This window comes from Garra rufa, chromosome 12, assembly GCF_049309525.1.
Source record: "Garra rufa chromosome 12, GarRuf1.0, whole genome shotgun sequence".
NCBI classification, from domain to species: Eukaryota; Metazoa; Chordata; class Actinopteri; order Cypriniformes; family Cyprinidae; genus Garra; species Garra rufa.
The window spans coordinates 1,194,580-1,266,668 of NC_133372.1; the positions used below are offsets into that span (position 1 = coordinate 1,194,580).

Genomic DNA, 72,089 nt, shown 5'->3' on the forward strand with positions numbered 1-72,089 from the left:
TTAAAGATGACATCTATTTGACAATCTGATGTCTCTATAGTGATTAAACATGAGATATAATTCATTTTGGGTAAATCTAACGGGCAGTCTTTGGTCTTATAAATATATTATTTGTTTTAGAGCAAATCATTTTAATTTAATGCTGTGTATCAGAGCGCTGCTTTTGTACTTTTAACTGAATTGCCTAGCAACTTTTATGATGGCTGTTATTGTTTATTAAATTTAATTATTCAATAAATAATATTTTATATGACTAATTGTAGTATTTATTAATAGTATTTAGTACTGTGTGTGTTCATGATGGGGATTTTAGTTACATCTTTCCACCATTAGATTGTGACAAGAGCCTTTTATATTGAAAGAGACTGAAACAGGGTTGTAAACAAGGAAGGTATTTTTACTTTCAACAACACCCTGAAAGATGCAGCCAACAAAAGTACTGAGCAATGCTGTCAATGGAAATCACCCTTAACAGATGAAAGGATAGTATGACAAAGATATTTCCTCAGAGGATATTCAAACTAATGGTTTATTGTGAATATGAGACTGAGCTGAAGAATGAATGCTGTACCAGATGCAGGTAATCACATTCACTCAGACCATATCTCTCTCAAAATACTTAATACAGTGCTTTTAATACAGCAATACAATAAGCTTTCAATGAAGCAAATCAACATTCCTTCAGTACTACACTGTAAAAAATGCTTTTCTCACTTAGATGTTTTGTCTTGTTTCCAGTCAAAATATCTTAAAATTCTTAAATCAAAAAGGATTTTCTAGACAAGTATAAATTATTGTCTTGTTTTCAGAAAAAAACTAATCAAAACTAAGTAAGTTTTTGCTCAAAACAAGCAAAATTATCTCCCAGTGAGGTAAGAAAAATAATCTTGTTTTCTGTTTGAAATAAAAAATATTTTGCTTACCCCACTGGCTGATTACTTTGCTTGTTCTTTGCAAAAACTTACTTAATTTGTACTTGTTCTTTCTGAAAACAAGACAACAATTTTACTTGTCTAGAAAATACTTCTTAGTTTAAGAATTTTTAGATATTTTGGCTGGAAACAAGACAAAACATCTAAGAAAAACATTTTTTGCAGTGTAGTTCTAAAGTGACGTTTTCGGATTAGTAATAGAGGCTTGGGCTCAGCTGTTAAACTGTCAACTTGAGATTGGCGGAAGGAAGGAGTTCACACAAAAGAGGGCTTTTAAAGTTGTATAAATGCAATATCATACTTGTAGCTGTGCGATATGGTTGTGTATTGGCATTCTTACCTCATGCCTTCAGCCAAATCACAGCTGTGCTGATATACAGCCATATTGCACTGTTACTCGTGTGATATTGCTCATACACATTATATATTTACAGTTTGTGCAATTTGTTGATATTATGTGGATTAAGCCACTGGTAATTTTAGGTTTATGATTTGTGTTCTCAGTGTGTGTTTCTTGCTGGGCAGAGCAGCTGTTGCCCTCTTGCTGCTTATCTGTCTGTCTGTCTGACTGTACGACATTGAACCATCTCTCTTTGTGAGTGCCAGGCCCTACACACACACACACACACACACACACACACACACACACACACACACACAGGATTGTACAGGCAGCATATGGGAGACATGAATAATTGAGTTAGGTCAAAAGTCCGAGTCCAGCAAAACTTGAGGATGAATCAGAAATTTTGACTTTGTTAAATAATATTTGTCACAAATAGAATTTTGTATATGAACTTTGTTGAATATGGTATAAAATATGTTTTTTATTACATATTTTTTTCATATATATTTGTTATTTAATATTATATATAATAAACTATTATAATACATTTGTGACCCTGGACCACAAAACCAGTCTTAAGTCGCTGGGGTATATTTGTAGCAATAACCAAAACTACATTGCATGGGTCAAAATTTTTGATTTTTCTTTTATGCCAAAAATCATTAGGAAATTAAGTAAAGATCATGTTCCATGAAGATTTTTTGTAAAATTCCTACTGTAATATATCAAAATGTAATTTTTGATTAGTAATATGCATTGTTAAGAACCTAATTTGGACAACTTTAAAGGTGATTTTCTCAGTATTTAGATTTTTTTCCACCCTCAGATTCCTGATTTTCAAATAGATGTATCTCGGCCAAATATTGTCCTATCCTATCAAACCATACATCAATAGAAAGCTTATTTATTAAGCTTTTATATGATGTATAAATCTCAGTTTTGTAAAATGTAACCTTATGACTGGTTTTGTGGTCCAGGGTCACATTTGGAGTAATATTTAATAAATGTATATGTACAAATAAATAATATGCCCACATGTCTAAATAACAGAAAAGTTGTGAAAACAATGCGACATGCATGTACATGTATGTACAACGGTGTACGTATATGTTTATTTTATTTTGAGTTTAAATATATAGTATATGATTCATGTATATATTCAATATAAATTAACTTCTCTAAAATAGAGAAAAAACTCATGACCTAAAATGTTTCTTAATCAATTACTTGTGTAATTTAATATAGTTCCATTAATTTTAATAAGGTTTTAGTATATTGGCTTTTATGTGCATAGATTTGAAGAGTCTTTACAGCATTTTATAAATCAAGGTTAACAATGACTTTTACTAATACTCATACCAATTTACTTACATTGTACAAAATCTATTTTGAACAAATAATACGAATAGTATTGAAATTAATATTAATCTAGATGATTAAATGCTACAAAAAATGTGTTAGTTCATGATACCTAATGATTTTACTAATCCATTTTGTTAACAAATTTAACCTGATTGTAAAGCACTTCCATGTATGTAATATATTTGACAAATAATATACAGCATGAAAATAACATTTATTGTGAAACCTGATACAGAATATTTTTTATGCAATTATTATGATTTTATTATTTTTCAAAGAAAAGTTCATATTTTTAATTTCCATTTTTTTCTAAAGAAATCATTCATATTGTTTGACACTGATGAAATGACAATATGCTGTCTAAATGTGTTTACAGTAAGGCTGTGCTGTGCAGAACCGTGTGTTCAGTGTGTGTGTGTGCTGTTATATTATCTGTGAGAGTGACGTTTGTTTTTGCATTGGAAGATTTAAGCTGTGCAGGAGAAAGATGTTTGAGAGAACGACCGAGCCAAAAACAATATGAGCTCGAGAGAGACAGAGAGAGAGAGACAGACAGACAGACAGGAGAAACAGTGCTGTCTGCATCTCAGTGCTTCGTACAGTTGGTGAAAGAGCAGCAGTGAATCATCAGACAGCAGAAACTCCAAACATACCAACACACCCGCCAAACACACACACACACACACACACACACACACACACACACACACACACACACACACACACACACACTGTAAGAACAGCAGAGCAGCCGTGTGACTGTTCAGAGTCCTTTGAGTGATTCACAGAATTATTAAGGCCTCTCATTTGTAATATTTATTAACCTTGTTATGCATGAATGTCGTTTCACCTTCTCATCAGACATTTTAAACTCATGTTATCATTAATAAATAACACAATGCCATGTACAGTAATATATAATTATAAGTAAAGGTTGTCAGAGCCGACAGCCCTTTGAAAAGCACTGAGCTTGAATCTAAATAAAAACAAAAATGCCCCAAATTATTCTTAAAAAAAAAAAGGTGGGTGAGGGTCAAAGGTCATGGTAGGTTGGATGTAACTTCACAGCCTCAATGGTTAAAATGTCTTATTACCACTGCAGTAGACGTCATTGAGCAGAGGGTTACGTGTGTGTGTGTGTGTGTGTGTGTGTGTGTGTTCCTGTGGCTTCGTCATCATTCATTGTTATTCTAAAAGTCACTAAACATGAAAACTGAAAACAACAGAAACGCACATCCTTAAAAAAACGAGTCAACATTGCAAAGCTGTTCTACACAAATATAGAAAACGGCTGATATTACTGACTGCTGGAGTTGACTTTTTTAATTATAATGAACAAATGAAAATTATATTAGAAACACACTATGGCTGCCAAATATGTCACACTGAACTATAACCTGAGGCGCAAAACTCCTTTTTCATCCTAATTATGTATGTTAGTACGAATATACTGTATGGGGAAGACCAAGACTAGCTGTCAAAAGTGCTCACAACTTGAGCTTTGTTTTTTTATTTATATTCTTAGTTTGTTTGTTTTTTAGACACTAAAACTCCAATAACACATTTTTTCTTCTTTGAGCACATTGGCACATATGTTGTAATTTTACACTTTTAATTATTATTATTATAGTTGCAGATTCAATTCTGGAAATCAGTGGTATACATTTTGGAAAAATAAACCACCGTCAGAAATATTGACTGGACTAAAAACGGACTTTTCTCCTTTTTGTCATTTCAATCCATAAATATAAAAAGTAGTAAGTTGTATTATTATTATTAATAATAAACACAGGTTAAGTTTTGTTGTTCTATCAATATACAAAAGTTAAAAAACTGAACAGATGAAAGCCATTGTGATGTGGCATCTTTAGCAGACTTTTTATTCCTTTTTTATCATTTGCAAACTCAATTGATCAGGTGAGGTGAGGAGAGAGCGGCGGACGGCTGGGCGTCTTCAGTGTGTGTGTGTGTGTGTGAGAGAGCGTTTGATCTGTGCTTTCATATGCATATGCTGTAGAAACACTCAAGACACTTTAAGCTGTCTCTCTGTCTGTCTGTCTGTCCCCCTCTCGCTTTGTTCGACAGGTTCTCGGCTCTTTATTTGAAGAGTTCATTGAAAACCTGCTCGGCCTTCGTCGGCTGTGAAGTTGCAGGAATATCTAATGACGGAGCCTGAGAATCACCTTTGAAAGGTGAAATTCCTGCCGCTCTCATAGAGTCAAAGGCAGAAGCGAAGTGTCCTCTAAAACAAAAACACATGAATATATAGATGACGTATGATAATTCAGTGCGCACACACTCACATTCACACGCGTTCTTGAAAAGTTCTTTAATTTGGCTACTTTTATTTGAGCATGGTCATTTCCAAGAGAAATTACAAATTAAAAAGTCCATAATACTCTTACAAAGACATTTCAGGAAAGATCGGTGTGTTTTCAGTCGTGATATTATCATACATTGAATTTCAACTGTCCCTGTTCCACTTCAACAAAAGACATGAAAGTGGATCTCTTTTCTCTGTTTTTCAGTTGAAAATACAGTGTTCTCACAATATTGTATCAAAAGTTCCCAAATTTTGGAATTTCCAGTAACTGGAAAATAAAAAGAACAACAACAAAATAAAATGAACCGAAAATTTGCATTTCACAATTAATGTTTCAAAACACAATAAATGCTCTCATCAACTCCAGGTTCCATTTTACTAAAATAGATCTATTTATTGAAGAACTATAATACTGTACTGTACAGTATGAAATAAATAAAATCAGGAGATACAAAATGGGCCACATAAATAAGATGTCATTTAAACCTACAAATAAAAGGATGCAATGTGTCATTGCAAAACGGTTTGGTGTAATACTGAGAACAAAATTGCACAAACGTCGTTGTAAACTAAAGAGCTGCTGTGCTAACAGAGAGAACGTGCTGATCGGAGAGAGAGAGAGAGAGAGAGGGCCGTCTCGACGTCTCGGCTCTCCACTCTCGTACTGAACAGGGTTGGCACTTTAGAAACGCGCTGATTAACAGGTTTGCATATAAGGCAACAACCTTCCAAAGGCTTCGTCCTTCCGTCTGTCCCGCTCGAATGGTCGTTCTCTCTCCAAACAGTCTCTTTAAGACTCGAAATCGTCAAAACAAACGGAATACTGTTACGGTCCTTCACATGAATTCGGTGACGAGGCCTAAAAGAGTGTGTGGCGAGGGCAGAGACGCATTAAATACCGATCCCCTGCGGATGCTTTTTTAACACTGTATAAATATACATCGGCAAATAATTTCATTATTCTCGTAGTGATTATAGAAGCAGAGTGCAATTTTTGTACAAGTTACTAGTTTGTGCTATAAATACTATGGAACACATGATTTTAGGATGGTAGCACCACACATATTTTAGGCCTTAATACTGTACAATTTTTAAAACTTCATTTATTTAATATTCCTTTTTTTTTTCTTTTTCATTTTTGCATAATACGGCTTCGCCCCCCGAGCCGACGTCGGCTACACCGCGTCCTCCGCGCCGTCCTCGTGATCCGACTTGGACTCGGTTTTGCCGTCCACGGAGCTCTCGTCCATCGAGTGCTCGCCGTTTTCCTCCTCGTCCCTCATGGTGTCCCCGTCCGTGTCCATGCTTTTGTTTTCGCTCTCCTCTTCCTCCTCCTCGAACTCCTCGTCTCGCCGGCCCATCTTCACGAAGGCGCCCTCCACCTCCTTGAGTCGCTCCCGTATGCTCCCGTTCAGGCCGTCCCGCAGGATGGGCTCCCGCTCCTGGTGCTCGGTGTATCCGGGCGGAGCGATGCCCTGCAGGTACGCCCGGTTCAGCAGCAGCTCCGTGGGCTCCAGGTGACCCTTCTCTCGGGCTTCCCTCTCGGCCGCCTCGCGCTCCTCGGCCTCCCTCTTGCAGTACGAGTACCTGTGGTTCATGTGCTGCGAGTACGAGCCCGAATGCGAGAAGCGCTTGCCGCACTTGTCGCACTGGTACGGCTTCTCTCCGGAGTGCAGACGGCTGTGTTCGATCAGGTGGTGTTTGTGTTTGAACGCTTTCTTGCAGATCTGACACTGGTGCGGCCGTTTACCTGCGGAAACACACAAAGACAGAACGCACGCCGTGAGTGAGCGGCCGGCGCTCGCGGATACACACACGCACACAGACGGCGCATCTCTAACCAAAATAAACAAATAAAAGGGTTCAGATGAAAAACAAGCCAAAACAATCCAATACAGTCCAGTGTTATGAATGTTTGCCTTCTCTGGTTGCAGTTCTGCTTGACGCGCCGCCGTCTCGTTTGTGTATTTACTTTGTAACATTCCCTCACAGAAGTGAAGCGTGAAGCGGTGAGGCAGCGCAGGGCCGCACCGCTACAACGCTGCAACATAAATAAACCATCGCAAACCAAACAAACACACACAGAGCTGGAGCGCAGGAACAAACAAATAGACTGAAACTCGCTAGCAGTTTCCTGCCGCGTAACTCTTTTTTTCTGTCGTTCGGAGACGCCTGCGTTACGCGTGAGGTGACATGTTACGACCTGACGTCACAGAAAAGACCCGGAGCGACAAGAGCTGAAAGAGAGAGATGGCATGAATGAAAGAGCGAAAGAGCGAGGGGAGACACTGCGGTCAGAAATTAACAGGTGCTCGAGGCAAAAAATAAAAAGCCACTGAGAGTGACAGAAATGCCCCAGATATTTAATTGCTGGGGTTTATGTAACATTTGATATATTTCATCACACTCTCCTTCTAGGCCGATCGTGCATCTCTGCAGACGCTGTAGTGACCTGTAACTGTCAGATATCTGTATTCACGCTCTCAGAGGTGAGCGATGTTCAATATGCACATAATATGAAGTGATTTTTTTCTGATGGAAAACAGTTCAGAGCTGTAGAATTCATCAGGATGAGCGGACAGTTATGTATTCTAGCTTAATGTCTATGTGCTCTAATGTATTTAAAGTTTTGCTTGTAAAATTTACATCTCTATTTACTCAGTGTTTTTATAATTTATCAAATAGAGTAATAGTGTTTTTTTATTTATTAATTAATTTACAGTTGACATAAACTATGCATTGTTCATTTATTTTTGGCCCTGAAAATCAACTGTAGAAGGTAAATGTTGCCCTTAATAAAAACAATCATTTCTTAACATTACGTTAACATATGAACATTAATGTGCATGTTGTGAATGATTTTGAGGTAATATAAATTTAAGCAACATCTGTATGTTGTGTTTTTTTTTTTTTACTTATTATTTAACAAATAACATAACTTAAGTAGCACGGGTATATTTATAGTAATAACCAAAAATATACTGCATGGCTAAAAAATATGCATTTTTCTTTTATGCAAAAAATTAAAATAAAATAAATCATTAGGGTATTAAGTAAAGATCATGTTCCATGAAGATATTTAGTAAATGTCCTACCGTAAATATATCAAAATTAAATTTTGATTAGTAATATGCATTGCTAAGAACTTCATTTGGACAACTTTAAAGGTGATTTTCTTAATATTTAGATTTTTTTTGCACCCTCAGATTGCATATTTTTAAATAGTTATATCTTGACCATACATCAATGGAAAGCTTATTTATTCAGATTATGTATAAATCTCAATATAAATCAAAATTGACCCTTATGACAGGTTTTGTGGTTCTGGGTCATATATATGAGATATACATTATTCATATTTATATTTTCATCTTCATATTTGACAGTTAACTGTCTTTAAATATATAAAATATACATCATTTATTTGAATTGCTCTTAATTTAATTGAACTGATTAAAAAAAAAACTCCTTTAGCTTTGTTCACATATTAATTTATTACAACGGCATGATGTAAATGCTGTGTGGTATTACTGCAAATTGTTAAACTGGTATATATATAAATGAAAGTGAATAAATATGCTTCTTCTTTTTTTATGGTGAGGAAACATGCATTAACTATTTTAACTACATTTTTCAGAAATGTACTGCTTGCATTAAATATTTAAAATATACCCCAAGTTTAAATTAATGATTTCTCTGATTGAAAAACAAACACTTAAATATCAGAATGCATCCTAATTATCATCAAATGGTAGAAATATATTGAGATATAATTGTTTGTGTTGTATTGCCTAGTCTGAACTTATTTACACTGATATGCTATATCAGTCCAAGTCTGAACTTTACATCTACTGACACATGTAGCTGGCCAAGAGCTGACCGCAAACAGCACAGGAATGCACCGCCGTAATACACGATCACCCACTCGCAGAATGAGAGAGAGAGAGAGAGAGGGGGGGGGGGGTAAAATAATTGTATTCACATCAGTGGATTCATTCCCATGTCCTTCCAGACTGACTGTAAACGGTGATGCAATCAAGAGAAAGAGTGTGTGTGTGTGTGTGTGTGTGTGTGTGTGTGTGTGTGTGTGTGTGTGTGTGTGTGTGTGTGTGCGCGCAGTTACTCTCCTCCTTTAATTCACTTTTATTTCACTCTTTTATTCACACTGGCTGGTCTCTGGAATAGAATGTGACCTTAACTCCATGTCTACAGCGGGCATGAGTTGCACTTCACAGTGCATCAAAACTAAATCGCTCCCATTATAATCAATGAAGCTGTCTAGAGTTGCTTTCAGTTGACAAACACTCCGTTTCTATTTCTGAAGAGCTGTAGAGCTGCTCCAGCCACTTTATTTTCCCATCCATCTGAAAAACAATTATTGTATTTACAAACCCTTATATGTGTGGAACAAATTTTATTCTATGAATTTAATTCTTGTGCTTGTGCCTTTTTTTTTTTCCATTTCAATCATTTCGTGTGCAGTTTTTTTTATCATGTGCAGTGTTATATGTATATGCACAAATGTTCTGTATAATCATTTTGCTGTTTTAAGACAGCCCATGCTAAATCAATTTTTATACAAATGGATTTCTGTTGAAAATGATTAATTTCAGTGAAAGCATAGCCTTAAGCTTACGGATGATTGGTCAGTTTAAAAGAAAAAATCCAGTGTAGACACAGTGTTAGGCTATATTCACACCCAAGTGTCCAATCTGAATTTACTGCACTTCCCGAAGAAATTTAAATTAGAAATAAATTAGAAGAACTTAATTTGCTTTTCAATTCAATTTGTATTGTTACTGTTCAAAGCTGTGAGTGTGACAATTATAGATTGAATGTAAATCAAAATACAAAATATAAATATACATTTTTTTTTATTTAAAGTATGTTGTTGCATTTTTCTGTGTAATATTTACTAAAACAATATTACATTATTAAATTGAATTATTGCATTAATTTCAAGAGTACATAAAGCATGCAGTTATGACAACTGTTACATTAAAACAACTAAAAAGTAATTTAGCAAAAATGTTTCCAATTTATTTTCACACTTGAAATGGAATTTTTTCCTGTTTATACAGTCATCCAAAATCAAGTCTGTATCTATATAAAAAAATAAATAAACAGTGTGGTGTGACTGTAGCCTCTACTAAGAGTGTAAATGTCAAAGGTTCATGCTCCCGTTCACTCCCAGACATTCGACCAACTTCAATTCCAGAGATTATTCAGTCCAGCTTCTTGTTTGTTTGTTGTTTCTAACTGTTTAATTATTATCTTAATTTAGTGCAATGTCAGTGTCATGTTTTTGCCGCGTTAAATTACATTTACAAAATCCTCTCACTGACTGTCAACAGGAGAGAAACATGTTAGTTTTTTTTTACTAAAAAAGGAAAAAAGAAAACATGATTAAGGTAGTGGAAAAAGACAGAGCGAAAGAAAGAAAGCAAGAAGCAGCGTGAATATTCTGGAGTTAGACAGACAGTTATTAAATGATGGTGTCTAGAACAGTATATATACCTGTGTGTTCATATTTGTGTCTGAGGAGGGAACTGCTCTTCTGGAATGTTTTGTCGCAAAGGTCACACGCGTACATACCACTTTCTGTTTTCTTAATCTTCTTCCTGGACAGACAGGCCTCGGGGTCGGCCATATCATCTAGACTGCTCAGATAATCTGCCGGCCCGTCGAGAAGCTCGCTCTGGAAAGAGACAGCGATCGTTAGCTCCTTGAGTTTATATTATTTTTATTGTCATCACACAATGAACAATTCACTCTACGGTGCAATAATAATACAAACAACAAATTACAAATGAATAAGCGTTAGAATACAACAAACTAAAATATAATTATTTACAATTATGATCAATTCAGATTCAACATATAAAATAAACAGTATGATCTACTGATAAAATGTATCATTTATATATAATAAACTGTAATATTTTTTCTGAAATAAATTGTACCCAGATACAATAAACAACGCGGTGCAACAGAGAACTTGCTTGATCAATCTATTTATGTATTTCATGATTTTTTATATTTTTTTAACATGAAGAGATTATAATTTAACATGCACATATGAATAAGACATGCATTTCTCAGCTAAAACTGGAGCAGTAGTCCTAAGAATTAAACATTAAAATGTTTGCGACCTGAAAAAAAGCATGTAAAGGCAGGATATTGCAAATGAGGGCTTTCTCTCTTCTTAATCACACCTTATTCCATATATTTGCATTCAAATTTGGTTTAATTTCATACATGAAAGGGTGTTAGCGCAGTATTTATCTGAGCAGAGATTACCCCGATAGGCTTAAACTTAAATTAATGGGGAAAAAATATTATTACATTAGAAGCTAATAACAATAAGAAGAAAGTCATAGTAGGGAATATTGCCACAGTCCTCTAATTTCAAATGGTAATGATTAAATCAAGAGGGGCACAAAATGGCCAAAACTGCAGCGACGTTGCCCTCATTAAGGACAGCCGGCTCTGGACTGACAATACTTCTGTGCACTCTCTTTTAAAAAGCTCTGTGCTATCGTTCCGCAATCAATTTGAGCTAAATGCCCTTAGCTGTATTTTTAAAATCTAATTTAATAACTTAGAATAGGAAACATTATTAATACTTTTTTATCAGAATGGTTTCCCCGATGTTAAACAGCCCTCAGCGCTGAGCTGTAATGAACATGGGGAGTGTGCATTATTAATCTTTATGCTCAAGCTCATTTCAGCTTTTCTCACAGTAGAAATATAGGGAAAAAGGAGCCAAATGAAAAAAAGGGCAGAAATAAAGAGATACGTCTAAGGTTCACTGATTCTCTATGTCTGTGATTTCTCTCACACCTGAGACGTGAAAAAGAGCAGCAGTGCCACAGGCGCTTCTATGCTAGACCCGTCGAACACCTGCCACTTTGACGTTTCCTGCTCTCGGTATCTTGGACAAGCCACTCAAGGGCTGGCAACATAACCGTCGCCACTAAAAGAGCCGGCGTATGGCACTAGAGGCATCAACGTCTACCACAGGAACCGCGGTTCTCTTTCATTGCCTCATCTGCCGCTGGGCGTGAGGTGAGCTCCCCTCTCCCACTCTGAGTGGCTTTTAATTAGTGTCTGAATGAAGCCGAGCGCCACTCACCAGAGGGATAGAAAAAAGAAACACAAGGCCTGAGGGTTTATAAAAGAACGAGTCCGTTATTTACCTGGAACCCTGGCTTCCGCTGGTATTTTCTCCTCTGCTGCATCTCGGCGAAGCTGGCTGCCCCCGCCGCGTATGTGTAGGCCATGTGTGGCAAGAAGCTTATCTGGTCGAGGCTGGGGTAGGGTCTCAGCCCGGGGAGACTGGCTTGCACCGGGGGCATAAACGTGGGGGGCGGAAATGCGCTTTGGGGCGGCAGGGAGGTGTACAGGGGTTTGGCAGCGAAGGGGTTCAGACCAAACATGGGGCTCGAGCTCTTGTCCAGATTGTTGTTTGCATTGGGGCTGCCAAACTCCTTCTTGGACAGATAAGCCAAGTTGAGCGGCTCGTCTGCGTGCTCGCGGGGCGTCAAGACATGGTTGTGGTCAGTGGGGGTGCTGTTTAGCTTGGGTCGGCTTTTCACAGTCAAGATGTGCTTTGGCTCCTTCATGAGCTTTGGCAACGAGAGGTCAAGAGGTTCAGCCTGCAGGTCCTCGGAGGTGAAGCTGTTGGGCGTGTAAGAGCTAGTGTGCGAGTTTTTGGAGGAGGCGGACGATAAGTTAAGAGGAGATGGCGTGTTGCTTCTGGAGTGGTCCAGCTTATCCCCCAGCTGCTTGTGGTTGGAGAACTGAGCGGTTTTGGAGAGCCTGAGCGGGGTGTCGCAGTTGTTCATGTTGTTATGAAGCTCGGGGATGGAGGGGGATGTGATGCAGTCAGTACCTTTGACCAGGGACATCGGAGACCGCATGCCTAAAGAGTCTTTAGTGGGCGTGTGAATGGAGACCGGATGACCAGACTCCACATGGTTCCTGTCTAAAGGAGGAGTCCTGGAATTAGCGTACTGAAATACTTTCCTTTGCTCAAACCACTCTTTCACGAACTCCTGTGGAAGGCCGACCGCTATGGAGATTTTCAGTAGTTCCTCCGAGTTGGGCTCCATGTTCATGGCGAAATACGCTTTCAGCACTGACATGTGGTCCTTGTAGGGACTGATAGGGCCGTTGACGCCCTTCTCAGGGATGATGGAGGGGTGCAAGAGGCCATGTTTTTCAGCAAACAAGCCGGTTTTGTTGGTCGTGGCGTTCTGAGTGGGCTGAAGCACGGCTTTGATTTCCTCGTTCATCTTGCAAAGGTAGCGCTCGTGCTGGTGCAGGGGAATGGGGCCAGGGAAGGTCTCTTTGCAATACTGGCAGGAGAAGGGTGTAAACATTAGATTATTGTTCTCGTGCGTTTTGTCCTCTATACCTAAATCTAGCATATGATTTGCCTTCTCTTTCTTGATATTGCTAATTTGCCTCTTAGAGTCCGTAGTCAAGCTCTGAAGGCAGGCTTTGGCTTCGTTGACCTTCTCAAGCGTGTAGTCTATGATGCTCTTGGTGGCACCGTTGTGATTGATGAGTGGAAGAGAGTTCTGGTGTCCACCGGAAGAGGTGAGCCCTTGCTTCTGTTCCTCTATGTGAGAACCCAGCTCCTTCATGTATGCCTTCAACTTGGAGATCTCCTCTGGCTTGCAGTCCATCTTTTGTCGACACACTGTGTTGTCCACGATCTGCAAGACCTTCTGTACCTCGCTCAGGTTGTTTCCCAGAGATGGGTATCCCAGCAGTTGCCCCTCCAGACCCATGCCCAGGTGCTGAAGGGGACTCTGGGAGTTATGGATGCCCAGTGGGCTGCCTCCTCTCACACCGCCATTCAGGAAGGGGCTGCCTGTACCGTAGCCATGAGAGGCCATCATCAGCTTATAGTCGTTAAAGTCCAGTGGTTCAGATTTGATGTTAAGGTGGTTGGACTGGTCTTGCAGACCGAGGGGTTTGCCATTCTCCAGTTTGTGTCGTAGCTGCGAAATGGCGGTGTTCGTAGGGGAGGACGATGCAGAGGTTGGAGATGAGCCCGTCTTCAGGTTGTTCCTCACCCTGCCGTTGATGGCGATCAGCCCGATGCATTTCTTACTGCTTATGTGCGAACTGTAGGACCCGGAGTGCGAGAATCTCTTCTTACAGTTCGGACATTCGTATGGCTTCTCACCTACAGTGGAGACAGACAAAGAATTTCATCTTATCGACACTGATTGCATCTCTTTCAAAGTAATGAGTGCACACTCCTTTTAATCTAATAAATCATCTTTAACGAAGAGATGGCTGGGACAAAACAAACAAAGAAGACATTCATTCTGATGCAGAATCAAGAACATTCTTATCTAAGGCAATGGGTTATGAAAGAAAGAAAAGGACGTACCACTGTGTATCCGCAGGTGCTCCTTTAGATGGTGTTTGTATTTGAAGGCCTTGCCACATTCAGTGCATTTGAACTTGCGGTTGCCAGAACCCTGGTTGAGAATCTGGTGCTGCGGATGAGAAAATATTCACATGAGCTTCTCTTGCACAAACACACAACAGGCAAGATTTCAGTGAATAATTTCATGACGGGCCAAATGGCTCCCGTTGTAAAGCAGCATCTTGCTTTGGTTGGGTGCATTTGAGCAGCGATAACAGAGCATCTCATACCTTTTCATTTCCTGACTCTAGAGCCAGAAACGCTGCACTGGCAGCGGAAAAAAAAGAACAAAAATAATCCTATTTTTAAGACTTCTTTCCTCATTAGGAAGGCAGAAATGATCCACTTCATCTAATTTAGCATAATCGTTCCAAATAAACCATGCATATTTAACCAACACATCCTTCAGATACCTGTGCAAAGAGTTCATTACGCAAAAAGGTGGGCTCGCATAAATGTTGCAATTTCGTAATTGGACACAAATTTGTAGAATTTAAAGGCTTCAAACGTCTCTTTAATAATGCGTGAATGCGGCTCGTAGGCAGGCACTTCATTTGCTGTTCAAAGGTAGAACATGAGCGCTGCGCCCCTCACATTTGCAATTCAAAGCAGAGCCTCGAAAATCAAAATATAATAACAATAACAACAACAACAATACGGGCGTCAGTGCAGAGAAGCAGAGAGCGCACCAGGCAAGCACAATTAATTCAGAGTGGGAGGTGAGTATGTCGAACGGGCAGAGGAACACAAAAGGCCTGTGAGCGCCGCCCATGATCGGCTCCGACAACTGGTGGGGAGAGAGAGAGGCCCGCATTCCACTGGAGACAGATGGCATAAAGCACAGGACACAGGGAGGATTGTTCAAACAGCGGCAACCTTCAAACATCAAGCGGGGAGCCGTGCGGCCCACGGCGGGGAGGGACCCCACCATTCGCTCATATGTTGCTGAGTCGCATAAACAAACAGCAACAGCTGCTTTAAGCCCCCCACCTTCCCTCTGAGGATGGAGGCAGGTTTTAGTCTCACCATCACCCTCGATGTGATACAGTCACTTCGTCGGCCTAATTGTGACTGGCAGCAGCGAGAGGAGAGGGATTTTTCCGCCCGGCGTGATACTCTTGCACTAAGTGTGTCAAGCATGATGTGGGTGGGGCATTTGATTGGGTATTTGCATATTATTGCGCTTAGCAAGTAAAAATCAGCTTCATCTGTGAACCAGAGTCACATACGCACGTAGAGCGCTCTACTGAACATCACGGATGAATTTCAATGGCCGTCGGTTTTACAGACAACCGCAAATTTTCAACAGGAAAGTCTTTCAAGATGAAGCACACAAACAAAGACCAACAAATAGGAAGTAATTTGTGGATTAGAGAGGTCACGGGTGCAGAATGGGCCATCTGTTCATGTTTTGAGTGGCCCGTGGCATCAGGTGAAGAAGTTGGCAGCTCGTCGTGTATCAAATCATTCTGTTCTAGTCAGAACGTCATGTCTGAGAGATAAAAGAGCTGCTGTACCTCATCTCAGATGATTACAGGAGCGGTTCTGATGTCACACTGCGCTTTGAGTCGTAAAGATAAGTTTTAAGTGGTTCAGTCTCTAGAGAGATCCGCGTATCACTTTGTTTTACATAGACATGCTTGTTTTGCCAGACCTGGTGTAGCTACCTGTTTACACAGGGAAATGCGTTCTAAATTTGACACGACAGCCACAACAACCCATATAATGTGTGTAAATAATGCTGCGACAGATTGTTAAGAGGTAAAATGCAGAGTGCTCGCCTCACGTTTATCATTTACGCACATGGAAATTATGATGTGTTACTCTGTCACCGCAGAGAAACTGATTTTTAAAGAACATAAAAAAGAAAACCTAAAGAGCGGATACAATTTCTAAATTGGAAATTAACATAGTCATTCGATCGTGAATATAAGACTGCAGAATCATATCAGAGCAGGCCATCAAAAAACCATTTAGACCTCAATTAAGGCTATAACCATTAAAAGATCTGCATCTTCAAAATGCCATGAAAAATTAATAATGATTGCCAATCAAAATGATATCTTTTCTCGGAGGGAATACAGCACATTAGATATAGAGCTAGAGCGAGGCACAGAGAGAGAGAGAGAGAGAGAGAGAGAGAGAGAGAGAGAGAGAGAGAGGAAGTGCGGCTCACCTGATCTCGTCCTGGCTTGTGTGTGGCCATATGTCTCTCCAGCTGAGTGCGGTAAGCAAACGTGTAGCTGCACAGAGGGCAGGCGAAGTTCTCCTCGTTTTTCTCGTGCCGGTACTTGATGTGTTCCTTTAGGGAAGTCAAGCGTTTGTAACCCCGGTCGCAGTAGGGGCAGGTCAACAGTTGGGCGAAAGCATCTGGAGTTCCAGGTGGCAGGTCTGCAGCAGAGAGAGAGGGGCAGCGGGCCAAAAGGTCAGCAAATCAATGGCAGTGAATGGGCGCCGTGCCCAGGGTGGTACGAGGAGGTATCTGTACAATCTGCTCCACTGTGTGCTGCCGTCAAAGTTGGCACTGCCACCTATACACGCACTCACGCCAATGCATGAACACACATGGTAGGTGCATTCAAATTCACACAGTTCGCTGAGTTTTGCTCATGGGCTTTATGTGAAGAAATATAACACATTCAGGTTTTAAACTATTTTCCAGTCCTAAAGTGGGAATGTGCTAGTGACAGACAGCTATGCTAGCCAGGCCCATAATTTGGATGATGTTTATCCATTTTAAGATGATGTCATCTGTCAATTTCAATACCCATTGAGTGTTTTGGGAATAGATAATGCACACTTTGTCAGTTTTATTTATTTGACGATTGCAAATATGAGCATTGTTTCGGCCACTAGCAACCTTTGCGCTTTAACATTAAAATAAAAACATTTGTTAACAGTTTACTTGAAGCCTTCATATATAATGCATTATAGAAGCATTACAATGCATCAATAATGTCCTGTAATGATCCTCATTATGTCCTAATTATGTCCTCATAATACACTGTATGATCTCATGAATAATTATAACCACAGATCTAATTCACCTATTTGATTTAAAACATTGTATTGCACTGTAACAAAGAATCAATATTTTGGTTACAATAATTTCTGAAAAGACAAAATACATAAACTTTCAAAATGTATTATACATAAAGGCATCAAGTAAAGTGGTACCGAACATTCTTGTATTAAAACTGTATTTTGCAGGTTCTATGCGGTTAATAATTATGGTTTTTTGTATAATTGTTAAATTGTCTTGGTTCGCCACTTGATGTTCAAAGTTAAATCTGGGTATTGAAGCTGAACTAGATGGGAACCACAGAAATGGCTTTGACTTCTTTGGATTGTGTTGGAATAAACCACTACTAACCCTAACTAGCTAAAAGCAGTTGTTTACAATGGTTTAAACCTGAACACAGTGCGACTGCTGACAGTGTTTGGGGCCAGTTGTGTTCTCTCCGTTGTAATCACTTCTGGTGGCTCGCATGTCTGATTTTTCACACGTTCTTCATAAGAGAGGTATGTGCCGTAATGCGCCCCGGCTGCCCCCCTCGGGACGGGAAATTTAGGGTTTGTGATTTCACCACTCGGACAGCTGCACCTCGCTCTAAAGGTAAACACTCCGGCACGCAGCCAATCAGACGGCAGCAACAGCTGCCCGGCATTCTCACCGTTCTCTTCGTGTCCATTGGCTTCGGGCGTGGCGAGGCGGGAGCGGGAGAGTTCCTCTGGTGCCTCAGGGTAGATAATGGCTGTGTCTCCTCTCTGGAGGTATTCGGCAATGCTGACCACATGACTTTCACTGTCCACCAGTTTACGCTTCCCGAAGAAATCCTCAAACTCAGTAGCGCAGTGAACGCTCTTCACTAGAAACACACACAGAGAAAGAGAGAGAGAATATGTTTAAATAAAACCTGGATCCTTGCTTGCATGCAAAAAATATGGTGCACTGGAAGGTGACGGAAACATGCGGCAGCAGCTGTGATAAAAAGAACGCAGGAACATTAGAGAAACGTGTTGGGAGGGATACATCTAAATTACTGCCTTATCTAGCCACCTAATGGCCACTAAAATAAGAAATATGACTTAATCTAACAGGAGAACCATTGGAATTGTGGAAAAGCTTTTAACGATAAACCCTTTTTTCTACTTTTAAATGTATTAGAGGCAGTCAGTCAGGAGCAGAAATGTATGTCGTAATCCCAGCATCACTTCCTGGCTCTCCTAACTAGGCGGATTCTGATAATTACATTAAAAATGAGGGGGCATTTTGATGTGAAGACACAACAGGACTGAGGCTATGTGCTTTTTTTTGGCATTTAAAAAGCAAACATTTTATTCATGAAAATGCCCACAGAAAGAAAAATTACAAATCATATCTCAATTGTTTCTCCAAGACAGCAATGCGATTGAATAAATAGTTTGCTCTTTTCTAAGTTCTTCTTAGATGTTTCTCATCTCTTCTAAAGGTTCAGAAGAACCCAATATGAACTCAAACGCATGACCTGAGCTGCTCTCCACATTCAATTTATAGCTCTGTAGACGTACTGGATCACAACTAGTCACTCATTTGGGAATCTTAGGAGAAACTTCTGAGAACAACATGAAACATAACTGAGAAGCGAGTAGTGAACTGTGAAAAAAACATCCTGTGAGCAATAAAATTTGCTCTGGGAGGTGCTCATATGGAAAATTAGTGTATGTACGAAACAGACGCAAAGACAGTGCCATAATTATTTCTCCACATCATTTCTCTACAAGAGCAGATACAGGAAAGCGAAGGTGTTTTACGTTATTATATAACAGAATATTATCTAACGGAGAATAAATAGCTCTCACCCGTTTGTCAGACAAGTTAAATATTACAGCAGAGAGACGGCGCATGTTCAGCTTGAGTTTCATCAGCTACCTTTTAATTAGGACGAGCTTGTGTTAGGTATAAACTCTGTAGTGAGGTTTGTCTGACAGTAAACATTTTATCGTCTCATTTGTGCAAAGGTCGAGCCGCTGGGCTGTGTCGCTGTCAAAAATGTCTTGAAAATGTCAGAGAGCCGGCAGCCCTTTAACATTATTTAACAGAGCAAATGATTTCCCTCCTCTCTCATTACTAGACCTGCCTCGCTATCATTCACGTGAACACGCGTGAGCGCTGCGGCCCGACAAATGAACGCGTTTAGCTCCTCGCTGCTGTGGGTTTTGCGGCTTACATGATCTAAACAAATCGAGTTTACGCACAAATTAGATTTTGGCCTCAAATGCGATTTGGGGAAGTTCGCGCTCGCAGAAGAAAGCGCTCTAAAGTCTACGCCCTAATGTTTTCTTTCCACTTCTGTCGCTCGAGCTGAGAGCGGTCCTCCCTGCAGAGGAGGATCGTGGGCCGCACAGCGGAGCTGTTTATCTCTGGAGTGTGTGTCTAACATTAGAAAGCTTTATTAAAACTACACATCCTTCCTCCTGAACTACATCACCGATGACAGCTCAAACACGGCCTAACAGTGTTTCTCATAAAACAAACCCTTGTGTGTGTGATGATGATGTCGAACAGGGAGCAGGAATCACTTGGATGATTGTGGATTCAGATCAACACTGTTGATGTGCATTTGCTGCGTAAATCTCAGCAGTGCAATCATTTTTAAGTTCGAGGTTTCAGATTGCATTAAAAGCTGCATAGCAGACATGCTAATAAAGCACAACAGTTGGGTCCCGGAAGTAAATCTTCATTAATTTTCTCCGTAGAGAAATAGATTTTTAACAGTAACTGATAAACCTTTAAAGACTGAACTGTTGTGAGCTCCCATGGTGAAAAACTACATTATCCATGATGCTGTACAAAAATTTCACCAATCAGAGAGTGGCAGTGAAAAAAGTGCACCAAAACCTACTTTCTGTAATCGAGTCTCCCTGTGTTGTCAAAATACTTTAACGTTTTTATATAAGCATTTTTGGAGTGAATTTAAAAAATATTCTTTCTATGGATAGCAACCAACAACTTTAAATTAATATTTCTTCATTGGTACACAGTTTTGTCTTTTTGTCCGATTTTCTACCTTTTGCTTTGATTAAAACCTTATAATGCTTCACTGCTTATAATACTTTAACAAAGACTTCTTTTTAAAATTCCTATGAGAAAAACGAATGGGAAAAATACCTCCGGAACCAGTGCTGCTGAAAATATAGGCGACACTAATGCACTCTATATCAATACAGCAAGTCAGTCACATGACTCACCTGTACCGTTCCCAACCGGCTCTAAAGTGGCATCGGGCCCCATAGTGTCATAGTCTCCCTTCAGCTCATCTGTGAACGAGAGAAAGACAGAAACAGAGGAGAATCTATTAGCTCACTGACACACTGCATCTGGACAGAAAACATCTTGTTCTGCATCTCGTGTAGGACTCAAAATGACCCACTTATTTACACTGACAACAATCCCACACATACACACACAGCAGAGCGCGCTGGGAAACAAGCGAGAGCAAACTCAGAGATCAGCTCAAGAATGTTCCATCCACCTGAACAAGCAAACACAGAGCGAGAGAGAGAGACAGATAGAGAGAGAGAGAGACGGTGAGGATGAGTCTTCTGATCTCCAGTTCACTGATCCGCTGCTGCTCCGTGTCTCTGACACACAAACTAAACATTGAGTCTCTAATTAAACCACTGACATCATGAGAAACACATCACTGCATCAACTCTCTGCTTTAAACATCATCATTCTGAGATCAGTTATCAGGGTTTTCTCTTGTTATTGCACTGGCTGTCAAAGATAAAGTTACCTGTGAGCATAAATTATTAATACAGATGATGAAACATCACCTTTTCTCTGGTGACTGCTGTCTACAAAGCAAATGTCTACAAACCAGTAGGACACAAAACCAGTCATAAGGGTCAATTTTACTGAAACTAAGATTTATACATCATCTGGAATCTGAAGGTGCAAAAAAAATCTAAATATTAAGAAAATCGCCTTTAAAATGGTCCAAATGAAGTTCTTAGCAATGCATATTACTGATCAAAAATTAAGTTGTGATATATTTACCATAGGGAATTTAGAAAATATCTTCATGAAACATGATCTTTACTTAATATCCTAATGATTTTTGACAAGAAAAATAATTTTGACCCATACAATGCATTTTTGGCTATTGCTACAAATATATCCGTGCTACTTATGACTGGTTTTGTGCTCCAGGGTCGCATATTCTATATATTCTACTTACTATATATATATATATATATATATATATATATATATATATATATATATATATTGTACCATAATATAATGCACTATACCAAATATAAATGCACTATAAAAGCCATTTTTATTCCTTTTAAGGGCATATAAAAAACATTACACGGCTACATTACATGTATTCATTAATAAATAATATTATTACAAAAAATGAAACAATGCGTTTTGAATTCAACTGCCTTAATTTATTTTTTATAATTTATTCATTTATTTTTAAAGCATATTTATTTAAAATAACTTATTTAAATGTATGTTTATTTATTATTTATTATTAATTTTATTTATTATTTACAATAAATAATAATAATAATAATAATAATAATAATAATAATAATAATAATAATAATAATAATAATAATAATAATAATAAAACAAATCTAATAATAATTATAAATATAGTATTTATTTATTTATTTATTTAATTCTTTTTTTTTTTCTTTTTTTTTTTTGAGTTATCTTGATCTTTCCTGGCATCTTTTGTTTTCTTCTGCTCCACAGAGCTTTTACTGGAATCCACAGTTGGAATTCTTCTTTTCTCTCCTTGTTTCTATCAGTTTTACTATCAGTGTTTCGGGGGACCACGGGGCAAATATTCCAGTAGGAGGTGAGCTAGTCCTCCTCATTTTAGAGAGCCGAGGGAGTTGTACTCTCGTCTGAGGCTGATAAATCAGTTTTGAGGTGGTGGGTGAGTAAACAGGCCTCTGAAGGAAACCCGTGTTGAATCTATTCCTCCTGATGATTTCACTCCATCCGTACGGTTTACTCTCAAAACATTCACGTCTGTACGGGCCGTTAGCATGCTCTGTGAAAACACACGGCTCCCGTCTGAACCTCCTGACTCTCTGAGGTCCTTGGAAGGGTCCGAAATACAAGAAAAGAGGAAAAAAAAATTGAAAAGGCAAGGGCGGGGAGTAACGCAGGTGATTTATTTAAAGACTCTGTCAGTGATAACAATGTCACACACTAGTGAAGGGCATTATGGGAGATGAGAGTGAGTCAAGGACGACACCAACGCAGCAATCTGACTGACCGGAGCAAACAGACAAGAAAAGAGCGAGGGAGAGCGTGCTGGGCTTATCTCAGGACAGAGCTATGCGCTGAGGTACCAGTGCAGACACTCCGGCACCAAACGCGAGAAAAAACACAGAGACACAGAAGGAAAGTGCCCACAAGTTTGGAAAGAGCACACAAAAGAGAGGAAAAGAGAGAGAGACTTTGGCGTCTTCCTCCGGAGCTAATGAACGTCACCCCAGCAGCGCAGAAACATGGCCGTGGTTTTTATCACAACACACACACACACACACACGCATCATGGAATTGCAACACAGCGGAATCACAGACATTCCGGCTCCAAGAGGGTTTATCAAATTAAAGGAATGTTCAGGGTTCAATATGAGTTAAGCTCTATCAACAGCATTTGCGGCATCATGTTGAAAATAATAATAACAAATATATCACTGCCTATCAAAGTTAGTATACTTTAAGACTTGTTTACTTAAAATTCAAATATATACAAGGACTCTAATTATGAACACAGGGCTATAGTTGATTTAGAGAGTGAGGAAGGGTTATTATCGTTAAGTAAAACCAATAAAAAATATGTAAAAGGTTATCTGAAATAAAATAATTGTTAACCAAAATAAAATAATTTAAAAATATATATATATATATTTATTTATATTTTTGTTTACACCAAACTTAATTTTATTTTAGGTAATTCCCAAGGCATTTCTCATTTTCAGTTAAAGTACTAAAATAACTAAAACTAAAGCCATAAAACAACTTTTGAAATAAAAAAAGTTTTAACTTTAATAAAAAAAAAAAAAAAAAAAATATATATATATATATATATATATATATATATATATATATATATATATATATATAAATAAATAAAGACAAAACTACTAAAACAAAAACTAAAATCAAAATTTTTAACAAAATAATTAATATATACCTACTTTCGTAAGACCACACTGTATTATTTTAGTCTCATATATAACAGTGGATGTGGGCGGCCTACTATTCCCATTTCTGTGCTATTCTATGGCATCTCGAACAGTTGGGGTCATGAAAGAGGTCTTGAAGTGTGAGAAATCCTGGACTAAAGACGGCCGAAAAAGCTTGGATTCTCCGAACCGCTGTAAATAATGAAGCCGGCTGCTCTCCTGAAGGAAAATCAGACTTCATAGTATTCCTAATGCCACCACCCCGGCTTTTTTTGGGGCGTATTAAATTTTTAGACTAGCGAACGCCCCCTCTTTCTCTCGCCTCTGTGCACAGCTAGTTCATTAGCAGAAATGAATAGCGAAGAAGTGCTCATTTAGATGGTCTGTCTTCCATGGGCTCTCACACTCCTATGTTTCTGTCATACGCTTCTAAGAATCATTGACTCTTATTACACATGTAAATGGCTATCATAAAAATAAAAATTTCATTTAAGATTCTTAATGACTTGAGCAGCAGCCTGGCCTCCCTTAATGATTACCTCTCTCCCTCATTAAGAGTATTTATCTCTCTGCGTCTCTGACTGCGCCTCCCGCACCAATGATGCTTGCAGGAGGAAACCGGGAGCCGCGTTTACACGGACACGCGACGCTCTGCTATTACTGCAATTACCAATGATGCTCTGCAAACCGGGCCGCATGCGCCTCCGACGATTACAGGAAGAAACTGGTCTTATGTGATAATTAAAGAGAAGCGTTCTGCTGTGGTTGCACTGGAAGTTGACAGCAGGTTTCAACACAATCGCAAGAACAACACACAGAGGAGAGGGGCGTGGCTATGTGTGGAAGGGGTGTGTCTAAGAGATGATGTGCATGACTAAGAGAGGAAGGGGAGTGTCTAAAAAGATAGAGGGTATATCTAGAAAATGTGTGTTACTATAAAAAGGGGGTGTGTCTAAGAGGAGAGAGGGTGTAGCTAAGACAGGAGTGTCTAAGAAAAGAGAGGGAGTGTTTAAAATGATAGAGGGTGTGTCTAAGATAGTGTGTGTTACTATAAAAGGAGGGGGTGTGTCTAAGAGGAGAGAGGGTGTGTCTAAGAAAATATGTGTTTCTATAAAAGGAGGGGGTGTGTCTAAGAGACGAGAGGGTGTGTCTAAAAGGATAGAGGGCGTGTCTAAGCAAATGTGTGTCACTATAAAAGGGGGTGTGTCTATGAGAAGAGAGGGTGTGTCTGAAATGATGCAGGGTGCATCTAAGAGAAGATGCATGTGACTTAGAAAGGAGGGGGTGTGTCTTAGAGAAGATGGGTGTGTTTAAGAGTATCTAAGAGGACAGAGTGTGTCTCTAAGATAACATGTGCATATCTAAGAGAAAAGAGAGTGTGTCTTTAAAGGTAAGTTCATGTTTTTGTAAAGGAAGTTACCAGAACTCACCGGTACCATCGACTGATGCGCTCAGCAAGTCGTTTTCGTGCCAGACGTTCTCTATTCCACTGTCCTTCATATCATCTTCATCATCCACAGTCTTCCTTAGCAATGTGTGACCCAGGGTCGGAGAGGGCGGAGCCACAGACTCATGGTTGACGAGGCTGACTGGACTCCCCACCCCGTTGAGCAGGCCGTCCTCCTCCGACACCAGTAGTCTGTCTTCTTCTTCCGTCTCCGATCCGGTTTCTACAACGTTCTCATAGTCCAACACTGTCAGAAAACACATATACAAACAGATGATCAATATCACAGATTATTACACAAGTTATCACTTGAGCTCGTCCATGTTTGTGATACATCAGCTATGAAGGAGCGTTAAATTCCTCTGGGATGAGTTAATAAAGAAAGGCCTTCCACGTGGATTTATATTTATTTTCATCTGTGCATTGTTTAGTTTTGGTGAGCGAGAGTATGCCAGCACACACACACACACACACACACACACACACACACGCGCACACACAAAGCGCAGTCTATCTTAACATTCCCCTGTGGACAAAAAGATTACACTAGGCATATCTGTTCCTAACATGATCTTTGGTTAATCCACTGGTCTGCACTTGCCTCCCGAACAACTGCACAACAGGTGCAAATTAAAATGAAAACGGTGTATGTGTGTGCGTATGTGACCTGGGCTGAATACCAATTGACAGGGGAAACAAAACCTTTTCAAGAGGTGTGACCACAAGGGTTTAGGCAAGTTCAGACTGAGTAATGCTCTCTGTGAGAGAAAGAACCCAAGAAAGGAGAAAGAGAAAGAGGGAGGGAGGAAATAAGAATAGAAAAGCCAAAAGAATAAGTGAGACATTCAGACTTGGTGTGTGGTCCAGATATACCTTCAACACATTTACATTCAAAACACCCTTCACACGCCCAGCCACCGGACGCAATTTTTCTGGACAGGCTGTCGGTACTGGAGCACTTGCACAAGTTTGACCACAAAAAAGGCAGTTCTGGACAAAAAATGGCCACTTCAACTGCATGGTTGCAAATTGCTTGATAAAATCATCTGATTGATTCTATGATGTATTGCACTGTTACTCCAGCCACACTAAAACAAATGTAATTATTTCTAATGAATTGATCGTTTTCTTGTTATACACTACCATTCAAAAGTTTAGGGTCAATAAGATTTTATTTTTAAGAAATTAATTATTGTATTAATCTAGGATGCATTCAATTGATCAAAAGTGATGGTAAATACTTTTATAATGTTTCAAACGATTTTTATTTCAAATAAATGCTGTTCTTTTGAACTTTTGGTTTATCTGTGAATCCTGAAAAATAAAATGTATCATGATTTCCACAAAATGTTTGGGCAGCACAACAGTTTTCAACATTGATAATAATCAGAAATGTTTCTTGAGCAGCAAATCAGCAAATGTGACCCTGGACCACAAAACCAGTCATAAGGTTAAATTTTACAAAACTGAGATGTATGCATCATATGAAAGTTCAATAAATAAGCTTTCTATTGATATATGGTTTGTTAGGATAGGACAATATTTGGCCTGGAATCTGAGGGTTCAATAAAATCAAAATACTGAGAAAATCACCTTTAAAGTTCTCCAAATTAAGTTCTTAACAATGCATATTACTAATCAAAAATTACATTTTGATATATTTATAGTAGGAATTTTGCAAAAAATCTTCTTGGAACATGATCTTTACTCAATTTCCTAATGATTTTTGGCATAAAAGAAAAATCAATAATTTTGACCCATACAATGTATTTTTGGCTATTGCTACAAATATACCCCAGCGACTTAAGACTGGTTTTGTGGTCCAGGGTCACATATTAGAATGATTCTGAATTGCAATATTTAGCAGTTTTTGATCAAGTAAATGCAGCCAGAAGAGACTTTTTTCAAAAACACTACAAAATCTTTTAAACCCCAAACTTTTGGATGCTATTGTACATTTATATAACTCCTGACCATCACACCAGAGAAATCTGTGATGGCACAAAGCCATTAGGATGTTATAAGTTCTCAAAATGAGTAAGCATGTGTTCATGAACAGGTTATGAAAAATGGTTAGGAGAGACAGAAGGAGAGAAAGGCAGAGCAGCAAGAGAGAGAGAGAGAGAGAGAGAGAGAGAGAACGCTTCCACAAAGTAGAAATGACATCTTGAGAAGTTAAAAACAAAATCCATCAACTTTGTACTCGCTGCTGGAAGATTTGAAAAGGCCGATAAATAATGATGGGTTGGGTGGAACTTCAGATGGAGTAAAAACTCTGGAGCGAGAGCATTGTTTGGCTGACAGACAGCCTATCACACGCCGGTATTGTGCTCTTCAACACAATAATTCCAACCTGCTAATGTCACGGCAGCCATTACAGTGATTCCTCACCTCATCTCTAATCAGTCTTTTGTGTTTCCAGAGCGCAGACACAAAGAAACGATAATGTTTACTTGCCGGCTAAGTTCTCCTCTGATGACACTCTCTATTCGTCGGCGTCTTCTGCGAGTGTCAAAGGGAACAAAGGCGATTACGGCTGCCATTCTCGTGCCGATGCTACCTGCTCCTCTGCTTTTGATTTCAAACAAATAAAAGGAACATCTCTCACTCCGATGCCACAGATAATTAAAATGACATTCCTAATTGCCCCAGTCACCGTTAATGTTGGGCTTAACCTACGCGCCGCTCGCAGACAGGCCTGTCATTTCTGCGGCTGATAATCGCAGGGCCGTGCGAGATGGTATTGATTCCGATGGCCGCTTTCTCCACGCAAACACACACTTAGACGACTACAAACCGGAGGAACTTATTCAAAGACGTTAAAAGTGCAGCTACAGAGCTATTTTCACTCATAATTGCTAACAAAAAAAAGCACATTTAAAAGAGCCTTTCTTTTTCTGCAAAACAACAGAAAAAGTCATCCAACTTTTTGTTCTACGAAATTCTTTCAAATGAATTCAGTTTTTTTTTTTTTACTTATTTGCAGCTAGTTGGCAATTTTTATTTTCATTTAGTTTAACTTAAAGTACTACAGTAAACATATAAATAAATTAAAAGAGATAAATAGAAAATGTATAAAAAAAATAATAAAAAATACACAACATAAAGAAAATATAAAAATAACATACTAAAATAACATCTGGCATAAAAAAAAAAACCTCTCAGTTACATAAAGAAAAAGTGGTGAGCTTTTGATATTCCTCACCTCAACTTCCTGTTTAAAGATGGAAATGCGTCATGAAAACTGTGCTCATCAAACCTCAAATTCTGTCAGTTTTTCCATAAAGAAAGAGCTCCATGTTGCTGCAAGTCATCATCAGCAAGAAAATCTGTTTAAAATCCAATGGCTTCTCATGTCAACTGCAGAAAGCCCTTAAAATGAAGCCAGAAATACAGACAGATAAAAAGTATCCTGCTTTGTTTTCCTCTGACGTTTCATTGAATCCAGTAATCCGCACGGGTCTGCACCTCTGAAATTCCCAAAGTGCTCCAGGGTGGGTTTCTCTCTCACTGCAACACAAGCCCAACCTGAGGCCTCACAGCACAGACACACGGCTGCTAGATGAGCCCAGAGACGAGCCTGTGGCCCTGAGCTGACGCTGTGTGTGTGTGGAGGTGACAGACTCCCCGCAGGTAAACCTACACACTGCGCTCGTGTCATCGGGGCTAATGGGAGGGGACGTGAACCGTGCTGAAGATAACTGGCCCTCCGCATGCCGCCTCACACATGCAGATCACCTGAACGCCTCAGGCGTCAGTGTTTCAGCTCCAACAATAGATTTAAACACTCATATTTTCCTTTCACTTCAGGTTTAAGAGATTGCAAAAGCCAATTATAATCTATCTGGGAACATTTTTCAGTTAAACTTTAAAACAATTAGTGATGTACATTAGTTAATGTGAACGGACAATGAAAAATTGTCTTAAAGCAATTATTAATCTTAGTTAATGTTAATTAGTTAATTAAAAGTCGTATCTGTTAATATTATTTAATGGACCTGAGCTAACATGAACTAACAATGCATTTTTCAGTTGCATGTTTAAACTAATGTTAACAAAGATGAATAAATATTGTAACAAATGTGTTCATTGTTGGTTGATGCATACTAATGGGAACTTATTATAAAGTGTTACCCAATTTTATTTAAATTTTTAAATCATTTATAAATAAACAATTTTTATCTCAAGAAAAACTATTTTCTTCTCAAGAAGGGATCTGCAAGACTTTGGTCTTGTTTTTAATTAATTCTATTAGTAATGCATGCAACCCCAACGAAAAAAATGCTATTGCTTAAAAGTTGCTTTTCATGGCTGATGAGATGAGATCTCAGTTATGCATCTCAACTTAGTCTCTTCTTCACCTAATTTTTAAATTAGAAATAAAAACAGACACAAATGTGTCATATAAAACATAAAATGAATGTGGAGAGCAGCCCATATCATTTAGATTACATCTAAAAGAGGAGACACATGTGAGATTACTGACATGTTTTTATCTTGCAAGTAAAGTTGTTTGCTTTTATATCCATGAATTGTTTTCATATGAAACTCTTCCAGACTAATATGGGGGTTTTGGGGAAGCCGTGCAACGCCTCAAGAAAAAAAAAAAAGAGTGAAAGAAAGAGAAAGGGAGCGAAAGACGAAAAGGGGGTGGTGTGGTGAAGAGAAAGGGACAGAAGGGCAGCAGCCGAGAGCGAACAAAAGACGAGTGAAAGAGTGAAGCAGCTTTGAGAGGCCAGTGAATGGAGAAACTCAGCGATGTGTAAAACAACTCCTGTGTCTGTGTGCGGATCCAGGACGGCCCGAGTGGGTGTGTTTCAGGAAGGGGGTGGATATGTTCAATAATTTCTGCCGTGAGGCGGCCACAGTAGCCGGACTCTAATTGAATTAAAGTCCCATTTATTTTGCAGGGCCGGAGCAACAGGCTGGAAAGCCTAAAGGTTTAGCTGCTCGGCTCGGACCAGCCCGGCCCGGGTCTCGCTTCCACCATCTGTGCTGCTCCGGGTCGCCCCCCCTCTCGATCCATGAGCCAACAAAAAAAAAAAATGCACACAAAAGATCTTTTGGCCACCCCAGGATAAATGACGCAAGAAAATCTGTGCGCACAGGGCAACAATACAGAAAACCCAGAGCCAACGTGAAAGAGACTTAGCCAAACTGACCAAAGACACATTACTGCATCTTAAAAATTACATATGCATGCTTAAACCTATATTTTTTTATATGTATAAAACACTTTTGTGCTATATAAATGAGGATTTTGAATGATGAAACTGCATGAATAGTGATTTTTTATTTTGTTGCAAAATGTAACTACAGTGGTTAACATTTGAAGTGGATCAAAACCTTTCATCAAAGTTGTCCTAAAACCAAAACAATACCAGTTCTTGTCTTTGATGGACTTTTTTGATCCACTTCAAATGTCATACTATACTATATATTGTCACCCAGTCCTTTATGTGAAGTTGGAAATAGGTATGTCTAATATATATATATATATATATATAGAATACTTGCTTAGGGTGATATATACTATATAGCAAATCTCAACTGCTTGATTGTTTATATCATCACAAAATGTAACTATAATATTGTCCAGCTCTGCTGCTAAATGCAACCAGCAATGAAACAATGCGAAAACTGTTATAGAAATAAACTTGATTTGACTTGAAAATGATGAAACATTTACAAAATAAAGTCATAAATTAAATTAATTCAAAATAAGCTTTTAAAGTTTTTTTTAAACAATATGTATTATGAAAAGTGCTGTATAAATAAATTTGACAAAAATTATAAATTATTTTCAAAATAAAGTAAATTAATTCAAAATAAATTATAGTCATTATTCATGTTTGCAAATATACACTGAATGCATTTAAAAAACAAACCAAAAAAATGTTGATGCATAAAACTGCAATTCTAAAAGTCTCTGTTTATCATATTTGTGTTGGGGGCAGTGGATGGAAATGTTGGCAGGGCAAGCCCAAATCTGAACTTCTGGCCCAGAAAAGAAAAAGAAAAAAATGGTTGATGTCGAGCCCTGGTGCAAAGGGGAATTGAGACGAGAGGAGAGACGTCGGCGCGAGGACGGGGGGCATCAGTGCAGGTGAGCGCGGGGTAACAGGGGTATCTCCGGCTCTCACATCCGTCAAGCAAAGGAAAGGTTAAAATTAGAAAATTTAATTTATTTGATAATTTCCCAGAATAATTAGAGTTAATATGGGTTAATTAATATGCAAATCTCTCAGCAGATGTTCGACAGTGAGTGTTGCGCGCAGAGGCAGCCCGTTCGCTCTCCCGCATGCGTTTGGCTGTCAGTTAGTGACCGTAATTGCCGTAACTAACCAAATACACACAAAACCTTTAGCGGGATAAAACGCTTTCTGCCCCAGTCCCGGCACACCGCCACTTCTCTCGCACAAAGACGCACAATTTCTTATTTTCTCTCGTCTGAAAGGGCCTTTTATGCGGCGGTCGTTTCGGCGGTGAATGAGGCGAACGTTCAGCACGCTTCACTTTTCTCTTGCCGCTTTATATTTTCCATAAACGTGTATAAATATAAAAGAGGAACAGAACGACACCTGCTCTCGGGGTTGTTGCTGTCTTCCCACCTAAATATGTTCAGATGGGGCCGTTTACGTGCCGCTGCGGTGAATGAACAGGATGAGGGAACGTGAAAATGCTCCTCGACTCTTTTCAACCAGGTTGCTCATCAAATATTGATGCAACTCCAAAAAGTCCTCAGCTGTGATCGCTTTAGTGCGTATTTGACTGCAGCTGATCTCTGAGCGCTGTTAAAACATTCATTCGAGTACACACACAGACACAGGAGTCTTTCACTGGTGTTTACCTGAAAAACACACTTCTACACTGATGCGGCAAGAATCAAACGTGTCGCACAAAGGCATCTCGAGTCATCCGTAGAGATACGTGAACCTGCGGCTTCTGAAGCTACTCAGAATTTAAAGTAGTCAAACTACAGTCAAAAGTACTTTATTAAACTATACAGGGCTAACTAACGTGAAGCAATTTAAGTGATACATACACTACTGCTCAAAAGTTTGGGATCGGTACGATTTTTCATGTTTTTTTTAAAGAAGCCTCATATGCTGTTCTAAGCTGCATTTATTTGATCAAAAATACAGAAAAAAACATTTATATTGTGAAATATAGATTTTTTATTTTTTTTTTAACTGTAATTAGTTTCAGAATGTTTAGAGAACATTCAAATGTAACATTCTCATAATGTTTACGAAATTATAGTATGAAATGTTCTCTTATGTTCGCATAACAACTTTAAAACATTAAAAACATTCTAATTTATAAAACTGTTTCAAAAGCATAGTGATGAACAGCAGCATTTAACAAAATATTTCAAAAATACTAATAAAAAAAGATTATGAGAATTTTTATGGACTGAGTCAAATGAATCATTGAATCGTTTATGAATTGATTCATGTACACAAACTGTCCAAACAAGTTATGTAGGTATTCACTTGATACAATTTAGTGGAATAATTAAAATACAGTTCAAATATTTGACCAATCGCAATCAAGTATCCCAGAGAGCCATGTAATAAGGTCTGTTAATGCAGTTGATCTTCTCTCGGTGGAATACTCGAGGTCTCTTCCAGGGGTAAACGCCTCTCTGCCCTCCCCACCCAAACGCTCTTTTACAACAGACAGACACAAAGACACTCAAGCGGTGGACGCCTCCTGCCCTGCCCCCTCTCCTCTCTCTCTCTGTCTGTCTGTCTGTCTGTCTGTCTGTCTGTCTTTCTCTCTCACGCGGGCAGGTAGTGGAATGCGCTGACGGCCGCAGTATGTTGTGACGGGTGCAGTATGTTGTGTTGTGGGGTTGTGTGGGTGCGGCTGTCACACAGCAGTGTTATCAGCCAGACAAACTATTTAATAAGGGTAAGGCATTTGATCTGCTCTGCATCACACGCACACATTTACTTAGCCATCTATGTGTACCTTTAGCTGACAAAACATTTCAGTGGACAAAAAACTTGGTGTTGATGATCCGAGACCCTGACTAAGGTATCCATGATAAAGGGCCATACGGACTATTTTAATAATGTAGGAATCTATTAAAATAAACAACTTGCACTAAGTGCATGCAAATTCAAATGCAAGCAATCATGGGGAAATTAATATTGCCACAGCTGATTAAAACATCAATACATCTATATAGAGTATTTCCCCGATCTGCTTTTGCAAATGTATTTCACCTCGTGCAAGATTAATAGCAGCACTACAATAACATATAGCTCTGTCAGAGCAGATTACTGTGTGTTTGGAGTAATAATGGCTAAACACAGTCTGAGATGTAATTATACTCTGTAACGGGATCATTTGACTGTGATTTGCTTTGATATAAATAAAGAATGAGCATATGGCAGACAAAGGTAAGGTGTGTTTTCTTTTCTTTGGAATAATTTGCGCTGATGAATCATTCACAATAAGAGCAGGAACGTCTGTTAAGCAAAGCAAATAGAGTGAGTCTTTACACGAGTCTCTACGGACTGCGAAAACAACAGAGTAGCACTTGGTCCTGTGTTCGGTACATATATATTTTCCTTCCTATTCTGCAGTGTTAAACTATCAGGCGGACCCTGAGATAAGTACACGCTGAGAACAGCGTTTTGAGCCACTCAAGGTTGCGCCGCATTCCTGGCCCGCAGTCCAGCGCAGAATAACCTTTGGAAAGAAAACCTTTATCTCTGTCCGACAGAGTCCCACCTGAAGATCAGCATGACTTTCTCCAAATCAAACACTTTGAAATAAAACTGTTGTGTTTACACAACACAAAAAGTCATTTCTAAAGAACATCTTCGCACTTTAGTCCTAAACATTGCTCCCCACAGGAAAAAGTCCCAAATGAGATCTTAAGCATTTCTCAGCTGTGAGAACAAATGGAGAGCAAATGGATTTAAGTCTACTATGAAAAGAGACTCAGATTTGCCAAAATACCAAAGAGTGCAATCAAAAGTCAGAGATCTCACTATAAACCGTCACTATTAATTTATCCTATGATAAAATGATCTGAGCTGCAATCCTCATTCATTTGGGTCTATTTGGGTTACAAAATTTATATTGAAACATATCTCAGGAGCAAAGAAAGAGCAACAGAGGCTTTTGTGTTTTCTCTGGGTCTGTCAGAAGTGAAGAAAAGAAAACGCCATTTATCAACCTGATGCTGTAAAATACGGAGGCCTTTCTGTCTGTGTGAATGGAAAATTAATAAAATAATAAAGCGCGCAGGGCGGGGGGTGAAAACAGCCTCTTGGACGTCTTCCAGGCCTCGGCGAGGGGGTCGCGGGGGGGTCGCATTCATTGTGGGGCCGAATTTTCCTGATGCGTTTCGGGCACAATGAGAGGGTGAAATCCGTGCGAGGGCAGGTTTTGGGAAAAGCATCTGTGCTCAGGTCGATTACTGTCATAAAACTCTGCCAGCGCCCAGCTGGGGGTCAGACGGAGAGAGGGAACGGGGGGGCAGAGGTCCTCAGATGGTATAAAGATCAGAGCAGGACTATCCAGGTGAGAGGTAGAACCCCCCGGCCAGCCCAATCTGAGCTGCTCATTCAGATGCTAATGAGAGGGTAGAACACATCTGTTCCCCCCCTACCGCTTGGGGTCTTTGTCACCTGAAAAGCTCCCCACCAGGTATCAAACAAGCTGCAGGAAACAGCCCCTTTTCATCCTGTTACCTCCGTTCTCCAATCAGCAAATGAGGCCCTGGTGACAACAGGGGCCCCCAAGAGCCCGACGGGGCCACCGATGCCCCACACGCACCTGACACAGTTACACAGCCCAATTAACCCTTGATCGCTGACGAACACCAGCAGCAAGCTGTTTAACTCAACCGGTCGGTTTACCTACTTCCCGAATGATGTTCCGTCGAGTTCGACTTGGTAAACGTCCCTGCACATTACTTATGCGTGGCATAAACACATGCAAAGACATTGGATTTGCCGTGTGTTCTCTCACCTGCCTTTTCACTGCCATCCTGAGAAACACACCGACGCGTTTAATTAGAGCTGGATGCTGCGATCGCCCCACGCTCTGTCACACAAGACCCGCGCGCAGCTCAACCCAAATAACGACCTGAGACAGACAGCCCCGCGGCACGCTGGCGGACCCCCCGCCAAGCTTTCTTATGCTAAATGCGCCTCTCTTAAGCCTAATCTTCAGCTGGGTCGCTTAAACACAACAGCACGCTGCACCTTTACTGCAGAACGGAGGCCGTTAGCATGACAAAGATGCTCATATTCATATGCTGAATGTTGAGACAATGCCCTACACCACATAATAGATCATAAAACTAAAAATATTTGAAAAACTGCAGTCAGATCAAGTAATGCTGAACTCTGAAAATTTGTTTTAAAAATACTGATATAAACATTATGGTAACAACAATAGTTAAATGTCCATGCTGGTATAGCAAAATGTACTGGAATACAACACCAGCATACAAAACCCAACATGCATAGTTTAAAAAGACCTTATAATCTAAATGTCATAACTGGGCCTTCTCTCTGGTGACGTATGCAGGACTTCCCCAATCATTTATCCCATTTAAACTCCAACCATGCAGGCTCACGTTCATCTTCATCAAAATGCTCATGTGACCCTGAACCACAAAGTGGAAACAGCCAAAAATACATTGCATGGGTCAAAATTATAATTTTTTCTTTTATGCCAAAAATCATTAGGATATTAAGTAAAGAGCAGGTTCCTTGATTTTTATTTTTATTTTTTATTTTTTGTCCTACCATAAATATATCAAAAGTAAATTTTTGATTAGTAAAATGCATTGCTAAGAGGTTCGTTTGGACAACTTTAAAGGCATTTTTTTTGCACCCTCACATCATATAGGGTCATATATGATGCTCACATATCAATTAACAACTGATGCAACCAAGTCACTGTCCTATATTTGTTTCTTTTTCAATAACCCACTACAATCAGATCCATGTCACAATACGTAAGAACAAATCAGTCACAAAATGAAAACGAGTCTGCCTAATGCATAAATGTAAAGTTCCGCCACAGTACTATTTTGTAACGGTATAAAAAAAGGTAGCATCAAAGCTCCAGTCTTTCTGCCACTGGTGCACCACAATGCATGCACGTTCCTTACATAATTGAGCGTTCCCTGTTCTCTTTAGGTGTACAGAGAGGCCGCAGAGAGTTGCGCAGCACAGTTCAGTGGGTAAAACTGGAAGTTTTGATGTCCTGTCCACCTCTTTGGCTCAGTTCTCTGAGCGTTTCCCTCTGAGCCGTTCTCTTTTGATCACAGGCATGAAAGCCATTTCTTGCGAGAGTGCAGGTACCTGGGGTACGGCTAGGTGCTAATTAGCTCAGCAGGATAATTGATGTGTAGATTACACCGCGAACAAATGCCTCGACTTGTTTGTTCTTCTCACTTTTCCTCCCCCCTTACCTCTGCCCTAATGAACAGTACCTGCCTCGTTAAAACCACGCTAATTCGCAGCCGAATGCGAGGATATGCGCGGGGAGGGCTTTCCCCAGGTGGAAATACCTTTCAGAGGGAGTGTGCGCAAATGCGCTCCCACGTGCACGCTCCTGACCTGCAGAAATGCCTCCGCTGAGCACAGGGATTTATGCAGGCAGCTCAAAGAATTTAAAAAGGAAACAATTTCTAAATGAAAGGCCGTGCCATTAGAGTACCAATGGAGTTCTATTGTTACGCCCCTGTAATGCCATTTCCTTCATCTTTTGTCTCAGAGAGGCTATTATTAGCGGCCTCTCACAGCTGCGTATCCGTTCAATAGGGTTTGAATTTGGTCATTAACAAGTGAATATCAGCAAACACATTTGTGGAGCCCCTGCCATTGCTAATAAACTAACAATGAGTACAAGCCTAATTGGGAAATGCAATGAAGAAATGGAGGCAAGGTGCCTGAGGTAAGGAAAGACAGCGGAAGAATAGACAGGTCATTATGAGGACGGATGTGGAGAGAAAAAGGTGAACAGTTGAATTGTCGCCTCCTCGCAGTTCCCACGGACAGCTATAATCCGTCTCTCGCTAGTTTACACGTTAAACACGTTATTGCGATTATGGACTCCCGCTTTCTCAGCGGTTCTGCACACACACGAGCGCACACACCGGGGCCGCGTCTACGCCTGCGAGCCATCCGTGTGTTCTCCCAGACAGTTGACGGGTCTTCGGGTCAGAGGTTTCTCTCTCCTTGGCCGTTCAATGCACTTCCTGTCTGAACTGAATTCCCTGCGGCTGCTCTCAGATCTTTATTCAGACCGGAAGTCTTTGTTAAGCGCTGCCTTCATTATTTCCTCTGTATAAACTCGCATAAATGTGCTACCAGAAAGTATTTCCACTCAGGTCTGTTAACCCTGAACATGCACGTGGGGGGAATTCACTAACACTGAACTGCGCCCACTGTTGATGTTGTTTACTTTCTAGAATAATCGTTGTCACATAGAAAGAAGGTATGCTTGTGCATAAGTGACTTATGCATTTGGAAGACAAATGCATTAAAATAGACACATTTTCACATGATCAAGCTGGACTGAAATACGATCAAAAAGGCCACAAAATGTTAGCGAATTCACCCCACAGAGTTTTGATATTGAAGTCCAGCTAAAATCCAAACTGCTAAGTTTTTGCTTTCTCCAAACTAAGCCAACAGGGATCTAATCCTCCAACAAACTCCATAAACACACTCCTCCTGCTTTAAGAAAGTGCAAGGAACCATTTTTTCTCTCGATATTTCTGCGCTTAGACCGCACCATAATCATCTTATACACGCTTTTCTTTGTTTGGGGATTTTCACGTTTCTCCTTCCAGAGAGATAAGCAACACAATAATGAAAGCTTTAATTACCCCACCCCTCTGCCCGCTGAAGGACGCGAGACTGTGTCATCATGGAGGGGGGGAAGCAGATTGTGCCGGAGCTAAGAAAAACTGTATTTGGACCTCTAGCCGAAAAGAGAGAAAAATGGTAGTCGGGCAAACTGGCACTTTCCGTCACCAACCTGATAATTCTCCCTCCATCCCTCACCCTGGAGGTCTTTTGTTTTCCCCTCCTGCTTCCTGTCACCATCTCGGCACAGAATCAAATGACGACAGGGTTTACTTTTCTGTCTCAAAGAAAGATAGAGAGAGAGAGAGGAAGACGGGAGTGATTTGGTCCGGGCTGGGGGTTTCACTGGGTCACAGGAAACCTGGACTATGCAGATGATTTAACAAAAGCCTTTCATCTCCTCCTGCTTTCCCGAACTTCCAAGCGCCGGAGACTTTTAAGCACAGAGCTAATAATGAAAGCTCTTTTCTTTCAGCAGTAGATAAGAGGCCTTTTTATCCAAACTGTACACTACTGCTATAACCATTAACAAACGCAAAACAGGTAATTAGAGCAGAGGAAACACATAACGGTGTTTCCTGCACTGTGATTCAGGAGTGAAACTGCTCTGCGGCTAAATCTATAGAAAAAATTAATGTAGGTACATATACACTATCTATTGATTTATCTACCAATTTTATTAAATAGAGTATATAACCTGAAACAGAAAGTGTACACCATTCGTTGGACTCCACTTGCTGTTTTTTAGTTTCAGAAGGACAGTGTTCTGTCAGTATCACAGGCCTCCCACCAGCTCATCTTTATTAAAAAGTGTCTACTGACACCCATAATAACCCAGAGCTCCATCAATCGGCTAAAGGACAGAGAGGGACATCCACCTGGGGACCTGGAGAAAAGCAGGATAAAGCCGTGAGGTGAGAGGACACACAGAAAGGGCTGCCGCCACTGAAAGCTTTTATTTATGACGGGCTTGTTTCTTTTTTGGTTTATGTGTGTGTGCGTTAGCCTGTTTGTTACCACGGCTCTTATCTGTGCTGGTGTATGTGTAAGGTGTGAGAGGATGAAAGCCGTGTGGGTGACAGGAACTCAGCTGCGGCACGGCAGAAAGAAACTAATCAGCCTTTTACAGCTTGAACCGAGGCGGTTAGGTAGCCTCGCGCTAACCGCACACGCGCTAGCTCTGTCACCGCTACAAATTGGCTTCTTACAGAACTCAAGGTGCCAACGGACCATTAGACGCACAAAAGCAAGAGTTTTCCTAGCATCTCATGTGAAAAAAAACCCCAGCACCTCCCCGCTGAGTAAAACACACACTGTCTGCTCCTGATCAGGGATGTTTGGAGCTCTGGAATACCTCTGTTCTGCTGAAGCCAAGATGTTTTTTCACAGTATAAAATGTTCAAAAACGCCTCTATCCCTTCAGTAAAGTCAATAGAATCAACAACATTTATTTACACATCTTTACAAGACTTGGATATTACAGTAAATAAGAGCACAGCTCCTTTTAGCACTACACAAACGTGGCTTTATTCTCTAATGGCTTGAAAATAAATCAGACGTGCGCGCACACGCACCTGCACACACTGTAAACAGGTTGACAGAGAGGAAGCTGTCACCAATTAGCGGCAGTGCTAATCTGGTTGTGTCGAGAGGATTATACTCTGTCCTGGTGGGACGGGGGAGAAATTTCATTTCCTGTGCAGCGTTCGTAGACTCTACCTGAGTCAGCGGAGCTGCGCACGTCAAATCCGTGCTGAGATAACAGTTAATCATCTCTCGCCCTGAGAAACTGTTTCCCTCCACTGGGCTGAGCACCCGGCGCTTCATTCCTTCTGAAAACACACGTGAAAATGTGACCTAACCTCTCAACAACGCCAACACAGGAAACACACACAAGGAGACGCTGCCTCCCAGAATTCCCTGAGATCTTCCACTGTGTTATTTTGTCTGCCATTTTAACTAGTTTACAAGGCTCCTGGGGAGTTTCTGCGTACAAGTTCAAGTACAAGAACAAGTGATTTTGGTCTGAATAAAATGCTTGAGCAATTTCTTATCTAGCTAGCCATCTTAACCTATTTCAATAAGTACTGTTACTAATACTGCTTACTTATGTAGTATACAAGATAATCTGTACAGTAAATCTTCACAATTACAATTTAAAGGCAAAAATGGTGGTTGAAGTCGTTTCAGACATGTAGCAGATTATGAAAACAAACTATTTGAAATGAAGTTGAATAATACACCCTAATTATTAGATTTAGTGCAGCCCAACAAAAGATAACACACTATCTGGGCTTATTACAATTTACTGTTGGGGGATTTTGAGTGTGCATCCATGCATGCTTTTTGGGCTTATATTATCAACAAAAAGGGGTCTGTGGTATTAAAATGCAATTTTATGGCACTATAATAGACCAATTCAGTGTTTGCAAACAGTGATGACGTTTTTTTTGTGGGCAGAGCTTATACGTTTGCAGAAAATTATTGTTTCCAAGTAGTAGTCTATGGAGCCATAAGAATACAAAATGGTAAATTTGAGTTTATATTTAAAAATTCTGACATTATTCTCGAAATTCTGAGAAAAAACATCTTGTCATTCTCTCTTTTCCCTTCGGCTCAGCTTTTTTTCCCATGAGAAAACTCACTATTGTTGAGTTAAATCGAGTTATAAAGTCCGAACTAGGAGACATAAACTTGCATTTGTGAGAAAAAAAGTCAGAATTGTGAGATGAAATAAATAAAAGTTATGTAAAATGTTAATAATAATAGGTTTAAACTAATATTATATCATGCTGTAACTGTAGAGCAGCTGCAAGTGACGTAACTGTGACGTCTACTACGAATTGGTCTATACTATGTATATTGATTCATTGCCAATATATCTGAAACATAAGAATCTGCAAAGTCACAAATAACTATGACTGGCAAAGAAAGGTGGCCAGATTCTGATGAAAGATTATAAAGGCAAACATTTGGAATACTCTTAATTACTAACATCAGAACAGTAGTACTTTTAAAAACTAATACATTTAATAATTTACTTCAGGAGAAACTTGATGTTAAGAGTGTGAGTTACAGTAATTGTGGTTAACCTGAGTAAAAACCAAAAACACAAAGAGAGAGAGAGAGAGAGAGAGAGAGAGAGAGAGAGGTGGGGCTGCTGGGCTTATTGTATTAGGCATTGAGCTGTATGTGAGAGATAAGAGAGAGAGAGACACAGATTCAGTGCATGTGAGGGCAGAGAGGTTGGAGGTACGAGCGTCTTATCATGTTGTTTTGTTCCTGTGAAAATCAGGTGGAGTCATGCATTCAGCCGTCAGGAAGGACTAGCATCTGAACACGACACTTCACAACCGTCGTGGTGCGTGCGCGTGTTTGCACGCTTACAAGCTCTGTGCAGTTTATCTGTGTCAAATCGTATGCAAATAAATGCTCTCAACTTTTAAAGTGTTACAGATTCACTACAGTGAATTTTGACAGCACTTCCTCACATTAGATCTTCACTGTCGGTTTTTGTCTTTATTTCATTATTTTGCACCGAAAACACACACGCTCCTGAAGCGGGAGAGAAAGTGTCCATCTGTCTGAAATTTAAGCAGCCTACACTGACACAAATTCCCAGAGAGAGGAGTGATTTCCTCAGGTTTAACTAAATAATTTATGCTCACCTCACTTTAGCATGATGAAGCAATTTTAGCTTGTACAGCTATACACACACACACACACACACACACACACACACACACACACACACACACACACAGTAAAGAGGGTGAAAGATAGAGAACGAGAGCAAGACTTCCTGAATATCTGAATAATTCAAACTTCTAGACAAGATGAACAGAGAAATCGTACTTTTCCTCAAGAAGGAAATTCTTGGACTGTTAATACAGGAGTGACCCCAGAGCTGGACAGTTACACAGACCACAACACTGTCCTGTCCATTAACACTCACAACAACTGTGTTCAGAATACAGTACTGGCTTACTGGAAGTATAATGCCCATGCAAACTGCATACAGCATTACATCACTCCCTCAAGATTTCATTTTGTGCTTGATTTTCTCAGAATGTCCTTACACTAAGAATAAAGTGAGACCGTAATAACGCATATATTCCATTGTCTAAAAATGAACTTTTTAAACATGGTATTCTTAACAAGCAGTGTTATTTTAGTATCACTGATACACTTTTTTAAAAAAAAGTTGTTAAAGTTGTGGTGATTTTGCTGTGTTTTGTCATTTTTAGTAGTCTTTTATGTCTATATTTTATTAATTGTATTTATATTTTAAATGTTATTTTAGTACATCAACTTAAAATTAAAATGAGGCAAGTAGCTGAAATGCTTTTCCAAACTGGCTGCATTACAATTTGCCAATATTTCCAACAGTATCCATCCTAAATAGTAGTATCAATTGTAAATGTGTGATTAGAATTAGTGATAGTAGATTATATAGATAGTATTACATAGATAGCATTGTGGATTTTTAAGTGTGCATTCATGCATGCTTTTTGGCTTATATTACCCTCAGCAAAAGGGTCTTTGGTACCAAGATGCAACCTTACGACACTGTAGTACTATGCAAATTGGGTTACTACCACTATATGTGAAACAAGAGCATCTGCAAAATCACAAGTAGCTATGACTGGCACAGAGATGCGATCAGACTCATTGAGGAACAGATCCGATTAGCTGAATGGACCCATGTGGCCCGTTTAAGAGAACAAGAGATGTGCGGCAGACAGAAGTGAAGAAATTGGAGGTGTTGTAACATTAGAAGGTCAGATTCGTTTTCCTCCGAGCTCCGTACGGCAGGGATTTGTGAGTCAACAGCCCCTCCGGCTTCCTGTCAGCGCTCTAAACCAAACCACAAGGGAACGCTGCCCCTCGAACCCGACACGACCGGCTCGCAGGAGAACAAAATACAAACCCGCTTTTATCAAAGTGTGGCGAAATGCAAAAGGAAGTGAAGACAGTGACGTCCCGCTGTTTTGGTGCTCGCAATGTCAAGGTTGTGGGTTCGATTCCCTGGGAACATGCATGCCCTCTTAAAAATAAAGGTTACAAATGTTTTTTTTTTTTTGTTTTTTTTGCAGCGATGCCATAGAAGACCTACTTTTGGTTCCCCAAAGAACCTTTCAGTGTAAATAATTAAAAAAAAAAACTTTTTCCACTATAAGGAACCTTTTATGCAATGGAAAGGTTCCATGGGTGTTAAAGGTTCTTCATCAAACCAGAGATGCTCTTTAACATCCATGGAACCTTTCCATGCAAAAACATTCTCCAGATTTTTGGAATGCTCTTCACCCCAAGAAAAAAAAATGCTTCTACAAGCTTAAAAATAGTCTCCATAGAAGAATGACTTTTGGTTCCTCAAAGAACTTTTCAATGTGAATAAACTAAAGAACCTTTTCCACTATAAAGAACTATTAGTGATTCCATAGATGTTAAAGGCTCTTCTCAGAACCATCAATGCCATTAAAGAACCTTCATTTTGTAAGAGTGTATTCCCCTAAATGTGGTTCCTCTAAAATATTGCATTGCTGCAAAACCCCCTTTTGGAATCTTAATTCCAAACCCAATGTATGTCTTGAATGTACTGAACATCTGCCAAACGCAAAACATGCAAACACAGTTAGAAGGAACATAACAGGTGCGGCTCGGAGTTGCACTTGACCTCTCCAGTCGTGAATTCCTGTAGGATTCGCTGGGCCGGGATGGATTCTGAGCGGAAGAAGGTCGTACAGTCAGTGAACGGATCTGTGCATGTTGCATAGTATTTGGCAGGAACATCTAAACGCGCTCATTCCGAAATCACAGAACAACTGCAAGACGCTCGTAGAGAAAACACTAGCAGGGTAGAAACGCCAGCGAAAAGAAGTCGAGTAGAGATGAACAGAGTGAGGGGGAGGAAGAGAAATGGAAGATTAAGCCGAATGTGTGTTAACTTTCATCGTGTAGGTTAGTGCTGGATATTTACAGGCCACGTTGGCTAAACAAAGACTGATATGCTGAGAGACCATCATAAAAATCAATACATCAGTAAACCCCCACCTGCATCGGCCCTCTCACTGTTTGTGTGTGTGCGAGCATAGATCACGTTTCTAAGGCTTCTGCCTACGCCATGATCAGAGCAAGAGAGCAAAACCTTCTGGGATTCTGCAGAGGACCAGCCCACACACACACACACACACACACACACACACACACACACGTGTTTGCATGTGGCCTGTAGCCTTCAGAAACGGCTCTTCATGAAATAAGGTTATAAGAACTCCTTATTATGAGATGCATGTATATAAATGCCTGTTTTATGGTTTATAGAGTACAATTTGTTTGCGTTTATTTGGCCCAGGAGCGCCGTATCCTATTCAGTATTGCTTTCAAGCAGCTACACACTCAAAGTGACATGGTATTGTGAATATAGTCACAGATAAAGGGTGTTTGTTGGACGCGACACACAGCAGAGTGACTATATGCACAATATAACACAACTTCACTGCTGTGTGTGAATTAAACATAATATTAATGAACACCGGACAGACTTTAGATTCTCTTACAGGCACAGACAAGAAACACACACACACATAAAATCTGATGTGGGGTGAGGGTCTGTTTTTGGCCCCGAGGGCTTGTGGGATACATCGAGAGAGAGATTTGGTCAAACAGTGTGGCAGATATGAGCGCAGGGCTCATAAATACAGTCGGCATCATTAATATTTCAGCGTAATGCTTCAGTTCTCTAATTAAACTTGTGGCTGATAGATGCCATTGTCCCATCATTACCTTCATCAGCTACAGCCGCAAAGATTTCATTAGAACTAATGACAAATTATCAGCACTAGTTCTGCTGCTACTACAACAACTATGACTTACATTGTTAGTATTATTATTAGTATTATTAAATACTAGCCATAAATGATTCATGAGATCTTTAGAATGTATTTAATATGAATATTGTGCATAATAATAATAATAATAATATAAAAAAAAATATTAATGGAACAAAGACATTAAGATGTCCACAGAGTAATTTAATGTCCATCGAAAGCACATGTAAGTAAAGTGTCAACTTTTAAGGTTTCAAATAAGTTTCTGGAGAATAAAATGTCGAAATTTGGTTGAAATAATGTTATTGTCATTCAGTGCAACAATATTTAAAATAATATGTAAAAGATAAAATATAAAATAAAATGTCTTCTGTAAATTAGGGAAAAATGTATATTTATTCTTTGCTCATAAAAACAAAAACAAAAATGCAATGAAATTAAACGGAAAACGTTTTAATACATTTTTTTGGTGAAAAACAACAATTTAAAGCAGTACTACACGTATTGTTTTCATGCTTAAACCCTTTTAGGTCTTTGACCCTCATACTAAAAAAATATGTAAGATCTCATGTATTCAAAAGGGGAGATTTGTATCCTTCGGTCTTTTGTCCAATAAAAAAAAATGCTTAATCAGGATGACATTTTATATATCATTTTCCAGTTTCAACACAAAATGCATCAACAAAACTGTGCATGTCAAGTCATCTTTTTATGTAATATATTAATTAAAAATGATTAATAATATGGTGTATTATACTATAAAACTGTCTTAAACACGCGTTGCTGATCTTTTAAACTGTTTTTGTTGGTGAATTTCCTGCTGGATTTTGGCAGTTCAGTGCTGATGAGGTGAACGAGGCCTGCAGACGCGCTTGGCCAAGCACTATTGCAGCCCTGATAAACACTCACTGACTCACACACACGCTGGAGCGATAGTGGCTGTAAAGCTCTTGAGTTAGAGCACATCCACACCTTTTTCTCTCCATGAAATGGGTCAGAGGTCAGCAGCCGCTGTGGGCGTCATATTGGTCCTGATGTTTTCAGATCTCAGCTCTTGACTGACATCATTGACAGCTCCTTAAAGAGCCGATTATTCCAGAATAAAAGAAGGAACTGAGGAGTTTTTTTAAACAGGATCTTGAAGAGATTTACGGTCCAGCAGACAAACAGAAAGCTGAAATGAATTCGGACTCTGGGGAGAAAACGAAAACTGGGCCGAAACGGTTTTATTCTTCAGAGTTTCCCCTGATTCTGCGTGAGCGGGCTGGAGGTCAGAACAAACCGGCCACAGCTGCCAGAGAAAAACAACAAAACCTCCAGCTGACTCTGGCTTTTCCATTAAATATAGGCGCTCTTACTGGTACCATTGAAAAAGTGTCACGGCACGTCTGTCCAGGTCCGCTTTTGAAGGCGAAAACCACACGACTCCAGAATATCACACACCGCAGTCGATATGCAGTGGTGGGAACGGAAATATAATGTGACCGCTCTAGTTTTGATGTAGCTTTTATCTAGATTAATTCAAACTGTATGAATATGAGATCAGTAGTGAGCAGCAGCAATATTACACTGCCTGCTGCCTTTCATGCTTTTTTTGGCTAAAATCTAAGGCTGTGGAGTACACAATCCCAGAATGCATTGCCACAAGCTCAATTAAAAACAAAAAAAAAAAGATTAAAAAAATGGTAGTGGTGCTGGAAGAATTGTCTGCAAATTTCTATTAATTTGAGCAATTGTATTAGTTTCAGTAAAAAAAAGTTGTTTTTTATATACATACACTGCCTCTCAAAAGTTTGAGATCAGTAAGATTTGTAATGTTTTTTAAAGAATTATTGTATGCTCATAAAGGCTGCATTTACTTGATCAAAAATACAGAAAAATATGTAATATTGTAAAATATTATTACAGTTTAAAATAATGGTGTTCTATATTAATATATTTTAAAATATAATTAATTTCTATGATGCAAAGCAGAATTTTTATCAGCCATTACTTCAGTTTTCAGTGTCACTCGATTCTTCAATAATCATTCTAATATGCTGATTAATTACAGTTATTATCAATGTTGGAAACAGTTGTGCTGCTTAATATTTTATTTACATATTTTTTTGGGAAACTGTGATTCTTTTTTCAGGATTCTTGATGACCCTAAAAAATTCAGCTTTGTATCACAGGAATACATTACATTTTAAAATATATCCACACAGAAAACAGTTATTTCAAACTGAAATAATATTTCACAATATTACAGTTTTTATTCCTGTATTTGATCAAATAAATGCAGCCTTGATGAGCATAATAAATGTCTTTAAAAAACATAAAATATCTTATATATAGTATAGTTTTTACACATTTTTACTTTAGTTCTAGTTATTCCAGTACCTCACATTAATGAAAAATAATAAATGTTGTTAAAAATCATTACTTAAAATAAAATGTTTGTTTTACATTATTTCAGTTAACATTTTATTTTAAGTAAGCTTTTTAATGCTCCATGCACTATTTGTGTGGCACATTAATTTTTTTACCTATATATTCAAAATCAGTCACTTGCAAGATTTTATTTTTATCAGAATGCTATCTATTAAGGACACTCACTAGGGTTTGAAACATGCCTTATATGCAGCCTACTGTACACACACAAACTAAGACTGTTCAGGATGATTTCTCTGGTAAACAATAAAGGGTTTTTTGCTTCCTAATTTCAGAGAGCATTTCCTTTGTCTATTTTAACACCTAGCACATTTCAGCAGTGGTTAGCTGCTGTATTTCTGGTGTGACAGAAGGAGACACATCACACAAGTGTTTCAACTCATCTGCGTTTCTCAGAATATACTAATTTACCACCTATTGGTCACAAGTTCAACACACACAGACACACAAACACACACACACACACACACACACACACACACACACACACACACGTGCAAGCAGAAAGCCCTGTGTACTAGAGCTTGCAGAAAAAAGACGCAACTGGAATGAAAAGACGTGCAATGTGCAGTCGTGCCAAGAGAGAGAAGCGGGCGATGTGGCGCGGGGGAAAAGGTATCAGCCCTTGTCAATTTCAGGTATTTACACTTTGGTGGTTCTGGGTGTTTTGTCCTAAGGTGGCACCTTTAGTGCGGCAGATGTGTGAGAGAGTGGCATCCTGAGTCGCGCCCCAGGGCCTGCTGGGTAATTCGGTGATGTCAGGGAAGGGTTGAGGAGAGCCGAGCTGACAGACTCCAAGACCAGAGGGCACAACTTCCACTCAGCTGGATCAGAGGCCTGCAAATCGCTTATGAATAGTCATTAGAGTTTCATTACCTTCTCCTCCCTCTCTCTCTCTCTCTCTCTTTCTCTCTCCCATCACCACACCAAATGTCTTTTGTCATCGTCACAAGGTGCAGCATTTAATTGCCAATTGATTTCTTTCTTTCTTTTGCCGCTCTCCAATATGACAACATGTCACACGGTTAAACAGTGGCGGCGTTCCCGAGGGGATCGAATCGAGTCCTGATCTCGGAGCATTCGCACGGCTGCAAACGCTTTGGACTTCTTCAAATCACATCTATAATTAATACCGAAGAAAATCACAAACCGTAATATGAGCTAATGCGGGGAGTAACTACAGTAGCACCGTTACCAACTCAACTACATTATTCAGGAGCCTGGCAGTCGTTATCCCGCAGTCAGTTACGTTTTACAAAGCAAAACCATGTTTTCATAACAGAAACCCTATTGCATTTGCTTTTATGTACTGTATGTTGTTGTTGTTTTAATCTTTTTTAATGTATTGTATAACGGCACATTCTGTATGTATGGAGACTGATTGCAGATTAAATATGTAAACATTTGCAAATATTAGATTTGGTTCTATGATCTTGATCAAATCCAAATTTTTCTTAGCATCTCTGGTTATAAATACAGTGCATGAGCAGAAAAGTCATATGACTGAACTGCACTTGTTTTAAAAGTGCATTGGTGAATCTGATTCATTTTAGTGAATCAGTTCATTTGGATGCTGAAAAGAATCAGATTCATTTGAGACTCTGCTTGCCATTTAGGTAAGTTTGAACTTCCAAAATGCAGCTTCAAAGGGCTCTAAACGATCCCAGGCGAGGAAGAAGGGTCTTATCTAGCAAAACCATCGGTTATTTCCTAAAAACAAATTAAAATTTATATACTTTTTAACCTCAAATGCTCATCTTATCTAGCTCTGTGTCAACTCCGTGTATTCCGGTTCAAAACAGTTAGGGTACGGTGAAGAAGTCCCATCTTGTTCTCTCTTCAACTTCAAAATCATCCTACATCGCTGCAAAAGTACCGACCCAGTGTTTATAAAGTGAATGTGCAAACAAGGTTAAACGCCCTTTTCAAAAAAGGTAAGCAGCGATGTAGGGCGATTTTGAAGTTAGAGGAGAAAATGAGATTGGAGTTTTTTGACATACCCTATCTGTCTTGAACCAGAGTGCACAGAATGCGCATGTGCATCACAGAGCTAGACAAGATGAGCATTTGTGGTTAAAAAGTGTATAAATTGTACATTTCGCTAAATAAGACCCACCTTTCTCGGCTGGGATCGTTTAGAGTCCTTTGAAGCTGCATTTAAAATGCATTTTGGAAGTTCAAACCCGCAGGCAGCATAGAAGTCCACTATACGAAGAGAAGTTTTCCTCAAGAAACATAATTTCTTTGCGACTGAAGAAAGAAAGACATAAACCTCTTGGATGACAAGGGGGTGAGTAAATTATTATTTAATAGTTTTAGTTTTAGTTAACTATGATGACTCGGCTGGCTATCACGTACAGGCCATGCTACATGCGCTCAGACATTTAAAGCAACAAACACGTCTGTTTTACGGATCACGGCTCGGTATCAGCCAGTTCCACGTATGTAGCATGTTGGACCGCTCCCATCAACCTCCAGTAAAGCCATCAAAACGCGGGCCGCTCTGACAGGTGAGCCGACAACCCCTCCAACTCCCCCTCGTGTAGCGCTTCTCCTTTAAAATCTCCATCTCTCTGCTCAGCGTCTGACACGCTTCACGTTCAACTTGAGCAAGCAGGCCAGAGAAAACAGAACAAAGACAAGTGGAAAGAGAAAATGTGAGTTGTGTGTCATGTTCTGGGTTGTATCTTGTTTCCGTTCAGTGATTTTAGACCTCTTTTTTTTGTCTGCCTACAATTCTCTCAGTCTGCGATGAATACCGGCGTGTTTGCCATTGTGTCGACATATCTGAACACGCGCGATTATCAGGCAGGTACACGCGCTCTCCGGCGCTCTGCGTGTGTGAATAGTGTCAGGCCCGCTTAATAAAACACGATCCGGCCTGTATTTACTAAACAATTTCTCCCGTCGCTGCGGTTCGTGGGAGCGCGCATTGTTGCCGGGAAACGTGAAGCGGCGGCGCTCTCCTTTGGCTCGCCGTGCGGGTTGATTACTGACTCACGCCTTTAATACGCCGCATAATGAGCAAATCTCAGAAATGCAGGAGCGCCATTCGAACCCAACAATGTGAGCCGGTAATACGTGTGTGAGTGTGTGTGTCGGAGGCCCATGCGTGTGTGTGTGTGTAATAATGAGACTTGTGCTGGGTAATGTTCACTCTATTGTAGCAGAGGAAACAGCGGCGCATTTAACTGCTCAGACGTGTTTCGAAGAATAGCAGCGTAGCCTCTCTCTCTCTCTCTCTCTCTCTCTCTCTCTCTCTCTCTCTCTCTCTCTCGTGATTGGCAGCTCTAGAGGTTGCCAGCGCTGTTTCTTCAAACCTTTTTCAGTGTAGCAGGTGCGCCGTCCTGGTTAACAAGCGATAATTACACATTCTCTGCCGCCCAGACACAGATCAGGTCACTGCCACAATTACAGGCCTTGTTTTAGAACGGCTGACAGAGAGAAGCGTTACTGTCTCTATCTGTGACGCTCACTGCTGATTACTGCAATGAAACTTACGCTTTAACTGTGATAAAATAAACAATATAGACTACTGATTCTGCTTTGATCTTGTGTTACAGATTCCTGAAATCACTAATGAGGTATTTGTGTGCCAACAAGTATATTTAAATTCTCCTCTGTCACATGATCCAAATAGAGCATGTGGTTTTGTTACTAATGACAGATAAAGTAGTTCATAAATGCCAGTCTATAACATCAACATGAAACCCAAATTAACTCTTTGATTACTGAAATGTATGTATTAACTCTTTTATAAACTCCACCATTTAAAAGCTTTGGGTCAGTAAGATTTATATTTTTTAAAATTGATTAGAAGTGGCAGCAAAGATATTTATAATGCAACAAAATATTTATATTTCAAATGAATGAATAAATGAATCCCAAAAAATAAAAAGTATCAGTTTACACAAAAATATTGTTTTCAACATTGATAACAATCAAAAATGTTTCATCAAATCAGCATATTAGACAGATTTCTGAAGGATCATGTGACACTGACTACGAGAGTAATGATGCTGAAAATTCAGCTTTGATCACGGAAATAAATTACAGATTAACAGATATTCACTTAGAAAACATCTATTTTAAATTGACATATTATTTCAGAATTTTGCTGTTTTTACCCTATTTTTGATCAAATAAATGCAGCCTTAATGAGCAGAAGAGACTTCTTTCAAAAATATTTAAAATAACCTACTGTCCTCAAACTTTTAAAGCTACAAACATGATCTAGAAGCCACGAAACTCATAAACTCACTTATTCTCACACTCACATGTGAGTTTTTCTGTTATGGAGCGCGTCAAAGCCAATCACACACACACTGCATCTTTCAATCACGTGAGGTTTAAACTCGCCCTGTGCTCAATGCACTTTGTTTAAGTATCTCTGCTCATTTCTGCGGCTAATCTCTTCAGCGCAGTTTTTTTACGAGCTGTTAATATTGATTGGTGGGTAAGACGGAGCAGGATGCAATCACAATAACAGGTTTCATTAGTGTGTGTGTGTGTGTGTGTGTGTGTGACACACATTGATCAGTGTAATGCTGAGACGCACCTTGAAGAATAATGAGCACTTATTTTAATGACCATAACAATTATCAAGGTCACTGTACGTGTGACAGCTGGCGAGAGAGAGACGGGTTTGCGTTTACAGTCTCGACTCATCCTCTTCTCTGGTTTTATTTCTGTCTTTCATAGGTTCTCTGATGCGTGCGGCTCCCTGTCACTCAGTCGACGCGTCTTGTAACCCGCCGTTCGCTGCAGTCTCAAACTCACTCTCAGAAACAGTGCATGCTTCAGAGAGCGTGTCTTTATTAGCACACGTGAACCTCTTCTTGAGGCCTTCAATCTGAGCTCAACTATCTAAAAACATACAGCTGCTTTCTCACTTCATTTTAGACTGACGGGTTTTGATGCATAGCTAACATTTACTGTAGTGTAAAATAAATCAATTAAATGTTTCTTTCAAAACTCTTCTTAGATTTGCCAAAGTGCACAGTCAGAAGTCACAGATCTCAATATGAACTCTAATATCTATTTTATTAAAATAAATAAATAAAAAACGTACTTAGTATTTTTGTCCTTTTTTTGTCTGTTTTTCAGTACACATATCTGAATATTTTTTCTTGAGACTCTGATAAAATATATCAAAAAAAGTGAGTGGGGTCAGATAAGCCAATGGGGTCAGAAAAATCAACTTGTTTTATCTTTGAATAAAATGTATTCAAATTTTGACCATTGGCAGATTTTTTTTTTTCTTGTTTTCAGCAGAATCTTAATTAATTGTTTATAAAACAAATGAGGAAACAAGCCTTAAATGCCATTTTACTTGTATCTTGATTTAATAACTTAGATATTTGTACTAAAAATCAAGTAAAATGTTTTTTTATGTTATTTATTTACAGTGTAACTTCAAAGTTAAGTAACTTCCATTAAGTCTCCTGAGATATAAAAGAGCAACATCTGAGCAACACAAACCTCCTGAATCCTTATGCATGTGTGTGTGCAATGATGAGTCTGATTGATTTACACCAGATGGACACACACACACAAACTCTTCCATAGAAACAGCAGCACAACACACACATTCCAAAACACACACACACACACACACACACACACACACTATACAGGAAAGGTAGACAAACATTCCCTGCGCATGTGTGACGCATTCCAGTGCACCGCTGTTGTCAGTCAGACTTAAATTAGATATGAGTTTATCTAATTGTTTGAGTGTCATCTGGGCCACCCCACAGCAAATCCCCGTCCGTCTAACCCACATTCCCAGCAGTCCAAAGTAATTCCCCGCGACACACAGCAACGGGCCGCTCCGTCCGACTGCTGCTCTCCCTGATCATAACGCAGAGTGTCAGCACGGGCCGCTGCTTTAAAAGAATCAATTAAGTTTTAAAAAGGTGTTCCAGAGCCTCTCCATATTACTATAACAGAGGGAGTCAGACACAGCTTCTCCAGGGACGCTTGCACCGCAGCCTTAAAGGGACAGTTACCTCAAAAATGAAATCATGTAAACCCATAAGACAAAAGGAGAACGTTAAACAGAAACGTGTGTTTTTTTGCAACTTTTTGAGTAAAAGCATCTGTCCACGTTCATGCCCATTGTATACAAAAATACATTTCAAAAAATAATTTACATGAAATTTCCCATTAGGTCTATTACAGTTTTCAACAAATAGAGTAGAGGGCTTTTCACACCTAGAACGATAATGATAAAGATTGTTAATAAGACATTGTTGGAATCACTCTCAGATTGATTTTTTCCAAGCTGATGAACAATAAAAACCAAGCCAATCAGAATCCATCCTGCTTTAAAGAGCTTGAGCGTTTAAAGTGGCGTTGTGCTAAGAATAAACAATGTTATTGTCGATTATTGTGGGCGGTTATCGTTGCAATTGTCTTTATAGGTATTGTTCTGGGTGTAAACGGCCCTTAAACTTTAAAGGATTACTCCACTTCCAGAATAAAAATTCCTGATAATTTACTCACCCCCAAGACATCCAAGATATTCATGTCTTTCGTTCTTCAGTTGCAAAGAAATTAAGTTTAAGGAAAACATTCCAGGATTTTTCTCCTGTGGTTTTCAATGGTAGACAAGACAAGCATTTGAGGTTAAAAAGTATATAAATTGTAAATTTTGTTAGAAAATAACTGATTGTTTTGCTAGATAAGACCGTATTTCCTCGACTGGGATCATTTAGAGCCCTTTAAAGTGGCACTGAAACTGCATTTTTAACCTTCATTCCATTGAGCACCATTGAAGTCCACAATATGGAGAAAAATCCTGGAACGTTTTCCTGAAAAATGTAATTTCTTTGCAACAGAAGAAAGAAAGACATGAACATCTTGGATGACAAGGGGGTGAGCAATCCTTTACCCATTACCCAATTAATGGGTTTTTACCGTAGCATTTGTACAGTCTTCTAATGTCAAAATTACAATACGTTTTTATATGAAAAAGAGCAGCGTGAACATTCTGCTAAGCATCTCCTTTTGTCCTCCACAGAGGAAAGCTTGTCTACAGCTTTGGAACAACATGAGGATGAGTGAATGATATCAGAAGTTTTGTTTTTCAGCGAACTGTTCCTTTAATCTGTCATCTAGTTACATCCCTTCTCTGGTTTCACCTGCGTGCGTGAGTGTGTGTGTGTGCGCGTAGCCAGCAGCGCTGCTCTGTTTTGCCGTGGGGTAGAGATGAACCCGAGGCTGTTGCCCTTGCCCTGTCAGAGCCCCTTTAGCATGAGCGATCTCTTTTCAAAGGCCGGTCTGACGCACCGCAGAGACGTACGAGACTCAAACGGAGTGAAGTGGAAACTAATCGTCTGTTTCTTTCCCACCTCGACAGATGAGAGACGAAGCGCAGCAGCTGCTAGATTTCAATCAGGTGAGACGTCGCAGGAAAAAATGCATCTCTTTGAAGAGCTCTAGAGAGCAATAAGTGCATAAAAGCTTGTATGTGTGAGCTTTAGTAAAGCTCACCGGAGGTTTGACATGAAAGGCTGATGGGGAAAATTTCCACCTGCATTTGCGCTGTAACTTTCACATCGCAGGGAATGACTTCATATCTGATACTTATGAGTCTTTTGGTAATGTTAAATATACATCTTGATACATGAGTGAAACTATTTCATCATATTTAATCATTTTCATTCATATACACCAGTGTAATGATACATAATACTAAACATATTATTTATGCACATTTTAAATTAACTTTTTTAAAATACATGAAAATTCCACATGGAGACTCCTGAACAGTTTTGCCTGATGGAAATGAATCACTGAATCAGTCTGGTTTGATTCTATTTATTTGTAACTGAAGCTTAAATGCAAAACACTGCTATTAAACTATTAAAACTGTTCTCTTTCATATATATTTACAGTGTTGTTTACTTTTATATCAGATTACAATTATATTACAAATATTTACTATGTTGTCCAGAGCTTTGACATGAAAGGGATATTGGGAAAATTTCCCAATTCCCAATTTGCACTGTAACATTCATATCGCAGAAAAGGAGTTAATATTTGATACTTTTGGTGATATTTAATATGTATATATATATATCTTGATACATAAGTGAACCCATTTCATTATATTTCATCATTTTTTTAATTATATGTACCAATATAATGATACATAATAATAAACATCATTATTTCTGTGCATATGTTTTAAAGGACGGAAACTTGGTTAAAAGTTTGCATGACACAAATGAATCACTGAATCAGTGTTTTGAATCAGTTCACTAAAAAGCCTGTTCTGAACTGAATACAAATGAACTCTTAACAGTTTTTTTTTTGCAACTGAATTTTAAATGCAAAAAACTGCTCTCTTTCTCATATTCACAGTGTTGTTTACTTTTATATCAAATTGCAATTATATTGTAAATAATCACTATGTTGTCCTCTATTTCCACCTGCATTTGGACTGTAACGATCATAAACTTGATATTTGATACGTTTGGTGATATTCAATATATATCTTGATACATAAATGAACCGATTTCATTACATTTAATATTTTTTAATTATGTAAACAGATATATTGATACATAAACATCATTATTTATCGACATATTTGAATCACTGAATCAGTGTTTTGAATCAGATCACTAAAAAGCCTGTTCTGAACTGATTCAAACTGAATACAAATGCATTTTTGCAACTGAATTTTAAAAGCAAAACACTATTAAATCATCTGCATTTCCATTCTCTTTCTCACATATTTACAGTGCTGCTTAATTGTATATCGCCAGCATATTAAATCACAACTATATTGTAAATATTCACTATGTGGCCCAGTACTAGTGCAGGTCAGTGACTCACGCAGCCTCTTTCTATTACAACTATACAGCTACACATAAACAGAAGAGGAGATCATAACTCTTATTTATGTCGTTCAATTTGCCCGCACAACTCAACAATTCATTTTCGTGATCAATTACAAAGGCTTCAGGCTTCAGGAATCCATGACACACAGCAGATCTCTGCACGCATCCTTTCCGCTCGACTCCACCGGGAATATCTACACTCATTTTTACACGTCCTTTCTTTTCTGTTTGTTTGTTTGTTAGTGGGGATGTGTGATTGTGTTGCAGGTGCTTCACCTGGTTAGTTGCTTTTTAAAAAGGCTTTAGAGAAAGAGAGAAAATCATGTATTGCACACCAGGTAATATACATTTGTTCAAACAAAAAGTGTGTGTTTTTTTTTTTTTTTTTGACACCCCAGTTGTCAGGAGCGATTGTGGGGAAAATAAATAAAGGAAAAAACTGATGATGTTTTGAAGGAAAGCGCTTTATGGATATTCAAATAGCAGCCGATTTGCGCGCACGTATATTTTGATTTTTCCGCACCCTTTCTCCCATAATGCAGCTTTTTTTTCCAATCATTACACCGCTTTGGAGGGAGAGACGGCGGCCCGAGCTCTTCTTTGCTCATGGACACGAAAATTCATTTCAATATATTTACCTCTATGAATATTTTTTTCTCTTTCAGTGGGAAATAATAAAGAGTATAGTCGGCCTGCCCAATGGTGGAAGCTCCACAGACGCATTAGAAAGGGAAATTGCACTCAGCAGGATGAAAAATCATTGTGTTACCCCAGGTGAAAAATATTGTTGCTTTGCTTAAAAGTGCATGCAAGGCAAGCCGCATTATTAGAATGTTTAAATATTAATTCTTCCAGCGGGTAGTAAAGATGATCGAGACACTGTGTCAACTACTTTATTTTTCTTGCAGGGGCCACAGGAACGCTCTCTTTCTCTCTCTTTCAGGTTTTCTCTCTGAGCAAACAAACAAACAACGGTTTCATTACAGCAGATTTGGGCCGCGCTTTAGACTTTAATAGTAAAAGCTTCTGGGATCCGCAGATTTCATCATTTTACGGCTGTTTGCGTGCAGATGAAAAGGAATAATTTAAAGACTCCAGTTTGTTCTTGCGAGGTAGATTTAAGTGATGCTAAGAGCCAGGATGTTTCAAATCATATCATCACCGCTTCATCTTGTGTGTGTGTGTGTGTGTGTGTGTGTGTGTGTGTGTGTGTGTGTGTGTGTGTGTGTGTGTGTGTGTGTGTGTGTGTGTGTGTGTGTGTGTGTGTGTGTGTTCAAGAATCCTCGAGCCACATCTGAAGAAACGCTAAAGCAAATTACAATTGATCCCATATGTCAGGCCGTACAGGTAACAGTCAATAATCTGGGATCGCGTGCGCAGCGACAATCTGTGTCGAGTAATTAAAAAGAACTGTCTGTCTCTCTCCCAGGCGTTCAGACGTGCCTCTCGAGGGCTCTTCACCCCTCGTTCGCTACAAAGGGAGCACAAATTGAGCAGGATTCTCGAGTTTGCTCACACAAAGCTGGCTTATTTCTGAGGATCTCTTCTGGCTTTCAGGTAAAGTTGGTCGCGTTCCGAGACTTTGCAGAGAAAAGAGTCTCTCTCTCCTGTCAGGATTCGCCACCTGAGACGGATTTCGCTCGGCGTGTTCGATTCGCTCATGCGCGCTGCGCAGACGGAGTGTAAAGGCACTTTAAAAGCTCATCAGGCGAGTGCTGCACTTGTAGGAAATACCTTATTCATGACGGAACAGCCCGAGTCGAGGTAATGACTCAAATCAAGGTGGCCTCGCAAATGTTTAAATCTACAAGGACGACGAGAGCATGAATAATGCAGAATAATTTGCATCTAAATTTTTTAAGTGTTCTTTATTCAAAAACTAAAACGCGGCTTCGATTAAACTTTGATGGGTGGAAGCTGAGACGCCGAAGCCGCACGCTGGAGCCCGAAACCCTCTTATTTGTGGAAATTATTTAGAGGAGCGATAAAAGAGGATGAGCGGGACTTCCAATAAATGGTAATTAAGTGCGAGGTATTCGACACGGCCCAATACGGACACGCACGGATAAAAACACAACCTGTGTCAGTGTGTGTGTGTCATGCATTTTCATTCATGCATTTGCTGGGAGCTTTTAAACCACATGCATTCAAACTCACAGGACAAACTCATGAGCTCCGCTGCACCTGCATTGTGTTCGTGTGCATATAAAGGAAGCTGGTAGATATTAAGCTCGGCTTACCTGCTGCTGATTTGAAGAGCACAGATCCACGACCGATCAGCAACGCCAGCCAAAGAGAGAAAGAGAGAGAAAGAGGGTATTGATTAATTTGGTGTCTTGTGTTATCTATATCCTTTGTAAAAGCTCACAGAGAGATCGCACAGCCAGATGACATTTAAGATGTGAAATAAACACTGATGGACAATAAAACTCTGAGCCAGAGAGAAAGTCTGTTTCTCCATGGCAGAATAAACTAGGGATTCTAGTCACCACTGTGATACTTGAGTGATTTGGTCGTTTGTTACAATGTTGCTACACTCTTAAAAAATAATGGTGCTTTAGAAGAACCAGCGACGCCATAGAAGAACCATTTATTGAAAGGTTTTCTTACTTTTTATAATCTAAAGAACCTTCTTTTGCCACTAAGAACTTTTTGTGAAACACAAAGGTTCTTCAGATGCTAAAGATTCTTTATGGAACCATTTAGACAAAAAATGGTCAAACAACTGGCAGCTATGTCTGCCAAACAAAAAAACTTAAAATTAAAGTAAAATATTGTAACTGAAACAAGTAAAAATCTATAAAATAAGGGTTTTACACCGTAAAAAAAGGTCCAATAAAAAAAGTTATATTACAGAAACTGTAAAATTACAGTAAAATATCGTAATTTAAAAAACAAGAAAAAATATCTGTAAAATTATTGTTTTTGCACTTTATTTCAGTTAAGATATTTTACTGTAATTTTTAAGGTTTTTGTTTGGCAGTCATTTTTTTTTTTTTTTTTTTTTTACAATTACAGTTTCTAGGGTGTTCTACACTCTTAAAAATAAAGGTGCTTTACGATGCCATAGAAGAACCTTTTTTGTCTAAATGGTTCCATAAAAAACCTTTAGCATCTGAAGAACCTTTCTGTTCCACAAAAGTTTCTTTGTGGTGAAAGAAGGTTCTTCAGATTATAAAAATGTAAGAAAGACATGGTTCTTTGACAGAATAGTTCTTTGTGGAACCAAAAACGGTTCTTCTGTGGCATCACTGTGTATCACAACCTTTATTTTTAAGATTGCAGGTATTTTTTTTCCTGTGTGGCATGATTTCTTCTGGTCTCTATATGGTTTGAGTCTCTCCTTCAATGTGCACTCGTAGGATTTTCTCTTGTTGGTGCATCTGATTACATGAATGCTGTGCCTGATCCTCAACAACAAACATGACTTGAGGAATCATTCAGATGCTGGAGGTTTCATCACATCACTATCTGCACTAAGGCTAGTGATGAGTGACTTGAGCACCAGTAATAATGATCTGGAAACAGCAGTAAGCAAATGACAGAAATGCACATAACGGTAGTTTAACCTAAAACAGTGTTTAGTGCGCAGATAGAGCGGGTCAGCAGACGGAGAGAGATACAGACAGACAGCGGGAGGAGAGCGTCTCTCTGCGGGCTCTTTTGCTCGACTGACCCCTCGCCACTCCACCATAATTATCACTGCCTGATTCTCATTCAATTTGCATTTAACCCATATCTGAGGTCAACAGCATCTCCACCCTGAGTCACAATTACAATACAAACACACACACACACACACACACACACACACACACACACACACACACACACACACACACACACACACACACACACACACACACACACACACACACACACACACACACACACACACACACACACACACACACACACACACACACACACTGTAATCTCAGTGTTATTATCATTAACTAAAATCAAAACTAAAACCACAACAAAACATTTTATTAACTTAAAAAAAAAAATCCAGCTAGTTGCCAGGGCAGAGTTTCAAATGTTCATTTAGTTTAAAGAAATAAAATAATAAAATAAAATAAAATATTTTAGCTAGTTGTCAAAGATAACATTTACACAACATAAACTAAAACAAAAACAAAAAACTACAAACTTAATAAAAAATAGACATATTTAAAAAATAATCAAAAAGACAAAAACTAACAATAACAAAAAAAGAAAAAAGAAAATATAAAAAATTCTAAAATATTAACAAAACCTCTCTCTCTCATTTAGATGTAAAGCAAAGCAATTAGACAACAATCAGAATTACCACTTGACAAAAATACTCTTTCCTTTGAATTCAGTTCCTTAAAGTGCTTTTTTTGCTTTTATCTGCAGAGAACAGTAATAAACTGCTAAATAAAGCCCAGGACACAGTAATACAGTGGTACTATAGTAACAGGCCTGTACTATCAGTGTGAAGTCAACGTACACACACTCGTTGATTCGCTCATGGTGACGTGAGGAGGAGACACATCAATGTGTGAGAGACGTGCAGCTATTGAAACGAGTCAACAGACGGGAGGGAGGGGAAAGACGCGCTTCATTCTGGTCCATGTGAAAAAAAGTGTTTCATTTGTACAACGTGTTAGTGACGACTCGCAAGAGTACAGTAGAACACAGACCAGCCTACACAAACTAGACCAACAGCCTCGAAACACACACACACTTCACCATCCGCCCCCAGAGGTGCATGTTATCGCTCAGAGGTTTCCCTTTGATGGTGTAAGTTATGCTTCATCTAAGCATCAAGGTTTTTATTAGACATAAAAATAGACACAAATGAGTCAATAGCTGTCATACAGTAACAGAAATTTAAAAAGAACTTGGATATACTGTAAAAAAAAAAAAAAAAAAAAAAAAAGTTTTTTTGAGGTTTTAAATCATACAAAGATAACTAGAGTACAAGAAAATACAATTTAAGTCGTACTTCAAATTGCAATGGATAATTCAATGTCTTACTTGCCGTATCTTTGTAAACTTTACTATTTATTTATTTATTTAGAAGTTGTAAATAATAAAATTTTTGGAGTACAAGAAAATATTTTCTACTTTAAAATTTGAAAAAAAAATAATAATAATAATAATTAAAAAAAAAAAAATATATATATATATATATATATATATATATATATATTTATTTATTTATTTATTTTTCCCCTCAGTGTGCTACTCATTTCTTAGTAATTATTTGTGAATTTATTTATTTATAAGTTGTAAATAAAACAATTTTTGGAGTACAAGAAAATATTTTCTACTTAAAAAAACTACTACTTGAAAAATTGTCACAAAGTAAATCCTACACCAACATTTTTCTGTGTGGCAGATCAGGTCTTTGATGAGAAATATTTTATATTGAGTTTGGATTGCTCAGATTTTCTCTTTTTAATCTCTGTGCAATTTCTGAGTTTCAATTTAGAAATTTCTGAAATCCTACACTAGTTGTTTTCAGTGTCAAAGCTCAGTCCACATGCGATTTCTGAAAACTGAGACTCTTTTGAATCTCCGCAGAAAACATCTGACATTACCAGAGACTTTTTCTCAAGAAAAACATCTGTGAAGAACTCAATGATTTTTGCAGAGCTGTAAATGAAACTGATTATTGGAGAACATTTTACAAGAAAATACTATTTCAGTCTACTTTAAAATGTTGTTTTTAAGTCACTGTTACTTGCCATTTCGTTGTAGTTTGAGTTTGAGTTCGTATTGAGATCTCTGACTTGGATCATGCAAATCTGAGCACAAATTGAGACTCCTTTGAATCTCTAGAAAAGACTGACATTACAAGAGATTTTCACAAGACAAACATCTGAGGAGAACTCATACACTGTAAATGTTTTCTTCAAAGTTGTAAATAAAATTGCACATTTTACAAGAAATACTATTTCAGCCTTCCTACTTAAAATCGTAGTTATTTGTGCGATTGACTAGCGATTTATAAGTTTTAAAAGTAAGTCCTACATTTTTGTAGTGTTGCAGCTCATGTTGAGATTTCTGACTTGGATCATGAAAATCTGAGGACTGATTGAGACTCTTCTGAATCTCTAGAGAAGACACGTCTGACATTACAGGAGACGTTTTTTTAAGAAAGCAACTCAGCAACTGAGATATTACAGCGATTTCATGCGCAATGTTTGTTTTCTATGGGCCTTGGACTCTTGTCAAACTTCCAAGCCTGGAAGAGTCTCGTCTCACAGCGTGTGATGTGTTCGTTTCTACAGAATAATCCACGATAAGGTCTTTGTGCTGTCTGAAAGAGCGGAAAGCAGCGACTGATGGGTATCTGAAAACAGACAGAGAGAGACAGCAAACAATCCGACGCGAAATACCACCGTCACAAAAGCCACGGCGTGCAGAAATCTGCCAGATCTGATCTTGGGCGATACGATCCAGATCCGACTCTTTGTGTGTTTTGATGCTGCAGATCAGAAGCGTCTTAGGCCTCGAGTATCTGGTCTCATTATCGCAGGTTTGCGGTTCGTACGCGTGAAGGTGTGCCGACAGGAGACGAGGGAACGGAGTGACCGCTGAAGGAGCGTGAAAAAGTGAGACGCCGTCGTGAGAATCCGCTCACCTCCCCTCCCCGTTCATTTGTGAATGAGAAGACACGCTAACATATTCAGCAGCCGCTTACATATACATGCTTGCACGTGCGTAAATGCGATGGGCGCGGGACGGATAATCGGGCTCGCGGTTGGAGCCCCGGCGCTCTTCGGGCACATCTGCCGAGCATTGATAGCAGATGCCAGTCAGTGAACGTGCAGGAGAACGCTGAATTAAAAATGCAAGCATCACCAACTTGCGCTTATTTACTCGCTGGAAAATGAACTAGTATAACAGTGCTCGACGAATGCCAGCAAACTAGGCCGAGTAATTGCATGTCTCCCTCTTTCTCTGTCTTTACCACCTGCTCTTCTTCTTCTTCATGCTTTCTCCTGCTCTGTTTTAATTCGACAGCACAAAAGCAACACCGCAGCGAGCGTTGCATTTCTGTCTGTTTGCATCAGTTTTCGCCTGCATAATTCATTTAAATTAGAGCAGAAGCTTGGCTGAGTAATAAAACCGAGTTGGGCTGCGCGACGGTGTAAATGAAATGTGAATATTTTACTGATGAAAATGCAGAAATGCTCTTACTCCACTTTCCTGCATTATAAATGGATGGCTTGAAGAGCGAGGAATGCTTTATTGTCTTTTCTCGATGCACTAAAAGGCTCCGTCGTAGGGATCGTTCTCACGGCCGCCGCCAGCAGCGCTGACAAACATCTTTTTCTGGCAGCGCTTCCGCAGACGGTCAAACTGGGCGGAAAGAGCCACTCGCGTACGCAATAAAACACCGACATCAAACCAAACAGCCACCCAGGACCTGTAGTGTGAAACACAGACATGGAAAATAAGACAGGGCTCTTTTAAAACTCATCTGCCCTGAAGATGTAATAAAATTGACATATTGATTCCTTTGAATTTACGAATGCCTGTTTCATAAACTCCATTTCCAAAGCTTAGAGCTCCGTCATTTTCCCCCCAAATGGATCAATTATGTGCCCACGTAATCCAGTTACCTGTGAAATCCACCAATACTTGGCCGTACCCGCCTCTCTCTCTCTCTCTCTCTCTCTCTCTCTCTCTCTCCACAGACACACACTTCAAGGCGTCTATGTGTGTGAGTGTGTATTCTGGGCTGCCGTCTGTCTATCACACACTGAACAGGAGCTCATGCAGGATTAGGATGAATTATGTTCACCTACATCTACTACGTTTGAAAATTCCCAGAAAATGAACTCAACACTAGTTGTTTTACAGCGTTGCATTCTCAGTCTGATTCTACTCTTTGTTTGGGCTCTATAGTGCATGTTTACTGATATACAGACCCACACAGGATCTGAGCCCGCAGAAAGAAAGCAGAACATTACGGAATGCCTACAATTCAAAAGTTTCTACATACTCTCTTTAGTGAAATATTTGGGACATTTAAAAAAGTAATCAGTCGGGACACCCTAAAACTAAGCCTTGTATAACACATGCACTACCATTGAAAAGTTTGGGGTCTGTAAGATTTATTTATGTCTTCTTTTTAAGTCTCTTCTGCTCGCCAAGGCTGCATTTATTTGATCAAAAATGCTGCAAAAATTGTGAAATATTACAATTTAAAATAGATGTTTTCTATGTGTATTTAGGATCAAAGCCAAATTTACAGCATCATTACTTCAGTCTTCAATGTCACATGATTCTTCAGAAATCGTTCTAATATGCTGATTTGCTGCTGAACAAACATTTCTGATTATTATACATTTTTAAAATAGTTGTGCTGCCCAATATTTTCTGATTTTGTTTAAAGGATTCACAGAATAGAAGTTCAAAAGAATAGCATTTATTTCAAATAAAAGTCTTTTGTAGCATTATAAATGTCTTTACTTTCAATTTTGAATAATTTAATGCAATCTCGCTGAATAAAAGTACTAAACAAATAAATAAAAACATTGGACCGACTCCAAACTTTTAAACTGAAGTGCATGTCAATATGTCACCAATACCTTAATATTATGTTTGCGAAATTAAATCATAGAAAGAACCAAGCAAATGCAAAGTTCTAAGAAATTAAAGAAGCAGTGCACATTTTAGTAAAATACAACCTAAATGTTTATTTGGCAGCCATAGTAATAAACACAGAGAAAACAATATCTTGTAAAAGCTAAAAAATAAAATAAATCATAAATAGCCAAACTATTAAAGATTGCTGCTTTAGAATCTGTGCAGTATAAAAAAATAATCTTTTTATGTTTGCAAATACGATGCAGTGTTAGAATTAACCATAACACAGATGTGCATTCTGTGCATATTATACGATTTACCATTGTCTCGACTTATTTTCTATGCATGGGAATCCACACATTGAGTTAAATAGTTTTCTCGCGACTGATTGTGTAAATATATTCACCTCAGCTTGTCATGCAAAGCCTTGGCGCTGTAAAGACGAGTCAATTATTTCACGTGGAGAAATGTTCATAATTATATCAATTAACGAGAAATGATCAGGGTCCGGATCTGGATAATTGGCTACCTGTGCAATAGAAAAACCTTCTTGCAATCTCAGCAACAGAACAGTGCTGCAAATATTGTATAAATGATTACAAAATGCACATGCAGAACACAGGGCTCCTGTGCTACACCAAATAAACTCAAAGAGAAAGACATTCATCCAGCTCAGTTACACAAAGTCCATGCAGAATGTATGTGTGTGTGTGTGTGTGTGTGTGTGTGTGTGTGTATGTGTGTGTGTGTGTGTGTGTGTGTGTGTGTGTGTGTGTGTGTGTGTGTGACAGCTGCAGTATGTTGGACCCATAAAGGGTCACTACGCTCTGGAATACCTGTCAGATCACACACGACCCAAGCAGTCAAGTGACTCCAAGAGGAATAGGATGAAATCATAATAAAGGGAAATTCTGGGAAGCGTGTGTGTGTGTGTGTGTGTGTGTGTGTGTGTGTGTGTGTGTGTCCGCTGTGTTTGGGGTCTTTGGAGATAAGGAGCCGTGTGTGGGCTACATTTGACATGCTGAACAGAAGCAGCACCTTGAATCTCAGAACACAGCAAACACACGGCACTACAAACACACCCTGACACCCGCACACCCGGAGAAAAGCGGCAACAATTTGTCACACTGCTGCAAATGCTGGGCGCTTCTGTGGCCGAGAAACACGGCGTAAACTGAGCGTGAGTGCGTGTGTTTGTGTGTGCTTTAGGAAACTCTCTGGCCGAGAAATGAAAGAAAATGCTAAAGTGTGCCACTGTGCTGTTTTCCTTCTCCTCAGACATTTTGTATTACCAATGAAAACACACATTCACTCAGAAAATAAGTATATATCTATTCATGAACATACAAGCTTCATATTAAATGATTTAGTGTCTCCATGAAGTATTTAGTCACTTAAGTCATACTTGTATACACTATAAAAAAAATTTATTATTGAAGTACTTTTGACAAGAAAATAATAATTTCAGTCTTTATACTTAACTAATTCAATGTTAGAATTAATTGTGAAACTGACTAGCAATTTTTGAGTAATTCTTATTTCTACACCTTTTTCAGTAAAAAAAAATATTTTAGAAGTTGTTAGTAAATTATTTGAACTTTAATGTGTTTTAAACTTTGTTTAATTCAATGCACAACCACTAATTGCCATTTCTTTGTCATTTTTTGTGGAATTTACTAAAAAATCTGAGTAAAAATGTTTCAAACTAAAATCACATTTTTATAGTGTAGAACAGCAAGTATCACTTTTTGTAAAGAAAGGCATGAAACATCAATGCCTTTGATGATTTGTTATCTAATACAATGACAGTCCAACATTTAAAGTGTCCAAATACTTTTTGCTCAACAAGATCAGACTCAGTAGCTCAAGTAACCAACTGGATGAAACTCTCAGAGCAGCGATATAAATCTCTCTGTAATCAGCATTTCCATCTGACGAGTGCTTGAGTAATTAGAGCGGTGAGAGTTCAGATGAAAGTCTATCAGTGTGTGTCCTTCTGTTCCCAGACACGGCAGAATCCACCGCTGCCGGATCTCGACTGTCACGCGGGTGTGCAGGACGAGACGAGACGATAGACGAGATTAACAATCAACAGTAAATTTAATAGAATTCTCCAAGATGAACAAGGCAGGAACAGGCAGGAACACAGAGGGCTTTCACACACATCCAGATAACGTTAAAGACCGACAAAAGACTAAACTCAAAGACAGACTTATAAAGGGTAACTCATAATCAAACACAGGTGACACAGATGACTAATAATTACAAGGACAGGTGCAACAGATGACGGTGACGAGGGCTAAACCAAATGACAACAGAATGGCAGGGGGAGACAATGGGTGAGACCAATGACAGACAGGGTTGTGACATCACGCCCCCCTCCGGAAAGGCGCGTCCTCGCGCCGTGGAAGAAACGAGAGGGGCGGAAAAACAGAGTACATAAGGGAGGAGGCTTGGGCGGAGGACGGTACCCCTGGAGGGGGACAACAAACAAAGTCATTAGAGTCCAGGGGGGCGACGAAGGTGGGAGGAGCCAGGGAGGAAACAGGAGGGATCTGAAGCAGGAGGAACTGACCCAGACCACAGCCATGATGACGGCCCACGGTGGAGCCGACGGAGGGAGGAACCATGGTGGAGGAAGGCGTGCCGACTCCATGGGGCCGACCGACAGAGGCGGAGCAGATGGCGGAGGAGCCCGAGGCGGAGACGGAGAGCCGATGATCCGGGGTGACGCCGAGGATCCGGAGGGCCAAGGTGGAACAGGCTCTGGCGCCCGAGGCGGAAGCGGAGTCCCGGAGATCCGCGGCGGAGCCGGAGCGACAGAGGATGGAGGCTGTGCCCGCAGGAAGGAGGAGTCCCAAGGAGCCGGTGGGACGGCGCGACGAGGCACAGCCGGAGGAGCAGAGTCCTGAGGAGCCGATGGGGTGACGACTGACCAGGGCGGAGCCGGAAAGACGATGGAGCCCGGTGGAGCTGGTGGATCGACGGGCGACGGTGGAGAGGAGGGCGTCGAGAGCCGTGGTGGAACCGCGGGGTCGAAGGGCCGAGGGGGAGTCCAGGACTCGGAGGCTGGAGGCGGAGCTGAGGAATCCTCCAGCCGAGACGCCGATGGAAGCTGGCAGTCCCGCGGCGAGCCCACTGCACAGGTGGATGACTGAGGGTGAGCAGGGGGACTGACAGGTGATAGCGGAGATTCAGGAAGGCTGGGCGAAATCAGCGATGACTCTGGACGACTGGACGGAACCAGCGGAGATTCAGGCATAGGCAGAAGAGGGCGGGTGGGTGGGAAGTTCAGGCAGGCCAGTGGTTCTGTGGAAAAGTCTATTAAGTCCCCAGAGTGTTGCTCATTCTCACCCCCAGTGGTGGTGCAGTGGGCAGGGCTCTCTGTAGCCCTCTCTTGCTCCACGTCGTACTCCACCGTCGCGGATGTAGCAGTCGGCTCTCGCACCTGGTCCGATGGGTCCGGCTCTGGCTCTGTCGCTCTCGGCTCGGGCTCTCCATCGTCGGTGGGCTCGGGCTGCAACTCCGCTTGTCGGGGTGATGTTGGGCTGGGTTCTGGGTCTGGAGTGGGGCTGGTGTCATCCTTCGCGGTCAACGAAGCTCTGCTGGACACCAGCACCCACTCGATGTAGTCGGCGAGGCTCTCTCGAGGACCCTCCCCGGACAGCTGCCTCTGGATGTTATCATTAAGTCCCACGCGGTAGAACGTGCATAGGCAACTGTCCGGGTAGTGCGTGAACGGGGCGAGGAATATAAAGTCTCTGGTGTGGTCCTCGAGAGAGCGGTTCCCCTGCTTCAGGAGGAGGATGAGGACGGCGGGATCATTCATGACGGGGGGGAAAAAAAAATTAACTAAACACTGATACAAAAAAAACGGAAAATAAACGCAGGGGAAGACGCCGTGAATTTTTTTTTTTTTTTTTTTTTTGGTCGGTCTTTCTGTCACGCGGGTGTGCAGGACGAGACGAGACGATAGACGAGATTAACAATCAACAGTAAATTTAATAGAATTCTCCAAGATGAACAAGGCAGGAACAGGCAGGAACACAGAGGGCTTTCACACACATCCAGATAACGTTAAAGACCGACAAAAGACTAAACTCAAAGACAGACTTATAAAGGGTAACTCATAATCAAACACAGGTGACACAGATGACTAATAATTACAAGGACAGGTGCAACAGATGACGGTGACGAGGGCTAAACCAAATGACAACAGAATGGCAGGGGGAGACAATGGGTGAGACCAATGACAGACAGGGTTGTGACATCGACGTCCTAGAAAGCGCGGCGGCGGTCGTGGTTGGCATTACGCGTGGCATTATTATTGTCTCCTCGCTGTAGACGGCAGATAAACATTCTCTTGATTGGCTGTTAAATCCACGTTTGAAAACGCGTGTCGTAAGAGACGAGCTCCGGGTTTGAAGCGATCAGCCGCGGTAACTGTGCAGCTCTCTGCCTTAAAACACTTCAAATATTTAGCAAACACATTCACAGTGCATGCTGGGAAACGCGCGGATGAGTCTCGGCTGAGCCGCCGTTATAAATCACCTCATCAGAGAATGAAATTAACACCGATTCTTGCAGGCAATTTCTCAATTTCCAATGCTAATTACGCTTTTTCTCTTTACTTTTAAATTCCGTACCACCTGTTTCGGGAAAGACATCTTAGGCGGCAGAGATGGATTTAATCACAATTTTAATTAACTGCCGTGTACATGAGGAAAAGCGGCAATTATAATGCAGATGAATGATGATTTTTCCACATTAAATTGTTTTGTTTCTTGGTTATGTTGATTGCATAAATACCGTCAGAGAACAGTTTTTATGTACTGTAATTTAGTAATTGTTTTGCATGGGGGGAAAAAAAGTCTTAGACTGACTGACTGACTTTATCTGTTTGCAAATTGTTTAATTCGGTTAACTCTGTGTTTGCCAGAGTGGATCTGCCGTCTTTACAGGCCTGTGAAAACATCACTGGCTTTGCAGGAGATTCCGGCCGTGTTCTATGGGATTTAATAGGTCTTTCTTTTGGAGAGGGCGGCTTTTATTAATGTCACTGTGATAAACACGGACACACATTTGAGTTTTACACACCAAAGTCCAGTTCTGCTCAGTCAAAGCGGAAGTAATGTGACATTTAAAGTGGTTAATGTTCAGGTGAGTTGCACCTGAGAGACAGGTTGAGAAACACACTCCTCTCAGTATGTGCACATGTGAGAGATGAATAAAAGTGTAATAAAGCTACACAAAGGCGTCTCTCTCTCTCTCTCTCTCTCCCCTCTTTATTCCTCTTGGGGGATTTGAGGCATTTTCACGATGAACTTGCAGAGTATTTGGGCTTTGTAGTGTGGCAGAGACAGAACTGGAGCAGATATTCACTAAAACTTTCAACACTTCAGGACTTATCTGCACTCGCTAAAGCTGCACTGAAGAATATTCCAGAAAATAATTGTGCAATATTTCCATGTCAAACACAAACCTTTTCATCTTTCATTTGGCCAAAGCGACCTAACAGAAGCTCACTGCTGTAATGCTTTTCACAAAGGTAAGCTCTATTACAATTCCACACTGTGTGTGTGTGTGTGTGTGTGTGTGTGTGTGTGTGTGTGTGTGTGTGTGTGTGTGTGTTTAGCTGATGCAGCTTTTGATCTGAAATATTATTGTGACTGTAGAGAAATATGTTTTGTCAAGGATGATGAAATACATGTCAGTAAATACACACACACACACACACACACACACACATGTTGGGTTTACATGTTTTATGGGGACATTCCATAGGCGTAATGGTTTTTATACTGTACAAACCGTACTTTCTATGGCCCTACACCTACCCTACACCTAAACCTAGCCCTCACAGGAGATTGTGCACACTTTTACTTCATCAAAAAAACTAATTGTGCATGATTTATAAGCCTGTTTCCTCATGGGGACCTGAGAAATGTCCCCACAAGGTCAAAATCTACTGGTATTCCTATCCTTGTGGTGAACAACGTGATGAATACCAGTTACACACACACACACAAACTGCTACACTTTGCAGCCCATATCTCAATTTTATATACGGTTATTACATTTAGAAAAATCCCATACTTAAAAGTAATAATAAAAGGATTTAGCATTACATACTATATAATTGTATTTCATTTAAATAAAGCTAATTATACCTGCCTGCAAATTTAACTCAAACTCTAAAAAATATTTATTGCAAGACAAAAAGAAAGACATATTTTTAAAGAAGTTTCTTCTGCTCACAAGGCTGCATTTATTTGATCAAAAATTAACAGTAATATTGTGAAATATTAAAGTTTAAAATAGCTGTTTTCTATGTGAATACCTTTTAAAAATGTCATTTATTTCTGTGATCAAATTTGAATTTTCAGCATCATTACTCCAGTCTTCAGTGTCACACGATGCTTCAGAAATTGTTCTAATCTGCTGATTTGCTGCTCAAGAAACATTTCTGATTATTTTCAATGTTGAATTGCTGCTGAATATTTTTGTGGAAACCATGATACATTTTATTTCCACAGATGAATAGAAAGTTTAAAAATCTTTTGCAACATTATTAATATCTTTACTGTCACTTCTGACCAGATTAATGCATCCTTGATGAATAAATATACATTTAATTCAAAAGTAAATAAATTAAAAACAATTTATTCTAATAGGGGTCAATTTAGGTAAATTTTGGCTCCAAACTAAGTACCCTCATACAGTCAAACACACATAATACATTTCTTATACAACAAACAAATACACTCTCAGGACAACTCTGTGAAATGTGTAAAATGAAAGTAAACCTCCAAAGAGAAAACACAACAAAGTGTGCGTGTTTGAGAATTCGCAGCTCTCACACCTCTGAACACACTCAACAACACACGTTTTGACCCCGAACACCCACAATACACACACACTATCAGCGCTGTCTCTCTCTCTCTGGCTGTCTGTCTCTCTGCTGTCAGCTTCTCGTAGCTTGACTGAGTTGATTTGATGCAAATACCTCGAGGGGAGAGTCCTGCGACTGATGAACACTTACGTCAAGTCGATTTTGCACCGTCGGGAAAAGGTAACCTCTGCGTCGGACAGGGAACTCAAACACACACACACAAGGTTAAAAAGACTGTGTGTGTGTGTGTGTGTGTGTGTGTGTGTGTGTGTGCTAATTGCAGATGAGACTGTCTGCTATTGTAATAGAACTGCCCACTCCTCTCAGAAAAGGCAGAAATGAATATTTCATTACTTTAATTACTGAGAGAAACGCTTTCACCGGCCGTCCCTTCACTAATTATGAGCACTGATAACGTTTGTGAAGTGTGACTGCTCCAAACAGACCTAGAGACTCAGAAACACCAATAACTTACATAAACCATCAAATGTCAGTGTCAGCGAGTGTTTCATTCACATGAAAAAGAAAAAGCAATAATATATATCTCAATTGTTTCTTGAGATCAAAAGGAAAGCAAATGATCTGACGGTCCTCC

General features: G+C 39.6%; 1 protein-coding gene across 2 annotated transcripts; it reads right to left on the minus strand.

The window, feature by feature from the left end:
* Positions 1-4,965: 4,965 nt before the first annotated feature.
* On the minus strand, positions 4,966-48,082 carry zeb2b (zinc finger E-box binding homeobox 2b). 2 transcript variants are annotated; one of them, XM_073851335.1, is made up of 9 exons: positions 47,864-48,082; positions 25,049-25,312; positions 20,643-20,711; positions 18,086-18,280; positions 16,588-16,802; positions 14,373-14,481; positions 12,163-14,162; positions 10,559-10,661; positions 4,966-6,713 (listed from the first exon to the last, which is right to left on the minus strand). In XM_073851335.1, exons 2-9 carry the CDS (start codon positions 25,116-25,118, stop codon positions 6,139-6,141), a joined length of 3,336 nt encoding a protein of 1,111 aa, XP_073707436.1. In that variant the 5' UTR covers positions 25,119-25,312; positions 47,864-48,082; the 3' UTR covers positions 4,966-6,138. The 2 variants fall into 2 exon arrangements, with proteins under 2 accessions (XP_073707436.1, XP_073707435.1); XM_073851334.1 differs by having other exon boundaries at positions 10,481-10,661.
* Positions 48,083-72,089: the final 24,007 nt, after the last annotated feature.

Coding starts and splice junctions, on each gene's coding strand:
- zeb2b (XM_073851334.1), bottom strand. CDS start 25,118: ATGAAGGACAGTGGAATAGAGAACGTCTGGCACGAAAACGACTTGCTG. Junction 20,712..25,048: donor CGCATCAGTCGATGGTACCG/GTGAGTTCTGGT, acceptor TCTCGTTCACAG/ATGAGCTGAAGGGAGACTAT. Junction 14,163..14,372: donor GCACCTGCGGATACACAGTG/GTACGTCCTTTT, acceptor TCTCCACTGTAG/GTGAGAAGCCATACGAATGT.